The sequence below is a fragment of the Nuphar pumila genome, chromosome 4 (assembly GCF_984573655.1).
Source record: "Nuphar pumila chromosome 4, dmNupPumi1.hap1.1, whole genome shotgun sequence".
NCBI classification, from domain to species: Eukaryota; Viridiplantae; Streptophyta; class Magnoliopsida; order Nymphaeales; family Nymphaeaceae; genus Nuphar; species Nuphar pumila.
Genome location: NC_143252.1, coordinates 121,981,140 through 122,053,228, shown reverse-complemented (window position 1 = coordinate 122,053,228; position 72,089 = coordinate 121,981,140). Strand labels below are relative to the sequence as shown.

The window sequence follows — 72,089 nt, the reverse complement described above, 5'->3', positions numbered from 1 at the left end:
GGGTACACAGCTAGAAACTGTGGACCCATATGGGTTAACAGGTCCGGGTATACATTAGGTCGAGTCTCTAGTAGACCCGCTTTGATTAGGGTCAGTCGGTTCGGGTCTGAAAAAAGTAGACCCATATAAGTTAATAAGTTTGGGTCTTAACTGGTTCGGGTTTCAACTCTAGTCTTGATATGATTAGTATTCTAGACCTAATTAGTCGCCAATAAAAAAAACTTAAATTAATATAACCAACTGTTTATTAAGAAGATTTTATGCTAATAAAATATAAATTTGATATTTATTCAAATAATGTTAAAATATAAAAAAAACACTTCAGCCAAACATATTAAAAAACCCAATGATATATCATATTAAAAAATGTATCAAATTCAATGAGTTCTCGAGTATTCTAGGATTCATTTCAATCCGATTCCATCACAAATGGGTAATAAGAAGTAGATGAAAAAATGAATTAAAGTTTAGATTACTAAAATGCAATGCATATTAATTCTAAATTTATCAACATATTCAAATATTTAATTGAATATATAATATTTACCAATTGAAAACTTTCAGATAGATCGGATATGAAGCGAGTTGGTGTGAAGGTTGTTTGAGGGGTATAGTTGGGTCGGGTACGGGTCGATTCAGGTTCAGGTACATGATCGAATCAGGTTCGGTTTTAAAATATAGAGAACCATTTGGGTCCTACACAGCCGAGAAAGTAGAGTCACAAGATCACCAAATTCACAGGATTCAAGGCCAAAACAATCACATCTGGCATTCATAGTTGTAGCTTGTACTTTTCTTATGCTTCGCTAACATTGAAGAAGTGTCGTGATTGTGAATTACAGTAACATAATCTTAAGAAAATCCAACAATCTGTTCAATCGAAAGGTTGATTCTTAGCGACAACTAGAGGATCGAAATGATTCATGCAATGTGACTCTTTTGCTTTTCTCTCCCTTCTTTTGGACCGACTTTTTATTTTTTGTAGAAGCCTAACAATTGGACCGATCACGGTTGATGGGAAATTGCCATTGGGAATCCATAAAGAGCACTCATAATGAGATTCGTGTTTCCGAATTTCTTAATATAAGCCTTCTTTTTTAAAAAACTATCAAAAGGTGACCTACTATTAGGGCTGGATAATGGGCCTGTCAGCCCGCCGCGGCCGGTGGTCCAGCCCGAACGAGTCAGGCTTGAACCCAGTTTTCGAAAGTTTTGACTCAAACTGAGCTTAAACCCAACACGACAAAATTATGGGTAGGGTCAGGCCAGCTTGCAGGTTTCTCTCTCTCTCTCTCACACACATATATATATATATATATGAGAATATTTTCTTAGTAATGAAGGTAAGGAACTAATGAAATAAAAATCATAGGTATAAGTTGTATCAACTCAATCTAACCATAGATGTATTCAACATGATTGGTTTGCTAAGGATCAAGCCTTGAATCGTTCTTTTTTTTTTTAAGTAAAAACAAAATTTTGGCACATTGTGGGATGTTGCTTTTTGGACCATTTTAAAAAACTTAATTACATTTGATTTACAAAAAATAAAAATAAAAAAATGATTTATACTCATTAGTTTCTTACCTTGTTTAGTAGCTAATATTTACCCATTATATATAGTCAAATTGAGTCAAGTATGTGATTCAAAACATCGATCTCATCTAATCTTCTGTATTTTTTAAAATTTTGCTAAGCATATAAATTTAAAGAAACAAATGAGAAATGTTGTGACCTTCTAGGAATGCATTCATTTCTCCTGCATCGACCCCCATGTATGATACTATCGAAGTGAAACAAGGGATCTAAGGAAGAATTGAGGCCCGACTTTATTAGTAGCAAGTAAATCATTTGTACGTAAGAAGACTCTAAAAAATAATAGTGTGCACCAATCACAAGGTATGAGAACAATAACTTGCAGCCTCACCCAACCCAATCCGAATTAGGCCTATGAGCCTAACAGGTATTAGACTCGGGCCCGATCTAAATCGGGCCTAAGCCCAACCCAGTTGGTCAATGGGTCGGGCTTGACTAGGCCCAACCCATCAACGGCTTAATCAACCCATCCATTAAATTCTCAGGGCTGGCCCAGCCAGCCCTTTGTCCATCCCTACCTACTCTTATCATTGACCACTAACTTTGGTTAAATCTCAGTTAAATTGAGTCAAATTGATAATAATACGATCCGATGATTAAAGCACGCAACCTTCTCTTCTTTATGAGAGTAACTAATCATTTTCAGAGGGCAATATAAAAAACTCAAAATAATCTTGTTTTCCAAGTTGTTGAAGGTTAATGAGACTCATTTCTTTTTTTGGAAATATTCAAGAAACCTGTTTTAATATCAGGAAATTCTGGTAAATGAGACTCATTTCTAAGAGCAAAAGTTTGGGCTGTAAATGAAATATTCTCTCTCTTTTTTTCTGTCTGCAATCAGCTTGACACAGGACCCCGCTTACCACATAAATACACAGTGGTAATTATCCTAGTGCGATAGTGGGCCTTCTTCGGGTCAAGGTGCCACCGACATTTTTTTTTTAGATTTATAACTAAAAAAAACTGCACCTGACATGAAAACATGATTGTGTTGGCTCAACCTACACTTAAAACTGAGGTTAAACTCCTGCTCTTAGGGCCTATGCTTGCTCCAAAGGGTGATGCCCATGAGAATTGAATCTTGACTGCCTGTCTAGCAGCCGATGCTCCACCCCACTATGCTCACCCCCCTTGGAACACAATTAATTTCTTTAACACTTAAAAAAGACAAAGAAACTAATATTTAGGGCTTGTTTGGTAACCAAACATCCCAAAATGAAAATAAGAAATAAAATGTGAGTTTGAAATCACGTTTGGGGTGAATCTCATGTGATTTCAAATTACAAGGTGAAATATGTGATTTAATAAAAGGTAGCCTTTTTGCACACTTCTTTTTTAAAAGGCAAGCTGGGGTTAGGAGGACCCCCATCAGTTATTATTCAACGTACCACTGGGTTCTGAACCTGCAATGTCCCACCACAATAGCTCTTACCAACCACGCGGAGCCCTCGTTGGTAGGGATGGCAGTTGACCGAGAGAAAGTCGGGCCCCGCCCCGTTAGGACCGAGAATGAAGGGATATGAAACAGGAATGGAGGCAGGGATGAAGGTTAAAATCCATCCTCGTTCGGGAATGGAGGCGGGGATGTACTTACACTTTTCCCCGCCCGATCCCCACCACGATCCCCGCTTAGCGTCTCGCCCCATCTCTAGTCCTTCTAAAGGATGGCAATAGACTATGGGAAAACGGGCCCCATCCTGCCTCATCCCCGTTTGAACTAGGGATGGAGGACATGAAATGGGGATGAAGGTGGGAGTGGTGGTTAAAATCCATCCCCGTGCAGGAATGAAGGCGGGGATGAAGGTTCTAATCTTGAGACAGAGCGGGGGGGTGGAGACCCTGTCCCCCTCCCCCGCCGTGGTCCATTGCCATCCCTACCAGTGTTGTGAGAGGCGTACGCCTCAATACCTGAAGCGTACGCCTAAGTACGCCTCAGACGCGAAGCGCACACTCAAAGTATTGAAGTGTTGCAGTGAAGTGTTTCAGGCTTGAAGCGCACGCCTCAAGTCGAAACGCGCTTTGCTTCTAAGGCGTGCGCATCAATGCAATTTGTGAAGGGGAAAATAGTATAACCTTCAGCTTGTAGGGGTTGGGTGGCCTCGGCTTAGCCTCCTCGCCGTTGTCTTCGTCAGAGTGACTATCATCGTCGATTCTTTGTGAGGGAAGGCGTGGTCGCCTCCACCGCCATGGAATTGATGGCTGACCTCCACTCTTCATCGCTGACCTCCTCACCACTGTTGTTGTCGTCCCTCATGGTGCCTCTCTCTCTCTCTCTCTCTGCTTTTTTGGCTTTTTTTGTTGGTTTCTTTTTTTTTTGTTTTTTCTTCAATGTCAATGCTTGATGGGTGATGCCTTGCTTGTTTCCATTGTTTTTTCTTGGGTGAATGCATGAGTTGGTAGTGTTTTTTTTGTTTAGAAAATGATGGTGTATGTGGTATTTGCGTGCTTGTGGACAAGGTTGCATGACATTGGCAATGTTGAATGTTTTTTTTTCTCTTTTGATGGTTATGGGTTTCCTTTATTCTTTGCTTTTTCTTTTTTGTTCTACTTTTTTGGTTGTGGTCTTCTTTTGTTATGTTGGTTCCACGATATGGGTGTTTATGTTGGATTACAATGTGTTTTGTTGACCATTATCTGTTGTTTTTTAAGAGAAAAATCTCTGTTTTTAAAGGGTTATATAGTTTTAGCTCCTGCATGAATGCTCCATCGTATGAATGGTGCAGTTAATCAGACACTTCCTCATGCATGATGTTACTGTTTATTGGTTGCTGTCTGGAGGTCAACCTTTTACCTTTCTCCTTTTTCGCGTACAAGTGCTTACTTTTTGTTCTTATTAGATCATATACAGATCATATTAGAGTTGGTACCTGATTTCTTATGTTTTGGGTATTTATTGTACCTTCCTTTTTCTGTTAAAATGGTTCATGAATGTCCTTTTTTTGTCATGCTTTCTGTGGGAATCGATTTTATGTTGAGATATATCAGAGTGATTCAGCTGCATCCACAATTTGGAGGATTATCTTGACAAAATTTGCTTCTCCATTGACATGGTGTCTTATAATACATTGTGGTTGCTGCACCACTACAATTAATAGCATTGTATTTGAAAAAAAAATAAGCCTTTTTAGTATAATATCTTTCAGTACAATAAAGGCTTCAAGCAACTTATTGCAAGATGCCTTGAAATGAATAGTGTGATTCAAACAAGCAACCAACTTGTCCAATTCGACTCAAGAAAATGAACAAGAAATCCGGATTTGTTCTTTTGCTTAGTTATGCCATCTGAAACGCAAAGCACTCAACATAATGAACATGCTGCAAATTCCTACATGTCCTACTGAATTAATTCATTTGTTTGGTTTCCCTGAGTGATCTAGTGTCTGTTTAAGACTTTCAGCTTCAAGTGAAGTCAATGTGATAGTTTCATTCGTGTTTAGTTTTAATATTTGGATATTTCCCCTTTTTAAGCATTCTCTGAATCAGATATGCAGAACTAGTGGTCATGAGGCCCAATAGAGCTTGTCTAAGTGAAAGGAAAATCAATGGCTTCACATAGTTAAATTCTCGAGTTTGTGGATCCTTGAAGTACCTTTTCTATTGCGCAGACTTATCTTCTATCTGGTTTATTGAACAAATTATTTTATACTGCACAATTTCATTAATTTTTTAATGTCTCATTAACTACCAAATCTTTATTTCATGTCTTCCAGTTTTTAATTGATGCTGTTCTGGAAGATGGTACTAAAAATTCTACAGAATGTCAAGGAAAAAAATATTTTTTGTTTTAGTCTATATCTTGAGTTCTTGATTATTGTTGGATTGCAAATGTGGGGATTCTTTAAACTAATGCTGGGCTTATGTCAGTAGGTTTTGTTCTTGATCCTTCAAAATGTAGCAAGCTGACCATGGAAGAAAAACAAGAGCTAGTGTATGAACTCTCAAAATGGCCAGAAGGTGCTCCAGAGCTTCTACAGTCATGGAGCCGATGGGAGCGCCTGGAGGTGATTTGTGCTGCCATGGGGAAAGAAAGGAAATATACGGGCCTACCAAAATCTAGAATGATAGAATGCCTGCTTAGGGTAGTATCTGAACATAATGATGAGAGTGCACAATCTGGAGCACCTCCAATACTGCCAAGTGTACTCAAAGTACTCCGAGAAGGTAGAGGAAGACTGACAATCCTTCCTGATTAGCAATTGACGCTAGAAAGAGTTGCATCCTCGTCTTGGTGATGTCATTTATTAGTAGTTTTTATTTAAAATTTGTATTATTTTATTAATATTATATATTTTATTATTTTGATCATGAAGCTTACGCTTCAACGCCTGACTTCATAGCAGGCTCATCGCCTGGATTCGCCTCATCACATTTAACAACCTTGATCCCTACTCGTTGGTGCACTCCCCAAACTGCAAAGGTGATGGAGAATCAATCGTGCATTTGATGGGGTGCGTGGGCCCCACAAAAAAAATGAAAGTTATTTGATTTGAGAGTATTAATTGGCGCCATCAAATACGCTCTTTGATTGGAGGCCCATATTTCTTCATATTTTTTTTTTCATTGGATGCCCTCAACATGTAAAATATAATATATATTTTATTTTAGTCTTGAGGCGGTGGGCTCAAATATCAAAGAGACCAGCCGGCCCTGCCCTTAGATGTCAAAGCTTGTGACGTCCTTGAGGTTGGTGAAACAGCGGAGTCGGCCTAATTACCAGACGAGCAGAGAGCCCTCATAGCTGATTGTCTGTGTTTAACTCTTAACGAACTGAGTTTATTTCCCTGTTATGGATTCAAATCAGGAAGTGCGTTTAGTTGTCTGGATTGCAAGGATGGTCTCAGGGATCAGACTTTGGGTCCTGCAAAACATGGTCTGACCCTGTAGGTCATGCATTATGGACAGGGCCCAGATCCAGCCAATTTACGACCTCAGAATCCAACGCTTTACCCATTCTTTTTTCATGTGCTACTTCACCAAAATGTTATCAAATGAAAAAAGAAATGTTAAGAAGAAGTTCTTCCCCATATAATTATGAACAAACGACAGACCCAAGTCGCAGTTTCTTCAAGACAACAGCCATTTCCACGCCACAATCTTATAAAAATAAAGTGCCCACGTGATGGCTAAGATTTTTATGCACTCCCTTCCAAAAATCCATTGAGTGGTCAATATTAAAAGGGACGTCTGCCCACGGGATAAGTCTTTCAGTGTCTGCTGTTGCAATCAATGTTTACTGAAATGGTTCAATAATTGAATCGGTTTCTCAAATGAACGAAGAAATCGGATCAGATAAAGATAATTTCAAAGATTAATTGTTTATTTTTTATCAGATATTTTTTTTTATAAAACCATTTAAGTGAAGCGATTCAGGGTATAGAATCAGCTCATTCTGTCAATTAATTAAAAAAAAAGTCGGCCGATGTGTTTGAAGGGGACCGAATCGACCCCTATATCATTTTGGCACTTGGCCGATTCGATTCAGACAGATTCAGATTGATTTTGACGGCATTGAATAGCAACAACTTGTTCCTATAAATATCACTACGACTTTCCCAAACATTGAAGATAACATAACAATGGCTCGCAGGCTTGATGAACCCCTCCTTGGTTCTCCCAAGAGGATAAAGTCTCTAGGCAAAATCCTCTTCCTTGGTGTCTCCTTGGTTGCCATACTATGGCTTTCTCTTCACCTTGCACTCCATGAGAGAACCACCTCCCTCTTCCTTGAGCCTGTATCTTCCCATATTTGTGCACCCACACTTGATCCAGTTTCATGTTCTAGCACCTTTGCCACCTTAGGAACATCACCTACAACTGCTGGAACAGTCCTTAGACACATCCTCAATGAGTCCATCCGACGCCTAAATCAACATGTTGGCATGACTCGCCTTTTGACACACAATGGAAAACAAGAAGCTCAGGCGATCGCCGACTGCCTCGACCTCATGGACCAGACACGTACCCGATTATTTGACTCGCTCGATGCGGTCATCGAGCCCACAGCTCGATCCCATGCTGATGTGCAGACCTGGCTCAGTGGTGCACTTACCAACTACTTCACTTGCTCGGATGGACTCAATGGTGCTGCCAAGTTAGCAATGGAAGCTGAGGTGAAGGACACTGTGGCCCTTCTCAGCACCTCACTAGCTGTGCTCAATCAGAAGCCGACTACTGAGCCGATCACCAGCATGATTGGGGAGTTTCCGGCATGGGTGACGGCCATGGATAGGAAGCTTCTAGCAGGTACTTGGAATAAGGCAGTGAAGGCAGATGTGGTGGTGGCAAAGGATGGCAGTGGAAAGTATACAACTGTGAAGGATGCTGTGAATGCAGCACCATCTAATAGCAAGACGAGGTACGTGATATACATAAAGTCAGGGACATACAAGGAGCAGGTGATCATACCAAAGGAAAAGAAGAACATAATGCTGGTTGGTGATGGCATGGGTGCTACCATAATCACAGGCAGCCTTAACGTCGTGGATGGCTCCACCACCTTTAATTCAGCGACTATTGGTATGTCCCTCTTTCTTGAACTTTTTTTTTAAAATTTATAACCCCAAAAAATCACACCTGGCATGAAGACCTGGTCGCACTGGCTCAGCCTGCCATACCTACGATAGTCTTGCCGGCAGTGTAAAACTTTGAGGTTAGGACCTCTGTTCCTGAGCTTATGCTACGCATTGGCTTGCGCAGAAGAGTGATGCCCATGACAATCAAACCTTGAGTGCTCATCTAGCAGAAGGCCCACCTCACTAAGCCAACCCCCTTGGAGCCCTCTTTCTTGAATTTAGTCCTACCTTTTTTAGGTCACCCCTTCCAAAACAAAGAAAAGTTAGCTTCCACTCATCTCCTGTTTTCTTACACCTTGAATCTTGTGATGCAAGTTGTTTTGATCACATCTAGACCTTATAACTGGATTCAAGGTGGCCGATTTAATAAGAGTCACCCTTGGATCGTATTTTTCTAATTGAATTTTTTTTTGTGATTTTTTTAAATCACATTTTTTTTTTGTGTGTTCTGGACATGGCGTTGGATAGAAATGATTGGAGGAAAAGGATTCATGTGGAAGACCCAAAATGAATTTCTTTTTGGTTCATATCGCTGACCCCAATTGTTTTGGGATGAAGGCGTAGTTGTTGTTGTTTGTTTTGTTGTTATTTTTTTGTGTTCTATCAACTATTGATTTTTGAGTCTCTCAAAAAATTCTCAACACACTTAGGGTTTGGGATCATCAGTAAATGAATGATGTAGATCACATAGCGGAACCGATTCGGTGCCCCTCTTGTGAAATCACCAACCACATATTGGCAGACCACTGGGTGGTAAAACTCTTCAAGCCTGCGCTCACCGGCATGGGGAATACACCAAGTCTAGCCTTGTGGCAAGAGACTCTTACTGTAGGTTTTGAACCATGGTCGTCTCATGTCAGGTGATAAATCAGTTACGCCTATTTGGGAAGGGAGAGCTCTTGCAGGCACACTTGGTCCTACTTTAAGATGCAGTACCATGAATAAAGGGAGCATCATGAGTGTCCAATTTTAGGTCTCGACAACCATAGTGACAAATATGGGTGGTACTTTATAAAATATAACAAAAAACAAATTGGTCACAATTTCAGCATCCAAAATATCAAAGATATTTTCAAAATATCACGGTGTTTATCATTTTAACTTAAATATCATGATTTAATTATGAAACTTCCATTTTTACGATTTTTTTGGAAGAACCATTTATTTTATTATTTACACGTTTTTATCTCTCTATTTCTTTTTACATATTTTGTTCTTACTGTTTTAATTTATTTATTTTTGCCTATATTTTCCCAATGAAAATAAACAGAGCTGGCCGCCAGCACCCAAAACACCAAAAAAAAAAAAAGGCAAAAACACAAATTTGCGCGATTTTAACGGAGGCTAAAGGTCCCATAGAAAACATTTAGCCGCTGTTGCAAACTGTAGCTAAAGGGGCAAAATGCGCAAATTTGCATTTTTTTCCTTTTTTTTGTATTTTTTTTACTGTAGCCATCCATCACGTTCTGCGATGGCGGTCACAAGGATCCCATCAATAGCTGTGCACCTAAGTGTTGGGCAACTACCACTATATATATATATATATATATATATATATATATATATAGAGAGAGAGAGAGAGAGAGAGAGAGCATACTAAACGGGCAACTTGCCTGACAGCCATCCTTATTGGCATTTCTCGAGATGGGTGCATTGTCCATCTTGAGATGGATGGTTAGCTAAGCATGCAGTCACTGGATAAAAAAATGGCATCTTTTAAGATATGCTTTTCTACATAAATGCACAAAAGAAAAAGAACAATGCTTTTCTGTAAGCTCAGTTTTTCTATTGTGTCAAGTGGCCTCTTGTCCCAACTTTTTCTTTCTATTGTGAGCTGTGAGTCCGTGACCTTCAGTTTCCACTTTGGTGAGCGTGGCGGGGGTACCTTTAGTGGTGCCGTACACGTCCTAGGCTGCTGTGACTTGAAAATGAAATGCGGGGCCCAGTGGAAAATGCTGCCCCATGTGATTGGTTCCATGGATGATCCTGTCATTTTCTAACAATTTATCACCATATCTTTAAGCTCAACCGCCTCACCACAAGAGCTCCATACACTTTGGCTAAGTAGGTTAGCTTAAGGTGTTCAAGTTGAAGGACATCACGAGTTCAATATCTTGGGTGTCTACTTAGCCAACTGAAGCTTGTTTGCATGTTCACTGTATGTGGTAGCTAACTAACTGCTGCTTGATTGTTTTGATTCAGCCTCTGTGGGCGATGGGTTCATAGCTCAAGACATTTGGTTTCAAAACACAGCAGGACCTGAGAAGCATCAAGCTGTAGCTCTGCGAGTTGGAGCTGATCAATCCGTCATAAACCGGTGTCGGATCGATGGGTACCAGGACACTCTTTACACGCATTCGCTCCGTCAATTTTACAGGGACTGTTCGATTTCTGGCACTGTCGATTACATCTTTGGTAACGCAGCTGTCGTCTTGCAGAGCTGTTCAATAATTTCACGGAAGCCATTGAGCAATCAGAAGAACACCATTACTGCACAGGGACGAACGGACCCGAACCAGAACACGGGCATATCGATCCAAATGAGCAAAATCCTGGCAAGTTCCGATCTTGCACCCGTGCAGTCGACTATCCCAACGTATTTGGGACGCCCATGGAAGCTGTACTCCCGGACTATTTTTATGCAGTCCTTCCTGGATAGTCTTATAAACCCAGCAGGCTGGTTGGAATGGGACGGCACATTTGCCTTGAACACACTGGAGTACCGTGAGTATATGAATACTGGACCTGGTGCAGGCACCAGTAAGAGGGTGACATGGGCTGGCTATCATGCCTCGACCAGCACTGCTGAAGCCAAGGCATTCACCGTGGCGAGCCTCATCCAGGGAGCACCATGGCTGACATCTGCTGGTGTTAGCTTTACTGAAGGCCTTTAACAACCAAGGAGGTGATGAGGATGGTCTTCGCATTATGGGCACCCCTGTAAAGAAGAGTTTGCTTCCATATATGAAAGTGTACCACTTGCGAAAATTGGCCAGTGTATGAAATCGTATGAATAAATAATTTCTCATGTTTGTTTTGCTTCCCATGAAAATAAATATAATCTAATAGGGGCAATTTGTGAAAGTCGCCTAGCTGAAGGGACATCATGAGTTGTGAAAGTCACCAAGCTGAAGGGGCTACCCTTTCTGCAAGGCTGAAGTTGGGTGTACCTCTGTTGTGTAAGGGGGCTTGGGTTTTTTGCATCAATGAGCTTTTTAAAAATAAAGAACAAGAACACACCACAAGACGTTTTTACGTGGTTCAGTCAAGAATGGCCTACGTCCACGATATCCTACTCTCTCTCACATGACTTTTGAGAGTTTCCAATACCATTCAAGATATAGCTTCCTTTTTGTTTTTCCAACTGTTCACCTACATTAGTAAGCTTTCTTTTCTCATTACAATTCAATCCATCATGAATAAATGAAAGATTTATAGAGGTGATGATGTGCTGGAGTCTTTTATTTCCATTTTCATTGGCTGCCCCTCTAGATCCTTCTCTTAGTTTTGGATCTTTCTTGGAGATATCAGATCCTCTTATCTTAACATGCCCCAGCAAGCCAATCTCAATATTTTTTTATATTGAGCTTGCATCTGAGATAACAAAATCTGGGATCAGGCAAAGCCTTGGTAAGTATACCTGCCAGCTGATTGTCTGATATGATTTAACTCTTCTCCTTTAGCAACTTTTTCACAAAAAAAGTGAAAATCAATCTTGATGTATTTGGTTCTAGCTTGGAAGACTGCATTGTACCGAGTTTATCACACCACAAAACCGGAGTTGAAATAAGATCAATATATGCCCAAATCTTTTATCAATTGTTTCAACCAAAACAATTCTGGCGCTTCTTCTCCAGCAATAGCCTTATACTCAGTCTCGATACTAGACCTGGCCACCGTGCGCTGCTTGGTCAAACTCCAAGACAAGAGGTTTGAACCCAGAAAGGTCAAATAACCATTGGTATATCCCTTGTAAATATGAGCAACGAGCCCAGTCAGCTTAAGAGAAAATAGATAACTCAAGAGAACCAAAGTTTACTGTGCCCTTCAAATAATGACAAATCCTCTTTACTTAATTAAGACCAATGCTCCACAATAAGCTGATGCATAAACCGACAAGCCTTATTAATAGAATAGGCTATGTCAAGTCTTGTGAGTACGGCATACCGAAGGTTGCCAAATATACTACTGTAAAATGTGCCATCATTCATATAGTTCTCTACAAACTCAAACAAATTTACATTTGGAGTAGTAGGAGTAACACTGGGTTTGGATTCAACCATTACTGTTTTCACTAGGAGACCAAAAATATATTTTCTTTGTGTTAAAATAAATTCATTTGTTTTGGCAACTTCAACTCCCATGAAATAATGAAGAGCGCCAAGATCCTTAATGGAGAACTCCGTGTTGAATTCTCTAATTAAATTTTGAATCTCATAATATGAACCCCCTAGATTATTATATCATCTATATACACAAGAATATACAATATATTTTTATTTTTATTTTTTTTGTAAAGAGAGAAATCAACTTTGAAACTTCTAAATTTATTCTCTCCAAATAGTTTTTCAATCTATCAAACCAAGCCATGAGTGCTTGTTTTAGCCCATACAATGCTTGGTCAAGCTTTCACACATAATTTGAAAATACTTTATTTTCAAATCCTTTTGGTTGAGTCATAATTTTTTTTAAAAACCTCATGAAAAAAAAAAATTATTGACAACTTATGGCAATCGCTAACGGTTCAAATAGTGGTAGGCTTAACCACTAGGTTATAAGTCTCAAAGTAGTCAACTCCTTGTTGACTATACACTTTGGCCAAAAGGCAAGCCTTATATCCAGCAATTGGCCCATCTATATGTCATTTAATTCGGCAAACCCACTTACATCATACAATATTATCTTACTCTTTTAGTGGAATGAAAACTAATGTGTAGTTCTTGTGCAAGGCTTCAATTTCCTCTTACAAGGCTAATCACTACTTTTCTTCTTTGCTAACTTGTATATAAGCCTTAGGTTCCTCTCCTTAAACACTTCACATTGAATACTTAAATGCACAAGATGTTTTATGGCAATAAAAAATATTGATTTCAATGTAAGACTCATGAAAAAGAAAAAAATTATTTGGATCTAGGCTGGATCCGACCAGATCCATGTCTATACACCCCCCCCCCCCCCCCCCCTTCGTGTTTCTATTTAAACCCCCCACAGGAGGTTTTCTTTTTTAAAACCCCAAAGACCCGACTCTTCCCTTGCTCACCTGACTCCGGACTCGCCAGCGCACTCTCCTCTCTCCCTCTCTTTGCTCGACCTTGACCCCCCGTCGAGATTCTCCTCTTTCTGCTGAACCCAGACACCCCCCCCCCCCCCAGGTATGAATGTCTCTCTCTCTCAACCCTACTCAAGTCGAGTTAGGCTCTCAGGCTTGCTGCCTGCGCCATGCATCCAACAACTTCCCCAACAAGATAGCACGCCACAAGCTTCTCGCCTGCAGTAGCTCCTCGGTGCCTTTGGCTATTCCCCGTTGGGTGGCAGCCTCTGGTGCACCCGTGGCAGATCTCTCTCTCTTTTCTACCAGATAGAGGAAGAGGGTCATCCTCTATCTCTTCCTCTTCAGTTATGGACGGACGCCATCCACCTGAGCCTCGCCCTCTTCTTCTCTGCTCCCTGTTGATGCCGCCTCTCCCTCCCCTATTTTTTGAAGGCAGCAACAAACGAACAATTGTTACTCTTTAGCTGCCCCCGCCCCGCCCCCTCTTTCTTAGGGCTACCGAAGAACCAGAGCCACCAATAGTGGTGGCTCTGGCTCATCAAGGGAGAGAGGGTGTCAGACACCCTCTTCTCCTTCTTGTTTTGTCTAGGTAGAGGCAGAGCACATAAGTCTCCTCTGCCTTCTCTCCTTGTTGGCTGGCGGTGGCAGCCATTGCCTCCGGCAGTGACCTGACCGCTGGCTCGCCTCACCCCGCCTCCCTTATGTTCCTCTTCCTCGTTGGTGTTTCCTGCCAGATGTGAGAGGCAGACGAGACCCCTTGCTGCTCCCTTCTCGGCTTCCTGGCACCAGGTGGACCAAGGGTTGACCCCCCCTCCCCCCCCCTTGTCCCCTTTTTGTTCCAAGACTGATTCGGTTTGACCAAGCCGGCTTGGTGGTGGATCTCATTCCACATAAACCGATTCCTAACTCAGTTTTCTTGAAATCGAGCTTGACTTGGCTCATCTGTATCGAGCTCAGGTCTTTTTCCAAAATGTACACATCTTGGGTAACTCCTTGCCAAGCCGGGCACCGGGTTGCGAACGAATCTGAGCCAACTCAGTTATTTCATTAGCCGCTTTAAGCCCGACTCGGTTCAGTCGTCCTGAGCCAGGTTCGTGTTCAACCCTGATGACACGATGATTGTCTCTTTTCTCCAGAAAATGGTTTTATAACATCATTTTTTTTTCGCAACATGATAAAATACCTTTTAGTACACCACATCGATGCAATGGTCGAGACACATTTATCGAGGTAGGAGCCCTTGAAAACCTATGCTAAGAATCATCAGTGAGTTCAACTATTTTTGAGGTAAGGAAAAGTTGCATATGAGAACAAATGACAGAATATTTCTAACTTATACGTATTCTATATATATATATATATGTGCTTTTAACTCAAAGATGAAATTTTGAGTATTCTTGTCCATTTAAATTCTGTCATTTACTTTGTCGTCATGCTGTAATATGTATAAGCTACTACTTACGCAATTTATTTAGCTGATGTATGGTTTCGTACATCGTGTATCGCTTACGCAATTTATTTTCGTACATTATGTATCGCTTACATAATTTATTTAGCTAATATATGGTTTCGTACATCATGCATCGCTTATGCAGTTTATTTAGTCGATGTACAGTTTCATTCATCGTATATCGCTTACACAATTTATTTAGCTCGATGTGTGGTTTTGCACATCGAGCCTTCGTTTATGTCATTTAGTTTGCCGTCACGCTGTAATGTGCACAGGCTTATGCTTTAATATATATAACTTTGTGAAGTACACAATTTTACATACTTTTGGCTACTTTGTATTATGCTTGTATTAAAAGACACATATTTGTGCATCCTCACCAAGTCTTTATTTTTAAAAGCTTTTCACATGCGAGATTTCAAAGCTCGTAAATTCATTGTCTCAAAAAGCAAAGCCAAGTATTTGGTGTTTGTGTGTTCGCAATCGAGTCTTTACCTCAAACCTATGTAACAAAAAAGTTTTGACTACATATACCTAAGTGGTACGTACGTTCGATCCTTCATTTTGGTATCTAAAATGACTCAGATATTCTCTGATCTAAAGCACAAAATATTGAAATTTCTAAATGATTTTGAGGTTTCTTTCTGAGAAACTGATATCCCTCTCATCGTAGTGGTACTATTAGAGATGCATGACATGTTAGTACTACGATGATTGGATGAAAGATTTATGATAACCACGTAGGATAAAAATGCATAAAAAATAAATGAAAATCACATAAATGGTGATGATCGCCTTCACAGGCAAGATGCACGATTTGGTTTGAAAGACCAGAGCATGTAGAATGGGTCGTCAGTTAAAATAGAACCTGACATACCTATTTGTCTCTTTGGTTTCGTCAACAAGGATGATGAGATAGTACAAAAACTCTGATGGACAAGTTGTTAACAACTACTCTTCTCGAGTAGCAATTGAACTCGGTATCCCTGATCATTGGAGTTAGGGGACGGGACTACCAAAAATTATCCTAGGTGGTAGATCTCATGGACTTCTGCAAAAGTTGGATGCATCCCTTGCCATGAATACCTCTAGGGAATTCTCTCTCGGTCACTGGCCGTCCCCTTAGGAACAAACGTATCAAAATACATAGAATAACAAACCCTCGGGTAATCTCAGTTGTTTTTACGTTTCTCCTTTGCATACCCTCAGGACAATTAATATTGAAACAAGATTATCATGCTTAATTTATTTATTTTGAATTGCATATCACAAAAGGAACAACACATATGTTAGTCTTGTTCTAAATTTTGATATCTATGTACCTACCAAATTTTTATAAGTCTAACCCGTTTTATACGGTATAGGTGATGATTAGGTCGGTATAGCAAGAGATGGCGCGATGACATGATGATATCAAAATCACATTCGTTCTTTAATGTTTCAGTCCCGAGCACATTTTTTTATAATTTTATATAAGCATTTTCTTTAGAAATTCCTCTTTTGCATAAACTTTAAATTATCAAAAACCTTGTTTTAAATCTATGTGGTTTCAATGCTGATATGGAGATATAAATATATCTGTGTAAAGGAAGGTTCATCTATAATGCGCCCAAGGTTCGTTGACTTGTTATTTCAAACACCATTTTTCGTTGAACTGTCATTTTAAACTCTGAAAAATGATCGATCACAAAGCTTTCAATTTTTTTCTAAAAAGTTACAAGTTCAAGATTTTGAGGTGTTACAAATTGTATCAAAGCTAGGTGATGATTAGGTCGGTACAACAAGTGATGGCACGATGACGTGATAATATCAATATCCCACTATTTCCCTGACATTTCGCTCCTTAGAACGTTTTGTAATTTGTTATAAGGGTTTCTTTGAAATTCTACTTTTCGTGTAAACTTTAATTATTAAAAACCTCATTTTGAATCTATATGGTTTCAATGATTGTATGAAGATACAAATCCGTTGTGTAAAGGAAAGTTTGCCTATAATGCGACCAAGGTTCATTGACTTGTTATTTTAAACACTATTTTCCACTAAACTGCTATTTTAAACTCTGAAAAAGGAATGATTACAATGCTTTAAATTTTTTTCCTAAAAAGTTATAAGTTTAGGATTTTGGTGTGTTACATTCAAGGTTCCATACGGCCTGCACTCTCCTTCTCGAGGTATAAAACTTTTTCTTCTTTGATTTTTCTCTGCATGTTCACTTTAAATCATTTTCGCATTTTCAAACTTTTTCCTATCTGTGTCATTTTAGTTGTGGGGATATACCTGAATCCCCGTTAGCGAGGTGGTTGCTTCACCTTCCTTCCGTCGTCTCTGCCTTGGTTGGTGGTCAGCCCACCATAAGAGTGACGAGCACTCTCAGAGGGAGCTTAAGGAGGTGATTGACTCCCTCGATCACTCCAAGGTAAAAAATGTATACCTTTTCTTTCTTTTTCTAGTTCTTTGCTTCACCTTCCCTCATGATTCTGTTATTTTCTAATTTTGGCCTTTTTCTCTTTTCATTTTTTAAGTGTTGTAGAGGCTCTACACCATCAAGAAGGAGCAACACCCAGATGGTGCCTTGCTGCTAGACTATGCCATGTGTACTTTGTTGTTTGACCAAATCAGGGAGTTGTATTATCTATACCAGGCGATGTAGCAGCTCAGCCTTAGGAAGAAGATTATGGTGGCGCCAACGAGACATTGACTCTTCACTTGCCCCTAAACGAAGGTGAGAGCATAGAAGATGTAACACCCCAAGATTTTTAACCCAAAATTTGCGTAAAAATTTAAACTTTTTTTTGTCTTAAATCATCAACAAAAACATTTTTAACTTTAGTTTAAAATCTCAGGCAGGTTACAAATCATACAATGTGATGATACTGAATTTAAGGCAGATAATGTTACTCATTTAAAATACTTTGCTTCAACAAACAAAATCAAATCATACAATGTGATGATACTGAATTTAAGGCAGATAATGTTACTCATTTAAAATACTTTGATTCAACAAACAAAATGATACATATCCAAAATGAGCAATAATGTTTTTTCAAAATAAGTAATAGTGTTTATCCAAACATTCAATTCTCAAGAAAGAAAAATAACTGTCTCATTGATGTTGTCGTAACATTTTGAATTCGCTCCACAACTATATGTCATACTTTACCTAGAATCACATAAAAATGTTCAGACCCGTGAAAGTGAGGGATGTGAGAGAGAGAAGAGGGTTTGAGGGACATGAGTTTTTCTTTCTTTTTTTTAACATATTGGCGCAATTCTTTTTGTGCCAGTAAAAACCTTTATTTAGGGCTTGTTTGGAATCTTGCCGCTGAGATGGGCGTTTATGCATTTGGGATGGGAAGTGAGGCCCTTTCTCCTTTGTATTTACACTAAATCATGGATTGGGGAGCTGCCACTTCTTTAAATGCATAAACTCCATAAACGCCCATCCCAGCTACAAATTCCAAACATGCTCTTACATCTTTGCTAGCACGAGCATATTTCACGCTAGTAAAGATGTTTACTTCACTGATGCGAATATGTTTCACGCCAGTAAAGGTGTTATATTGATGCAATGTATGTCGCACAAGTATAATGTATCTCTTTAATGAGGTAAGCCTATTTTGCACTAGTAAACATAATTCATTATTGGGACTGCATAGGAGGCACACTATTAAGAAGGTAATTCCTTGTAGTGGTCACTCACTATTCACTAACTTGCATACACCCGTCTTGCTTTGTCTGAGGCTTGAGTTGGTCCACCACTCTAGGATTACTACATAGGTGCTCAAAGGAAGCTTTTGAAGCTCAACTTTCTCAGAAAACCTCAGCTTTTGTTACATTATCCGTCACCACTTGGAGATGAACGGTTTGACCTCGTACCAATTGGGATCCCACAATGTTTTGAAAAGAGGTCAGTTTTCAAGATTACTACATAGGTTCTCAAAGGAAGCTTTTGAAGACCAACTTTCTCAGAAAATCTCAGTCTTTGTTAGATTATCCCTCACCACTTTGGGAGGAACTGTCTGACCTCATACCAATTGGGATCCCACAATGTTTTGAAAAGAGATCAGTTTTCAAAGAAATATTTTTAAATAAAATCTTTGTTTTCAAATCCTGCAGTCTCCCACAGTTTTAGGGTTTTAAGCCAAAACGACCTAATTGATCAGTAGTTTTTATGGAAAATGGAGAAAATAAGGAAAAATAAGAAAAGGAGAAAGTTTTTTTCTGAGAAGTATCTCTTTTATGATCGACCCTCTGCATTTGAAATGGTTCTGCGCAGTTGAATCTGATGCAATCTCGCTTGCGGGAACCAATGTTCTTTTGAAAATACCAATAATAATAGAAAATTCTTGAAAAATATTTGAAAATGGTGGAAATATGGCCTCAAACAGGTTTTATCGACTTTTTGCCACCAACGACAATTCATTCCAAATGACCTGTTATTAGTAGGCCAGATATTGTCAGCAACAAGTCTGGAGTGTTGTTAGCATTTCTCTTTAGAATGTCGCTAGTAGTTTTAGAGTTTCATTAGTAGATTTCTTCACAAGAACAAAGTCGTTGTTCAGAGTGTCATTAGCAGTTGTTTAAAGTGTCATTAGGTTTTTTAGATTATCGTTAGTAGTCATGAATTGTCATTGGCAGGAGCTGATATGTCGTTAGCATGTATTCATTCCTGTGACACCCAAGATTTCTTAGAAGCTCCCAAAACTACCTATTTCATGCATGTGTCCATTGTATGTCCTAATTTTGCATCCATTCATTCATTGTTTCATGCAAACAGCATAGGAAAAACAAAATTTTCATTCATTCATCAAAGCTTTTACATCTATATGTTAAAAAAATAGAAAAACCCTAGAAAAGCTATCATGGCATCCTAGACTAGATCTAGGAATCCTATAGGAAAGTTGCTCAATATGGAAAGTCAAAGGTATGGACGGATGTCCTCCCACCAATGAAAATAACCCTCAGTAACGTTTGGCTTATCACAACCCTTAAGCAAGCTTCCCACTCAACATTTTCTATCTCGATCTCATGTAGCTTTTTCTCCACCATTTGATTGCTAGAAAGCCTCTGAATGTGCATGAACTTGAAGGAGCGTGGATCAAGATCACCATAGAGAATGCAAAGGTGTCTGAAGACCATTACTCCCTTCAATCTCATGTCTAAAACCGATGCTCATAGAACCAGTCGATCTTTAGGAGAACCTTGCTCACCAAAAGGCATCCATCTCATTGATAGTCAAAGGCACTCAAGCCTCGGTAAAGACAAGCCAATGTCACCATTCTCAAGGAAAGATGTTTTCCATGGTGAAACCAATGCTTGAAAAGATGGACATACCGAAAATTCATCAACTCAGGGCTCTCTCAAAAGATGATAAGGGCCATAATGCAAAGTCTGACATTGCTCAGATAAATTTGGATCGCTTGTCACACCATGATATGCATGCCATAAAGCCTATAAAAACAAACAAGGTACTTCATGCATGGTGAGTTATCCTCAGCCATTGTGCACCACCAATCAAGACATGCAAAGTGGTACGATAATCATAAGGCACGACATTGTGGAAAAATTGATCTTGAATTGGTTTTTCCCTTTGAGGAAAATAAAGGCCCACAATCTCAATGGCCTCATCCAAGGTGATTGTCATCTCACCCCTCGGGAGCCAAAACATGTTGGTGCGTGGATTTCACAGCTCAACATAGCAGTCACAAGTCCTCCATTTACTTGGAAATCACAAAGAAACTCTTGATGAATAAGGAGAAACTACGCAACACATTTGCAACACCAATTGGGAGAAGATCGAGAAGCAATATAGTGTTGGGTGTTCTAGCATAGAGAAACCCCAAAATGTCAGGAAAGTCATTATGATAAGCAAGGAAAAAAGGGCTCAAAATAAAGCCAAACAAGGCCTTACCAAGTCTCTTCCATGAATCTTGGGTACTCGTGCACCAAACCCAAGCCATGGAATTGCGGAAAGACGTTGCCCTTCTCTATTTGCACCATAGTGAGGTTGGAGGTGCACACACAACAGAGAAGAAGACACAAATTAGTAAAATTCATGTTCTAAGTGCAGCAAAGGCTCTCAGGGTAAAAAATCTGAAGAAACCTATTAATGACAATCTTAAATTATCGTTAGAAGGTTCTAGAGTGTCATCAGAAAACCCTAAAGTGTCATTAGCAAGAAATGAAACATTACCTCTTTCAGCTTGGGAAGATTGGATTGTCACCAGAATTTGGAAGCTTTGAATTGTTGTCAGGAGTCTTGAATTGTCGTCAATAGTTTTCTAACGATACTTCTAGATTATTGTCAAGACTTCTTTTTTTGGAGAAGCCCAGTTTCTTATTGAGATTCCTCTAGTACACATTCGCATGCATTTTCATGCATAGTTCTTGTGTTTCTGCATAGCTCTAACATGTTTTCATGCAAGAATTCAGTTATCCTATTAGAAAAACCTTTTCAATCCTATCTTAGGATCACCATGTTAGATAAATGGATGTTAGGTTCATAGGTTGTCCAAAGGACTAATGAAGTAGTCTGATACCCAATTGATGAAAGCATAATTACCCAAATATCTAAGACATCTGAGCCAAAGTGTCTCTCTAACAAACTCAAGTTTTGCAAAAGGTTCATCTCTATCCTTGTCTTTTTTATGGAAGTCTTTTATCTTTTTTAAAAACTTATCAGTCGTTTGCATGTGCACTCTTACATGACAAGGCACGTGTTTCATCTTTTGCTTAACTTCACTCAATGAAGACTCTTCGCTCACCTAACTGAGTTCAAAGAAAAGCCCTTATGTGAAACTAAGTACTAGCTTGGTCTTTGCTAAGGTCATTAAGCCAAGTCCTATTTGTTCATATAGAAAGACATTGTAGAGAGACCCTCACATGAAGCTACACCTTAAGCTATAGAATGCATATTTATCATCATGTCATTGTCTTTTCATAGGACTTTTTGGAAAAAACTAAGTGTCAATGTCAACCCTTCCATCTCTTCAAAATCAATGTCTGTTTTTTTTGTCATCGATTGAGTTTCACATGCATAACAACAAAGACGTGCATTTGTAGAGACCCTAATTTTGACCAAGTTATCTTTAGTCAAAAGTCATATGTCAGAATCTTGTGTCTTTAACCCTTTATCAAAGTTTTTTCAACTTTAGCTTTATTTTTAGCATTCAAAAAGACATCTTCAAAGTTTTTGTCCAAAAGATACAATAAACTAGAGGATTTTTACTTTAAAAAGAACAAAAATCTGGTCAATCTGATATCGAAGTAAAAAGTTATGATGAAAATAAGATGATTTGTTTAGTCAAAATCTTGTTTTTCAAAGACTTACTTTGGGGCAATTTTTGACCACCCAAATGTTTGAATTTGGTCACACTTAAATGAATTAAAGTAAAGAATGTTAGCTTTCTAACACATCAAATATTATCTCAATTTGACATCTGGATGAAAAGCTATGGCCAAACAAGTCAAGCTATTGGAGTTGTCGTTAGTAGGCTTTGAGTTATCATCAAAATATTTGAATTGTTGTTTGGAATATATAATTGAATTGTTGTTAAAAAGGCCCAAAATGTGGATTCTCATTAACACCTTCAAATTGTCGTCAGTAGTCTCTAAGTGTCGTTAGCCCCAATTATCTTAGCACTATGTGTTATTAGCAAACTAATTGCCTCATTTGGCTAAGATGTACATGGAAAATGAAGATAAGCCCTATGCTACTTTTCCCAAGGTCTCAAGATTTCTATTCAATGTATCTAGACACTATTTAGGAACCCTAGGTCCCATCGCTCGAGGACTAGCAAACGATAAGCATGGAGGAATTTGATCATGCATATTTTGCATTTTATTCATTCTATTTTATGCATGATCCGTTGAAAAATCATGTTAAAAACCCAATCTTATCGATATTTTTGAGAAACTATATTTAAATTAAAAATAAAGGAAAAACTATATCTTTAAAACCTTCCCTACATTTTTCAATGCTTAATTTTGTTAAAGAGATTTTAAGTAGTGTTTTAATTAGCGTAGAAGTGTTTAAGTCATATTTTATTTAGTTTAGGAGATGTAGTTTTGTAAAACATGTTTTTTCAGAAACACTGTTTTGAAATTTTTTAAAATATATTGGAGTTTTCTGGAAAAAATATGTTAACCTAATTTTTAGTATAAATAGTATTTTTTAGTCACATCACACATTTTTCCCTTTTCTGTAGCCTGCCCCCCCCTCTCTCTCCTCTCTGCCACCCTTTCTTCCTTTCTCCCCCTTTTTCAATCGACCGGTTGCCTACCTTTTTCTTCTTGCTTCTTATGCTTTTCAATCCTTCTTCTAAAATCCATCGTCGTCGGTTCCTCACATCCCCTCTGTTGGAAAGAGAGCAGAGTTTGTTCAGTTGAAATGGGAAAGACCATCTTCTCTTTCTCAACCCTTCCGTCAGAGGTGAGCCAAAAGGTGAATCTCTTCTTCCCCATCTCTGTAGTTTTTAGGATCATATTATTGCATGCATATTTATTTTCTGCATTGTCATGGCATATAGCATGGTCTAAGTTCTGCTTATTTTATTTTCACATCTTAGACTAGTTTTTGTGCCTCATATAAATTAGGTTTATTCAATTTTCTGGTTATATTTGGTTTGTGCTTGATAGTTTTAGTTAAAGTAGTGTAAAATTCTAATTTTTAATAAGAACCGGTCCATAGATTTCATTTTAGCATTTTTGCTTGGTTTCATCTAGTTTTTGGTTATTCATTTTATTATTTCGTAGCTAGGTTTAGTCTTCACATTTGTTTTTAATTGTAGGTGAACAGCGTTAAACACGTTGTTTCCATTTGGGATCAAACCAGCGTAAAAAATGTTCTGAACCCCATCGTGTTTAACGTTGTTCAGGCCTGGTTTGTTAAAGATCTCTTTGACTTTAACCAAACTGTTTAAGTTAACTTAGATTAGAATTTCTTTTAGCAGTTAGTTAATTTAGTTGCTTAATATTAATTTTTTTGTTAGCACTTGCACGATCGAATTACAGCATAGGATCGATCATTGCACATGCAGCTTCGGTTTTGCATGATAGTAGTTGCATCAAACACGCTGTGTGTGGTTGATGCTGGCTTGAAGTTCAATATGGTATTTTAATCTTTTTAGCCTCAATCACTGTGTGCAAAAATAGTGTTTCCATCTTTTGTTTGAAGTCATAGTGTAGAATCATGATTGTTTTTGTGTTTATGCATTAGCTAGACTTAATTAATTCAAGTTGTTTATAGTTAGTTTGATTCAATCGATTATACATCTATAGATTAGTTTATGATTAGCTGGATTTGATTTTACCAGTGCATATTTAGTCATTTAGTTAAATTTCATACTTCGTTATATAGTTTGTTCTTAAGTCATTAGTTAGTTTTACTAATTCATCGTTTAGTCAGTTTTTTATTAGTTAGTTTCTTGATTATCTTTAGTGTGTTATACTTTAGTGCTTGTTAGTTAGTTTGTTTTGTTATTTTGTCTTTTAGTGAAGTGGTTAGTTAATTTTATTCTAGTTTAATTCATGATTTTGTGATTTTTAGTTAAAACTAACATTGAATTTCTGTGAGTTTTTGTGTTTTGTCTTTTGATTCTTGCAGGGAATTGTTTAGACGTGCGATGAGCCCTCGAAAGTACTTCCAAAGAGGCCTCTAAGGTCCCAAAAAGGTCCCTCAAGGAGCCCTCAACTCTATCAAATGGCTAAAACACCAAGGGACTAGAAGCTTAGAGCACTGGAGACTATTTTCTTTTCTTTTAGCTTAGGTTTTTATTTAATTTAATTCAATTCAATTTAGGGTTTGTAATAAGGCACTTTATTTTTTATTGTTTAAGCCATCCACAGAGGGCCGCACTTTCTTGTTTAGATTAATTAATCAATTTTGTTTAAGGCAATAAAGAGTAGTTTAGTCTTCTGTAGAATACAAAGTATTTTTCCAAAGTATTTTTCCTTATTCCCTGAGTTTGACCTAGACTTCACCACTCATGCGAGCCAGTTTTTATTATTTTGTGTCTGGCTTTCACATTGTTTTTACATAAAATATTGTTTCAAAAATCATTTTCATAAAACTTACACCACGATCCAAACCAAAGTTTAGATCTAGTGTTGTTTTGGATCTTATGTTTGGATGTAGATCTTAAATTTGGTTTTATTTTTGGATCTTTTTGTTTGGTTCCTAGATCCAACCCAACTGGAGATCCACTCAAGGTTCTATAGACCATTTTGGATCTAGATCATTTTCAGATTTGGACCCAAGTAGGATCCATTCAAGGTTCTATAGACCTCATTAGGAGGGTCTTTAAACCCTAGGGGACTCTAGAGAGGGTGGGACGCCCCCTAATGGACCCTATAACTAATTAGATTAATTAATGGTTAGTTATGATAAAAATAATAGTTAATTAAATTAATTACTTAATTAATTTAAGAGATTAGTTAGAATATCTTTGGAACAGGCCCCTTAGAGATCAGCCTAGCTAGAATAAAGTTTGTTTTGGACTCCAAGGATGGGACATCCCCCCTTGGTGGGTTTTCTGGTATAAAAGGAAAAAAAAAGATAGAGGAATCTTACTCTCTTATTCTTCATCTTCTTTCTTATTTTTTTTTCTTCTTCTTCTTCCTCTTCTTTCTTTCTTCCTTTTTGGAGCTTTTTCAACATCCATTAAAGCTCTTCCAAGGTTTAAAGATGGGCGACGAAGGTTGATCTACACTTGAGAACTCAATTAAGGTAGGTACATTAATTGCGTATACATAGATTTTTTTAAACCCATGAAATATGCATAGAATAATTTTCAGATCTAAACCAATAATGGATTAGACCTTGAAAATACCTCTCTAAGAATTATTTTCAATCTGGAGAATATATTTTTATGGATCTTTGTTACCATGCAATAAAAAAGAAAAATGATTTTTGAAAAAAGATTATTTTTGGGTTTCTTTTGTGAAAAATGATTTGAGAAAAACTTTTTTCTTATGATTTTCTAGATCTTATTTATTTCAGCATGTTTAATATATTAATCTTAGGTTATATTGCTAAAGTATAAGTTTTATGCTTGAATCCATGTTCATGTATACGAAAAATTATTTTAAAGAAGGTTTTGGTAAAAACATTTTTAAGGTTTTGATGGTTTTGATAAAGAAAGTTGATCTGAGCATGTATGATGGATTATTTCATGTTTAGCATGATTAAACAACATGTTATTGGATAAAGAATTCATGTTTTCATGATTATTTAGAGTTTCTTATGATTCTTGCATAGATATAATCATATTTGAGATATTTTTTAAAGGTTTTGTGATTCTTAGATGATGTATATTATTGTTTTCGCAAGATTAGCATGAATATAAGCAAATATGTATTGTATGATGATGTAAATATGTTTAGAGTATAAAAAATTATGATTGTATGGATTTTTACCATGAATCTTGTTCTTGCTTAATCGATCTTACATGAGTTTGAATCTTGGTTTTTCTGTTCTTATTTTTTATCCTAATTTATTTTAAACAAAAATTGATATCTCCATGAAAATAAAGTTAATAAATTAAAATAAAAATACTAGAGTTTTCTACACATTTAGAGCTTGAATTTGGATTCTTGTTTCAGTTTATTTGGATCGGTTTTGAGGCCAAAATGTCTATTGAAATAGAGCATAAGTTTTTTGTCCTGTCTGCAGGACTGTTTTGACCAATGATTTTGATGGTTCTAAACACCCAACCAAAATCAATCAAAATAAATTGAAAAAAATCTAAATGAAAGGTACCATGTATAAGAAGATCCTGTAAAAAGGGTTTTGTCAAAAGATGTTTATGTAGGTCTAGAGAAATTCTCTAAACCGAGATAAATTTTTGCAGTTGATAGGATCTGTCTTATATTTTTACTAAACAAGGTTTAGTCCAAAAAAATTCTGATTTTATTATAACGAATGTTTAAGTTATGTTTCTTGGACTGTTTTTCTGAGAGATGGAGGCATTTCTAATAAAATTGGGAGAGTGTAATTCAGTTTTTATGATTTTTGGTAGGTTTTTCAAAACTGGGTTAACAAGAATCCGAATTTACACATTATGACATATATGGATGTTTAACTGTATTTTACATTATGCAGCACGGTTATGGATGTTTATCTTAAAATTTGAGCTGATATACATGCAAACTTAATGTATTTCATGTTATTCTTGATTTATAACCATTCATATGACATTTGTGTTAATAAACATTGAATATCATAAGACATGATCAGTGTAAAGTAAATGGTTACACATGTTGCTTGTCTAAGCAAGATCATGAATTGCATACGGTTGCAACCTTTATTTATAAATGTGAGCATATGATATGGTGATAATGACATGTGATATGAGTTTGTGTGTGGCTTGTTGTGAGTCTGGGTTTAGTGAAACCTATGGGCATCTGTGGTGCACCAGAGACAAAAAAAATATCCATGCACAATCACATAATTGCCTCATGGAGGTCAGGCTCACAATGTGAATTATAGGTATCTGAATGGGTCAAAACAGGCTTGCTTATAGAAACTCCAATTGAGAGGTTGGGCTTGTGAGTTTGAGTGTGTGTGTTGTGAGCATATATAATTTAATTTATGAACCTAATAATAAAATAACACCTATGACGCATTCGGAACAGGTCCTTTGAACTAAGTCTCACTTTAGAGAGAGTGGAGGTAGACATGATCGGTTGACTGTTATTTTGATTTAGAGGGCAGTTGTGTCTCTTGGTCCCCTATCACCAGTTGTAGGGGGAGCAGACTATCAGGTGTCCTAGGTGGTATGTTCAAAATCTCTATGGAGTAAGAATCGATTTTGCATAAAACCACTAGGAGTTTTTCTCGGTTATGGACCGCTCCAGTGGAACCTCGATATGAAGTTATAAATTCTTCAATTCAATGAGGTTAATAAAATACATAGCACAATATACCTCTTATTAGATTGGTTGAATCAAAGTTAGGAACCCGAGAGTGTACCTTCGGGCAGGAGGAAAAGTTGAACATAAGAAATCAAAATAGAATAATTGAAATATTTCAGTTTGTGCATAAATTGTTATTTCATTGGAATAATATATTATAACATATTTATCCTATAACATAAATTCAAGCATGATTAGTTGTGTAGATATGATTTATGCTTAATTTTGATATTATAATGTTGCATGATTTAGATGATATCTGAAAATATGCCAATATTTATTTTTATGATTGAAATATTTGTGTTCACGTGTTTTGGTGATTACTTACTGAGGTTGTGGACTTATGCATCTACCTATAATATTTTAGGTAATGAGTAGGCTGGAGGGTGATGAGAGTTGGCTTGGGGTGGCACCAAGAGGGTAATAATTCTTAAAGGCTTTAAGATGACTTGATATTTTATTATTTATTTATTTGATTAAGTCTTGTAAACTTTGATAATATTTAAGACTAGTATTTGATTTATTTTAAATATAGATTATGGTTTGATTCAATTATTCTAGTCTTATACGTGTGTGTTGTATTTGTAACCTGCCCAAGGCTTGAACCGTATCTAAAAATAGTTTTCACTATGTTTCTTGAAGATTATGTAAAGGGATTTAAAAAAAAAATCCTTAAATTTTTAGTTTAAAAAAATTAGGGTGTTGCATCTTAACGCCCCTTGCACTGACAGAATTCCTGTAGAATCGAACCTAGCCTAGTTTAAGCCCATATTGAGCCTAGTCTAGGACTTTGATCCCCTAATCTCACACCCATATCGAGCCCGCACAAAGCTAAAGTGTAGCTCATGCTCCTGCACTCGTCAATCATAGAAAGGGCTACCTAAGCCCGAGGTGGGATTCAATTCTCTTTATTCTATTTTATTTATTTATTGCATTTATATAAATATCAAAATTCTACTTTCATTATTTTTATATTTATTTTAAGTTTTGGGGGTTCCCACCACCAAACTCGTATTTTTTATAGGATTTTACATGAGGTACGTACTATTGCAATACAACCATCCCAAGACAAAGATCAGAAGTCCCTGATGTAGTTAATCTCTGCTCAATTAAGGAGGATGTTAAAGATCTGACCCACCCCCAGATCTGATCCAGGGAAGCCACCCTAGGATCCAATCTAGAGGACTCGCCTAGCCTGGAGTATCACTCAAGTTGTGATTGTGCAGGGAAACCAGCCCAACGTGGATTTATAGATTTCTCTAAGATTCATTCTTGGTTCATGTTCATGTGATTTGAGGGAACATATTTCTCCTTTGCTCTCTTCCACGCCCATTATTGATCCGAAGAGAACACCTTTTTTTCCTTCGTTGCTATCAACCTTGTCACTAGACGTCCCTCTTTCTACAATCGTTTAGAAGAGATAACCCTCGTAGTGTGCCTCCCTTGCTCGAGTCATGCTTCACACCCCTACTTGTCATAATCCATAGGATCGACCTCTCTAGAGCTCAGGTTCTAACAATGATACCAGAGCATTTTTTTGGGAGCTACACTGACCAGCAAATCTTGCTTTGGATGTTACATCTGGGCCCTCACCCTTCTCGGTTTTTGTTCAGGTTTGAATTGACATTTTTTTAATTTTTTGGGGTTGTATTTAATTTAATAGCATTGATCTTGATTATTGTGTAACATTAGATCAAAACTAATGCTAATCTGACCTGAATTCAGAGGATTCAGCTTGACCTACGACCTCCAGGTCATTTCTTGTTTGAGCAAAGAGTCAGATGATAGTCCTCAACGGCTTTGTAGACATGTGGTTGATTCGTTCCCAGCCCGCACTGAGCCCAAATTCATATTCTGGTATAGCCAAGATACTTTTGAGAGGGTCTGACCAACCCAGGTGTTCAACAGCTGTTCTAAGACATTTCTACCTTATGTGCAGGAACCCACTCTTCTCCTGAAAAATAATAAAGTAATTTATGTCAAACTATAACCAGCCTGCGTAGGAGAATACTATGATTTTGCAGATGTACTATGTAACAAGTATGCAATGTGTTTGCTTAATTATAGACAGTGAAGCATGATACTAAACATGGCATAAAGAAATAAGTAACATGAAATAATTTATTGCATATCACTATTCTAACTCACAAAAACCTAACATAAATTAACATCTAATTAGATAAGTAAACACTAGTTTAAATACTTAATCACATACTCAATTATCTAATCAGAGTTAGCAAGTTCAAGCACAAAGCTCACAATAATTTGTCCGATTGATAAGAAGTAAAATTTAATGTTTCTCTTAAATTATCCCACGGGTACTCGCAGACCAAGGCAACCGTAATAGAAGAGAACATTAGAGGGTTTATTATGCATTAGTATTTTATTAACCCGAATGTCTAACTGGAACTGAAATCCTAAGGGAGCAGTTGAATAACCAAGAGAATCTCCCAAAATCCCAAGACAATAGAATGTATCCCTAATTTCTGCAGAAGAACGTAGAGCTACCACCTATGACAAATTCGGTAGTTCGGGTCCCCTAACTCTGAAGACTGAAGACTAACGAGCCATTGCCACTCGAAGCACAACAGTACATGTCCTCGGAGTGGTGTACCACCAATCCTCTCCAAGGTAAGCTCGAAACTGAGTGAATTGGTTATCTAATTAATTTTATTTGTTTTCTGACTTTTCAGGGTTCCCTGATCTGAACTCAATAGCTCAAGCTATGGGTATCCACTAAAATCATATATCATACCATAACAAAATATGAGCAAAACCTACCTTTTTTTACAAAGCTTTTCCCCCCCTGTTCGAGACGCTCTTGTGCAACCGTTTTGTGTGAACCCTATTCCTTTCCTTGAATCGTGAGAGAGATGATGAGAGAAAGAAGAGAAGGATAACGAGAAGGAGAGGTGGATGAGGGTTTAAAGAGGAGAGGGAATCATGAGAGATCATGGTGGTCGTAGAGGGAGAAATCGGTTACCCCTTTCTGGCTGTGTGAAGACAGTTTCACGTAGCCTCCCCTTCTTCCCACTTTCTTAATTAGACGCAAACCCTCTTTAGGGTTTGCATGTTTTTTTTTCTTTCACGCGTGGTAGCGTGAAGCGGTTTTTACGAGTTTGAGTCTGGTGACCCGCGACCCCTTTTTACGGTTTGGGTCCAACCTCGAGTATCTGGATTTGTTTAGATAATTTCTCAAAAAAAATTCTCAAGCTTGGGTCGGCTCTCGACCCAATTACCTTACAGATCCATCTTATGCTATTCAGATCCAAGGATCCAAATTCTTCTAGTTCTTTTTGTTTCGACCTTTCACAATAGGTGCCCACGTATTATGGATCCAAATTAATATTCATGGATTCAAGCAAATTATTATGGATCCCAGTGAAGTGTTATGGGTCCAATATAAATTTTTTTTATTAATGTCTGATTTAAACTTTGCGGATCCACTCAATTCATTCTGGATCCAATATCAAATCTGACCATGATATCAAGGATCCAATATCAGAGGTCTGATCTATTTTACTGAAATCTATTATTTGGTATCTGATTAAAATGTTTGTGATCCGATATCTAACATCGGTATGGAATACCGAAGATCTAAACAGGATATTAGGGATCCAACATTGAAGATCCAAGTTGGATATCCGAGATCCAAATATGAATAAACAAATGTGACACTAAAAATATCCTTGTATCAGCTTAAGGATATAAATTTCAAGTTTATTTATCTGATAAAATTCACGGGTAATACATCTTTTCCCCCTAAAAAGAATTTTGTCCTCGAAATTTTCATACAAGGACTACTCGAAAAGACTGCTGTACTTTTCTCGCATATTGGCCTCAAGTTCCCATGTGCTTTCATTGATACCATGATGTTGCCATCTAACATTGACGAGAGGGATGGTCTTGGATCTCAGCACTCGTTCGCTTCGTTCCAAGATTTTTACCGGCTTCTCTTCCATTGTCAGGTCTTCCCATATATCCACGTCATCGTACTATATGACATAGGATGGATCATGAATATACTTCCTCAGCATAGACACGTGAAACACATTATGAATTTGGGCATATTGCGGAGGTAGAGCTACTTAATAAGCTATTTCACCAACCCGTTTCAAAATCTTGAATGGTCCCACATATCTGGGACTCAATTTTCCTTTCTTGCCAAATCGAAAAATACTTTTGGTTGGTGACACTTTCACGAAGACCTGATCTCCCACTTCAAAAGTGAGTTCCTTGTGCCTTTGGTCTGCATAACTCATCTGTCAGCTCTGAGCTGTCAGCAATCTATCTCTTATCATCCAGACTTGTTGGGTATAGTGTTGTAGTATGATTGGTGATTCCCTTGATCATTCACCAACCTTGTTCCAATACACTCGCGATCTGCAGGGTCGTCCATACAGAGCCTCAAAAGGAGCCACGTCGATGCTCACATGGTAAGTATTATAGTAAGCAAATTCAGCCAAAACCACATGCTTATCTCATTCGCCTTTCTAATCCAGCATACAGGCTCACAACATATCTTCTAGAGTCTGTATAATCCTCTCAAACTATCCGTCGTTTTGAACATGAAAAGCAGTACTCAGTTTTAGCTTTATACCCAAGGCCTGTTGTAACTGTCCTTAAAATCCAGAAGTACATCGAGGATCTCGATCAGATATGATTGAAACTGGCACTCCATGCAATCGAATAATCTCTCTAATATATAAATTTGCTAAGCTTTCAAGAGATTGATTGATCTGTATGGGTAAAAAGTGAGCCAATTTGGTAAGTCTGTCCACTATTATCCATATGGCATCATGCTGTTTTGGGGTTTTGGGCAAACCCACCACAAAATCCATGGTGATTTCCTCCCATTTTCACTGCAGAATCTCTATATGTTGCATCATTCCTCCAGGTTTTTGATGCTCAATCTTGACTTGCTAACAAGTCAGACACTTCGAGACATAACTTGCGACCTCGCATTTCATTCTGTTCCACCAATATCCCCGTTGTAAGTCTTTAAACATTTTTGTACTTCCCCGATGTACAGTGTACTTGGACTTGTGTGTCTCGCCCAATAGTTTTTCCTTTAACTTAGGGTTGCTAGGGACCCAAAGTTGCTTTTGCATCAAGATATTGCCATCTTTCTTTAGTGTGAATAAAGAATCTTCTTGTTGAGCAAGCGACTTAAGCTTCTCATATTGGGGATCCTCCTTCTAACCCTCAACAATTCTTGTGAGAATCTCAGGGAGAGCAGATAGACTAGATAGCTTGATGATTCCCAGCTTGTCTCTGAACAACTTCTAGTCAGTAAACTCTTCCATCAATTTCCATCCCTTTGCCACTAAACTGAACAAAGTGCAGCTCGCTTTGCGACTAAGAGAATCTGCTACGACATTTGCTTTTCTCGGATGATAGGAAATAGTAAAGTCATAGTCCTTTATAAACTCCAACCAACGCCGTTGTCGCATATTTAATTCCTTCTGTGAGAACAGGTATTTAAGACTTTAATGATATGTAAATACCTCAAAATGTTCTTCGTATAGATAATATCGCTAGATCTTTAGAGCGAAACTATGGTTGTCAATTCTAGATCATGAGTCAAATAATTTCACTCGTGGATCTTTAATTGGTAAGATGCATATGCTATCACTTTGCTATTTTGCATTAAGACACATCTCAACCTTGTACCTGATGCATCTGAATACACCATAAAACCACCCTAACCCGATGGTAAGGCCAGGACGAGAGCAGTTGTAAGCCTCTTTTTCAGGGTTTGGAAGCTCTCCTCACACTTATCCATCCATTCAAACTTGATTCCTTTTCTAAGGAGTTTGGTCATAGGCATGATGATCCGCAAAAAGTCCTGAATGAACCTTCGGTAATAGCCTGCCAAACTGATAAAACTCCTGATGTCGCTAATATTTTTTTGTTATCCCAGTTCAATACAACTTCAACCTAGCATTCGACATCAATTAGCATAGTAATTTTATTGTTTTATCTACATTATTCTTTCGATATGATGTTGCCTAACAACATGAACTTATCAAGCCAAAATTCACACTTGAAGAATTTAGCGAAGCGTACGCCTCATAGGCGAAGCGCAAGCTCAAGGAACCGAGGTGCTGTAGTGAGGCATTTGTAGGCTCGAAGTGCACCCTTCACATGGGTGAAGCGCACTCCTCGCATCGAGGCGGGCTTCGCTTTTAAGGCGTACGCATCATGTTTGAGGTCTGCTCTTCTGTGCAAGAAAACACTTGGTTCCACATATTTCTTTTTCATTGAGTTGCCTACCAAGTTCTAAACTTGTGTGGCATTGAAGCTTACTCTTCAACGCCTAAATGATTTACAATGCTCTAAAAATGAAAGAGAAAAAAAAGAAAAAAAGAAAAAAAGAAATGAAGGATCATTCAGAAGAACCCAAGTAGGAAGTGAAACCCTAGAACGATGAGGCAGACGATGTGGACGGGAAGAAAAGCCTGACCATGGAACACACCATTTCTGTTGTTGCTGGCCTTGCAAAACCCTAGCTTCACTACGTTGGTGCCAGAGTAGAGCACATTGTCGGGCCGCACCAATACATGATGTCGTCGACGCCGCAGGTGGGATCCGTGGTGAAGCAGGTCACTGGGCAAGAGACCGACGATGATCGAAGGGGCGCTCACCGAAACTTCCCTTCGGTAAACGAATTGCCGCAAAGGAAAGGTCGAGCTTGCACATGGACGGCCAGAAAACAAGGAAGATAAGCAAGAGGAAAATGATCGGAAGCCGAATGTGGTCCACCATATCGCCGAAAAATATTCTGGCATGATTTATTTTCAGGCGGGCGACGAAATCGCTAGCCCGAAAAGAACAAGGGAAAGAAGAGGAAAACATGCGTCAATCGCTTTCTGTCTGAAGAAACGATCGATGTTTTTTTCATAACGAATATACTCTTGTCATTTTTTGAGAAAAATCATTTCTTTTTTACTCGAAATGGTGAACCGGGTCTTGTGTATATGGACTTGGGATGTCCTATGGCGTTTGGAACCTTTGTATGAATCCATCTTATCCAGGAAAAGAAAACATGATAAGTTGGCATCCTGTGTCCCCCACATGGCTAGCAGGGTGGTCGTGAAGGGTTGAGATGATGGCACTCTTGAAGCTTACGCTTCAATGCCTCGAGGCTTACGCCTCACTTCATAACAGGCTCAACGCCTCACTTTGCCTCATCGCATTTAACAACCTTGAGATACATATTCGTCGATAATCCGTCACTAAAATTTAATGATGGATACATTTTCTTCGCTAAGTTCAATCACCAATTTATCGACAGATTCACGATGGATTACATTCTGATGCAAAACATCGGTTGATTCAGTTTTTGAGACACATAAATATTCATCCCTAATCCATCGCTAAATTCATGACGGATATTAGTGACGGATAATATCCGTCGCTAATCCGTTGTAAAATTTTAAAAAAATAAAAATAAATTATTTAAAATATAAATATCGAGAAAAAAAATTCTCGTTATACAATTTATATAACCTGTGTATAAAAACAAAGTACACATAAAAAATACATATACAAAGCAGAAACAAATTTAACATAAGTTATAAGTGAAACAAATTTAACAACCCACTATAATCTTCGCCAAGTTCTAATTAGTTAGAAGTGAACATATACAAAGAGTTTTGTTTGAAACAACAAGTACGTGAAACAAATTCAACACATGAATCTAATCATCGCCAAGATTCAGAGCATCATCCTCTTCATTGTCTTGATCTGCCCCTTTATCTATGCCTTCATCAGCTCCTTTACGCTGATCATCTCCAGCATCTTACAAGAGAACCGAAATGTTAGTATTGATAAATAAAATATAATGAAATAAATTATATGCAATGCACCTAATCTAAGGCAATCAAAATAACATGGTTGAATGACACATAGACTAACAATAAAGTGAAGGACATTAACAAAATTTAGATATGCGTTCTAAGGCTGACAAATAAAATTCATAGTGATTCAATCATGCATATATGTGTTCTAAGGTTGTCAAAAAAATGTCATAGTGATTCAAGCATGCATATATGGTTTATAAGGTTGTCAAATAAATGTGTTATGTATCACAATCATGCATATATGTGTTATAAAGCAGTCAAAAAACTTTTATAGTGATGAAATCATGCTTATATGTGTTCTAAGGTTGTCAAAAAACTTTCATAGTGATGAAATCATGCATATATGTGTTATAAGGCAGTCAAAAAAATTTCATAGTGATGAAATCATGCTTATATGTGTTCTAAGGTTGTCAAAAAATTTCATAGTAATTCAATCATGCATATAAGTGTTTTAAGGCAGTCAAAAAATATTCATAGTGATGAAATCATGCTTATATGTGTTCGAAGGTTGTCAAAAAACTTTCATAGTAATTCAATCATGCATATATGTGTTATAAGGCAGTCAAAAACTTTCATAGTGATGAAATCATGCTTATATGTGTTCTAAGATTGTCAAAAAACTTTCATAGTGATTCAATCATGCATATATGTGTTATAAGGCAGTCAAAAAACTTTCATAGTGATGAAATCATGCTTATATGTGTTCTAAGGTTGTCAAAAAACTTGTATAGTAATTCAATCATGCATATATGTGTTATAAGGCAGTTAAAAAACTTTTATAGTGATGAAATCATGCTTATATGTGTTCTAATGCTAGCAATAAAAATTTATAGTGATTCAGTCATTCATATATGTATTCAATCATGCATATATTAGCTTGAAATCTAACGACATGAAACTTTATACCTGACGGGCACCAGAGCTCATGTTGAATACAAACAAAGTTCTCCTGTCCCGAAAAAAGTTGCACAACTTATTATGGACAAGGTTGAGAATGACTTCATGTAAAAAGTCATATATTGTGTCCTGAAGAAGCTAACAGACACCATCCTAAGAAACAACAGGGTCAATCGGACGATGGGAGTTGATGCTGGCCGGAGAACTCTGACAGCCCTAGTTGCAAGAAGCAACGACTGGTGTGATGTTCATGTTACTCCCAAACCTGAACACATGACCCTTTTTGGGTTCACCGGTTGCAGTCACCCATGCTGCAGGATCAAAAGGCAGATGACTCCTACAATCTGCTCTACCATATGCTGCTTGTATGACTCTTACAAAATAATGATTACAATATGAATTAATAATTAAGAATTATAATATTTATGATAATATAATTTATGATAACTTGTATATTATAATATTTATTAATACAATAAATACATACCGTTGTCGCTCTCGCCTTCTCTGATACGAACTCTCCCGTGCTCTTACATTTATGTGTTTCAACAAACACATTCTTGTAAGGCACAATACCTCATTTTTCGGTTTCTTGCAAGGTTAAATGATAAAAAAATCAATTAGAAAGTATACAAAAATACTTATAAATTTAACAATATATATATTGATGAGTTACCATTTTCTTCTAGTAGCCCCCAAAAGTCCTAGAACCACCTGTGTGTAGATGGGCATTGGGCATCTTCGCTCGATTTTGTGCAGTCTTTGCTGAGCGATTTTAAAATTTATGACTCATCAACTTGTCGCATATTGCATCCCAATAATCTGTCCTGATAGTAGAAGGGCCATGATCCTTCCACTGCTCCCACCAGCTGCTTTTATTGCTGCAGTCTTCATATTGTGCAGCATGTCGACAAATCGATTAACAACCACCTTCTACCACACTAGCCTCACATTCTGCTCTTCCTTCACAGTCGCGAAGCGATTCAAATCCTACAAATAATTTCAGAAAGTTAATGCCCATGACTATAACAAAAAATTATCGAGAGATATCTATCCTAGTAGTTTCTCTCATTTCTAGATTAGGCTTTCTATCGATTGCAAACCCTCACATCCTGTTGGCAGAAGAGATTTAAGTTTACAGAGGTCTCAAGAGATTTAAGCTTGCCTTAAAAAAAAAATCATTAGGACGTGATGTAGTTTACATTCTCGAAATGCGGTTGGAAGGTTGTGAAAAGTCGGGGTGGGAGCATTAATCGATACCTAATTTTCAGTTTATAAATTAATGTCTTAAGATGTGGACTCCCTAATTACTGCAACGTAATTCTCAGATGTTTATCTCACTTGGTTGTCCTCTGTCAATTTTGTGCTTGGAAGGACCAGCTACCATATTAGTATCTATGCATGTCCCATGCGTTGCATTGTACACGCCCGCAATCAAACGACAGATTCTGTTGACGCGTGTTCTGTTCATCCCTGGGTACGCCACAATACCGTAACACCCCCTGAAACTAAACTGTAGGAACAGGGATGATATTCACAAGTTCAAAAAAATTAACGTCTGTGGGGTATTACCACCAATTCCATCTCTCTCTCTCTCTCTTACACACTTGTGCGGCGGTGACAGCCCAGCGGTGACCCTGCTCTCACTCTTTATATCTTTCTCTTCCTCTTATTTGTTTCTTTATTTCTTTCTTCTTCAGCTTCTTTTTCCTCTCTCTCTCTCACTGTGGCTGGTTAGGGTTTCATTAATTAGGGTTTTTGAATTAAGGCTTGATTGATTTGGTCTTTCAAATTTGGCTTTGAATTAGGGTTTGATTGATTAAGGGTTTTACCTTACTGTTAATTGATTAGGAGTTTTGAATTAGGGGCTTTGAATCAAGTTTTATTGATTAAAAGCTTTTGAATTAAATTAAAGTTGAAAATAGCACAAGAAATCATTTTATGTGTTTGAACGTAGAATGTGATTTTGAATACACATTTTTTGAATTTCCATTTTATGTAAAAATTACCCAATTTGAAGTTATTTTGGTATTTGGATCTATTAGAGACCCATATTGGGGGCTAAAATGCATCCTTTTTTTTTTTACATATTTTCATGATTACATCCAATATGACATCCATTAAAGCATTTGTATATCAAAATATATATATATATATTTTAATTAAACAAATTTAATACTTTTTTCATATTTGAATCCAATCCAAGGTCCATATTGGAGGCTAAAATCCAATCTAAACATGTCCAAGCATTGAAATGATGCGATGATCCCAAACACAGCTATCTGACCTATCTTTACATGTGTCCAAAGCAAATGCGGGACACAAGAAACACATGTCCTTGTTGAGTCAAAGCAAACAGTAGACAAGTATAATTGTTCATGTTCTGTCCAAACTTGGATAAAGCAACCAAACATAAGTGATCTTGAACTCTAACTTGTATTTTGACCCGTGTTGGATTATGTAGGGTGAATGTATGGTAACAAAAGAAGGATTCCAGTACAGGTTATTAAATGAGATAGGTATGGTTTATGAAATTTTATACTAAGCCCGGATCCAACCTGAGTGCCAATTAAGATTTTCAAATTTTCAATGTAGAAAACTTAAAATATTATTTTTCTGAGTATGGACGACCATGGCCTGGGGGAGGTAAGTTTTATCGGATCCGAGTATGGTTTTTATGAAAGATCCGATCGGTTCCGGATCCGAACCCAACACCAGAACACCTCAGTAAAAACTCTCTCTCTCTCTCTCTCTCTCTCTCTTCTCCTCTGCGTACAGAGCCAGAGAGATGCCACATCCAGGACAAGGAGTTAGCAAAGGATGGCGAAGACTACTACTATTTCTCCCTCTTCTCTTCCTGCCTCTCCTATTCTCAGGTACGTTTTCACACCCAACACGACGCCTCTGCATCGCACCATCCTCTTCCCCACCCCCCCTACAAATTCTCATTTTTGCTTGCATCTCATGTGATTTGAAATTACATGTAATTTTCCATCTCATGTTATTCAAATCACAGGGTGGATAACGTGATTTGGAATCACATGAGAAGTGAGTAAAATGGCTTGAAATGCGATCTCGAAGCTCACTGCCCCGTTTTCTCACGTCTGCTTGCTTGTGAGAAATGGGGTAAACGAGAATAGTTCTCACCATTGTGAAAGAACAATTTTCATTTGGGCCCAAGCAAACGTGCATAAGATTCCACGTTCTCCTGATTCCATTTTGCTTGTTCCACACTTCTTTCTCAGTAATGCAGGTGGAGGAATTCCATGATTCCAAGAACGTGGAAGAGCGCAGTAAGCAACCCATTAAGAAATTTCATCATCTCGTCTTTGGGTCTGCGGCAGGGCAGGGCTTGCCTGGGCGGATTCAATGCGATGGTAATCCTTTTTCCTGAGATTCCATTTTAGTTTTGGTTGCAGGAGCATCTTGATATATTCTTTTGTTGCTATTCCATTTTCTTTCCGTGTTTGGCGAGAAGAAGAGCTCGAATCCTGGTGGGGTTTTAACAATTACAGTCATTTCTAGATTGAAAACATTAGATAACAGCTTTCTGTTGATCTTTCCCTCCACTTTTTGTTGGGCATTCATTTTTTTTATCTTGTATTAAATTGTGTAGGTGTTAGCTGTTGATTGTATGGGTGTACAATGGTTGCCCCTTTGAAAGCATTACGCGTTAAGAACCTTACAGTAAAGAACGTGTGATTTTGAAGCTCGATTTGCGATGAAATGTAGTTTTTCTCTGAATTTTACTGAGAAATAGTTTTTCATGGTCATGCTTTTCAGTTAAATCCTATGTGACTTCGAGCTATAATTCTGTGAAGCATAATGGTTGCCCCTTTTCAGTAATTACTTAATGGATTTTTTTTGGAAAGCATTTAAACATAATGGTTTGTGATTTATTTTTGAGATTGTGAACAATGGTGAAACATTTGAGCAAGATATTGTGATGATGGAATTAAGTTGGTGAGTTGTAATTCTGTGATGGTGATGTTCTGCTTCTACTATTGGTTTGTGGTAGAAAGTTGGATCATGAGGTGTACTCTAGAATGACATAAGCAGCCATTGCTTATGATTGAATGGGGAGTTCCAGTCACAATCCCCAATGGCTTTACATTGCACAACAAAGCCCACAAGTCACTGTTAGCTATTATGTACCTTCACAGGTTGCCCTTCCTCAGGATAGCATGCATAGTTAAGTCATAGGTGCAACTCCGTCTTCCTGATTGTACTATCTTCATTCTTTTAAAAGTTAAATGAAAATGAAAAAGGTGTGGAAAAGGGATCCCTTTCAATCCACATGTCAAACACCCTCTCTTGGTTGAGGTTGAGTCAATCTCATGCTGTTGAATGTGGCAGCAAGGTTTTCATGATTAATTCGAGCTCGATTAATAGAGACTTTAACTAAGTTGATAATAAATTTAGAGTAGTGTATTTTTAACTCATGGCACCCACACTGGTTGTTGGAAGATCCTGGTAGAACACGGTGGCCAAAAAACAAGATGTTGGAAAATTGAGATCCCAAACCTAGAGGTATTTTCTTAAGATCGCTATCTTTAGAACTTCAATCTCCACATTTGGGATTTCCGAATATGTGTGCTGGGATGTTGTGCGATTGAGTCCCCCGGATACAACTAGGCTTGAACCTCAAGAGTGTAACTGCTTCACAAGACCAAATAACCTCTCCCACACACGAACTTGCAAGCCGAACAAGAGTCAAAAGGATAGAAAATGGGAAAAGCTTAGAATCAGAAAAATCTGATCATAAACAAGTTGTGAATGAAGAGTTTTATAGACTTAGGAAGACAACGTTTTTGGCTGATAAATAAATTTAAATGGCCATAAATAAATCTAATGGTCAAGGACCTCCAAAACTGTCCAACAGTCACAAAGGCTCATAAAAACCTTTAAATGCTCTCAAACAAGCCAAAGAATATATAGAAACCGAAAGTCAGAGCAGCCAATGTTGGTTCGGTAAAAAATAGTCAAAAGTGGGCTTGGATCGGTCAAAACAGTTCTAAGCGCCTCACGCTGTTGCGAGCATGCAAAGTGAAAAGTGCGCATCAATGCCACATTGCACTTCAAGCACCCTTTGTGCCCAAACGCCCTTACGTGCACACGCGCTCCTGTGTGCACAGTCAGTGTGTCCGTTCCTACGTATTGCCCAACAACGCCTGCAAGCCACCATAAGACACAAGAGTTTTTCAAAGTATAACTAAATAAAAAAACTCTATTTAAACCCCCAAAAGTTTCTCTCCCTCCTAGATATGTGACTAAACAATTTTCAAAGGAATTTGGAAGGAACAAAAGAAAGGAATCATTAACTTATAACATGCATGTGATTAAGTACTTTCCCAACATAGAAAAGAGTCTATTTTGAAACTTTTTCCAACAGATTCAACATTTCATTATGTCTAAACTTTTTACAACAGATCATTGGATTCCTCACAGTGGAGATATGACCAACTTGCGGTGAAACATTTTTAGGAAGAAGCAACAGACAACAATCACCCTTTGACTTGTTACCTCTTGCATGCCCTCTTTCTTCAAATGAATTATTCTATGTCACACGGACACTCCATTTTGCCCTCCGTACCTGTGTCGACACACGTCAACACTTGGACGTGCCATTTTACCCTCCATACATACAAGTTTGTATTCAATTTATAATTATATTTTCATTTTATAACTTTATATTTTAGATATAGCATATATATTTAGATTATATTCAGTTTATTTTGAATTTATTTTATATTTATGTGATATTTAATATATATATATATAGCCGTATCCCCGTACCTACATTTTTTGAAATTTCCATGTCGTACCCTCCGTACCCGTATCAGTACCCATGTGACATAGGAATTATTTGATTGGCTTCTTCCTCGACCACTTGCAGTAGACAGTTTTAAAATTTGTTGGGTTGTGTTCCTGTTGCTTACCTTTTTCACTGCTAACATGCCCCCTTTCATACTTAAGAAGAATAGGCTCCAAACCCTCCAAAGAGAGCAACTGTGGTTGGCATGAGATACTACTAATATCTGATATTTAAAACCTAATCCAGGCAGGATTTTTTGCACCTTATCCTTTTCCAAAATTAAGGTGTCTAATAAGATCTAATTGGTCTACAATGCCCTTTATCCTGTTTTTTATGATTGAAAGATCTTTTCTTTAACTCGGAACTATGTATGTGGCTGCTGCCCTATGTCACATGGGTGCGGGTGCGGGGGCGCGGCACTTTCAAAAAACTTGAGTGCGGGGATGCGGCAAAAATATAAAAAATTATATATATATAAAGTCCACAAGTTGGACATAAATAACCCTGGGTGCGTTGACTGCACCCAGGGTCAGGTTGACCGCATCGGGTGCGGGTGTGACGCGGGTGCAGCACCTAGTTGAAGAGTCCCTGTGACATAGCTGCTGCCCCATCTCCCTTCTTGGTCTTATTCTTCTCAAGAAATTTTGGCGGAATAGATTTAGAACCATACATGTGCCCCATAACATCGGGAATATATAGGGTTATGTAGCATCTCTGGATGAAATGGTTCAAGTCAACTTCTCAAGCACCAGCTGAGGGAGGAAAGATGAACTAGTGGGTAAAAGGAAGAGAGTGTCCATGATCTAGAAAAGAACATTGAGAAAAAAAACAGAAAAAGGATTGTTGCAACTATTGAGAGAGACCACAACAAAATAAATTGCGAGATTAGGTCATGGAGGCTACATGAATTTTATTGCTCTAATACCATCTAAGATTAGGAAGAAGAGCTCAAGGGGAACATGTTGCATAAGAAGATAGAAGTTCATGGTTTCTTTATGTGGATCATCTCTTATGTTTCAATTTACACTGACAAAATATCCTTACATATACTTTGCAATTACAATGTAACAACATTACATGTAAATTTAAATACTGCCACAAATTTGTGTTTTTTTAACTTGAAGTTTGGAGTTACAATGGACATCACTTCCTATAAGCATGGTGTGTGCTGGGAAACATTCCTCTGCACTTCAATCTATGCTACTGCCTGAAAAAACATTGCCTCAACTGGAAAATATTTTTGGTTTGCCCAGGTTTTAAAGCTATTAACAAGACAAGGATTTTGCCTTCATCTTGCTTTCTTAAATTTCAAGAGAGCACATCAGTTGTCACCTTTTTTGTGGTGTACAATCATTCTTTATTGAGAAGTGAAGAAAAATTTTCAGACATGGTAACTGTTGGAAACATCTCATATGATAAAGCGGGAAGGTCGTTGGCCATTCTCAATGTTTTCATCAACTTTATCCAGGTATGTAGCTTTTATATTTGATTCATTATTGATTGTTTCATGAAGATTAATTTGGAAAATACCTTGAGAATGTGATATTATGGTGGAAAAGAAGCATTGCTGAGGTGCTGTCCAATTATTTTGCCTCAATATTATTATAAAACAATTCAATAATTACTTTTTCCTTCCCTCTATTTATAGGCAATGCCTCTGTCTTCTGATCTAATTGACTTCACTTAATGCTTTTGTTTTATCCACTCTTCTAGAGTTGTCTTTATTAATTACCAATGAAGTCACTGATAGGGATTTTATATTGAATACTGAAACCATGTTTTAATATATCCTCCTTGTTCAAATTTTCTCAGTATGCAACCATCTCCACAACTTTGCTTTTGTCTTAAGACAAAGATGGTGCAAAAGAATAGGCTTTTTATGAATTTAACTAGTTGCCAAACTTTTTGTTCGTCTATCATCATATAGGCTAAATCTTATCTTCTGTTTTTTTTTTGAAATTGAACAATCTTCTATCTTTTAATTTTTAATGTTAGCTTTTAGAACTTTTTTCCTGTTTTTTGTTAGTTGTGCTATTAAAAAATGTTATTATTTGAATTGTTCTATTCAAAAGTTTTGTCATGATGTCAATCAATGAGCTTGATTTCACTTGAATGCACCTTATTCAATTTCAGACATTAAATTTGAACAATTCTAGGGTCATAGAAGTTCTTATGTACATTATGTTAGCACTTTCAGGTTATTATACTGGAAGTTTGTTGATTACAGCATTTTCCTCCAAATAAATCGATAAATGCATATATAAGAGTTGATAAACACAAAACACCCCTAACAATGTAGCAAAATTACACAAAATAAAAGTCATGAAACAATCCCTTGAAAATTTTAGCAGGGTTCCAAATACCTAATGGACTTGCTAATGGCAAATATATCTCTTAGGTACTTGTATACTGGTTTCAGCCAAAACTTGGACGTAGTTTTAGTTGTTTCAGCTCCTCAACGTTGATAGTCATCATCATTCAGTCTTCATTATCATTTCCTACATTCTTCATACTTGAACACTGGTTTGCGCTAAATTGGATGTAATATCCGTACTTTTGCACATTACTGTATCCTTTTTTCCCTTAATGTTGATGTAGTTTGAATTAAAACTTCTTGCATTTTATTTTTCTTTGACACCTATTAGCTTGGAATTAAAAGCTTAAACTCTGATGCTAGTTATAATTTTGTTAATTCATCCATGCTGGAATCATGTTGCTCTACTGCTTCTTCTTCTTCTGACTCTCATTCTTGATAACATATCATATACACGAATAGTATATCAGTGTTTGATATGTTGTAATTTTCAAACATGTTCAGTTTGCAGCTTGGTTATTAGTGTTTTTCCATTGTATATTAGAATTAATTTAGTGTTGCATTTCTTATGTGGTTTCTTAACATCCATTTCTTACTTCCTCATATGTAGAAATTCGCAGGTGTCAATGGCCAGAAGTAATGTTATTATTTTGACAGACCCAGCTTCCAACCTATCATACCACAGAAACAATGTTGTCGTATTCCCCATCCATGGAAACTATTCAAGGGAGAATTTGATGCTTCAAAGAATTAAAGCTTACATTGTAAGGGTGAATTTTCATTTTTCAGTGTTTGAAAATCTTGGTTGTGTTTATGCTTTTTAAGGCCACACATGCACACACACACAAACACATTGTTTAGAGTTAGTGTTATTAGGTTAGGCTTGCGTGTCGAAATGCCTTGCTGGATAGTGAGCTTTTTTTTACTTTTCTAGCGCATCATGCTTATGCTTAAATTATGATCCTTTAGAGCTATTCATGTTGACTGATGCTGATGCTCTATCAATGACTGTTAGTGTTGGTTCTCGTATTCAGAGTTTTGTTGCTGATGAAACTAAATAATGCCAGCACAAATGAATGTTTGGAGATAATGTCCTGAGATGGGGCAGGTTTTCATGATGATGATGATGACAGTAATATGATGTTCCTACATGTTCCTGACCTACACTGGTGCTACCCTTCATGACTTTTTTGGGTTTAGTCTGAAAACTGATGCAACAACACACATGCCTATGTATGTTACACATCCATACAATATTTGCATGAGATTGCACTGTTTTTATTATGCTAATTTGGCTGGATGTGCTGCTCACAATCTATCTATAACTGCTTGCTGCACCCTTCTTGGAAGAACTAAAGATTGCTGGTAAACCAAAGGCTCCGCCTGTTTGGGCTTCGCTCATTAAGGGTGAACCCCTGCTCAGGCTTGGCTCAGGCTCATGAGCTCGTCACGAGCTGAGATAAGCTCGAGCTCGTTACGAGCTGATTAGGAGCTGGCTTGTTTTTTTTTTATATTTACAAAGAGAAACCGCCCTCAGGATCGGAGGCCTAGCCGTGCTGGCTCTGCCTGCCATACTTACAGTCGCTGTCCTGGGAGTGTAAAACTTCGTGGGCTTATCCCTTGTCTCCAGGGAAACTGGCTTGTTTTCTTTAAAAAACTATTTTAAGTGTTTTTAAAAATTTTATTATAGAAATTGCAGAGGCTTTGAAGAAAATGAAATCAAGAAGGGCAGTTGGGCCAGATGGTATACCTATCGAGGCTTGGAAATGCTTGGGAGAGAAAGGTTCAGAATGGTTGACAAATCTTTTTAACAAGATTTGGCGGACAAATAAGATGCTACATCGTGGAAAAATTCCTTCTATTGTTGATACTATAGAAGAGCTCACTATGGAGGAAAATAGACTTAGAAAAAGTACTCCAAAAGTTGATGATGACTCCGTTTTAGCTGTATCTAGACCGGGGAATCATACTCGTACTTATAAGCCGCCTCATTTTGGAAGGCAAAATGACGACTTTGATAAAAGAAAAGTTATTTGTCATCATTGTCATGAACCGGGGCACTATAGGCCTCAATGTCCAAAGTTAAAAAGAAGAGAAGAAAAAAGAGTTGCATCTGTTGAATTTGAGTCAAAAGATCAAGATGCACCTGTGTCTATGGCTCAACTGATGGAAATCCTTCAACCTCTTCTCAAAGGGGTATCCTCCTCAACCGAAGCCTCAACTGGAGCGGCAGTTGCATCTTTCTCCGGTCCAGGTAACTTTCGTTGGCTTTTAGATTCTGGTGCTTCTTTTCATATGACCCCAAATGTTAATAGTCTATCTGAATGTCTTAAAAATAACTCAAGTGTGTCAAAGGTTTTTACAGCCGATGACACATCTCTTGAAGTAAAAGGAATAGGATGTTTTGAAAATCTTCAAAAATCCAAAAGATTTTTTATCCCAGAAGTTAGATATATCCCTAAACTTAATTTGAATCTCTTATCTGTCTCGCAAATATTTGATTATGGATGTAATATCTCCTTCTCTTCTCATGGTTGTTGGGTACAGGATCGCCAGTCAGGGAAGCTGATTGGGGAAGGCCATAGAGAAGGAGGACTTTATTACATGGACTTTTTGGAATTACCCAAGAATGCATTTTGTTATAATATTTAGAAATTAGAATTAGATTTATGGCACAAAAGGCTTGGCCATCCTCATATGTCTAAAATTCAATATTTTCCAAGTTTGGAAAATTTTTGTAATTCTGAAAATTTTTCTTGTAAAGACTGCAATTTTGGCAAAATGAAAAGGTTACCATTTTTTAGTAGAACTTTTGTTTCCTCACGACCACTTGAGTTAATACATTCGGATGTTTGGGGCCCCGCACCAGTTATTTCCAAAGGTGGTTATACATATTATGTCATTTTTGTTGATGATTTTTCTAGACATACTTGGATTTATTTTCTTAAACATAAATCTGATGTCTTTGCTAACTTCCAAATATTTCATAAAATGGTTAAAAATAAGTTTCAAAATGATATTTCTGTTTTTCGCACTGATTCAGGGGGAGAATTTATGTCCAACGAATTCAAAGACTATCTCAATTTACATGGTATTACACATCAAAGATCATGTTCACACACTCCACAACAGAATGACCTAGCCGAACGCAAACATCGGCACATTATGGAAACTACTAGGACATTGCTAATTGCAAATCAAGTTCCAAAAAGTTTTTGGGCTGAAGCGGTCCTAACTGCCACCTACCTCATTAATAGAATGCCATCTTTCTCATTAAAGAATACAACTCCAATAGAAAAGCTTGTTAATTTAACTCCAGATTATTCTAGATTAAGAGTCTTTGGATGCAAATGTTTTGTTTTCACCAACAGAAATGACAAACTCTCTCCTCGTGCAATCCCATGTGCTTTTTTAGGATATGCTGATAATAAAAAATGCTACAGGTGTTTCGATTTTCAAAATGACAAATTATATGTGTCAAGAAATGTATCTTTTTTGGAAAAAGAAAGCTTCTTTGAATTTGAAAAATCCAAGGATGTCACTGAATACTCGTTTTTAATTGATCCAACTTCAAAATCCAATGAATGTGATGTTGGATGTGACCTTGACAATGATCAAAGTCCTATTGTTGTTGAAAATGATGATAATGAAGAGCAAATCCATAGGGATGTTAGTCTACAATATTCAAGACGTAGAGAGCAAAATCTTTCATGTGCATTACAAAAATACTCTGAAGTCTCACCTAGAAGAACGTCTAGAATCTCTAAACCTCCAGAAAAATTTGTGTCTTATGAATCTTTTTCACCCACGTATAGGGCCGCCATTACATTAATACAATCATATGTTGAACCATCATCCTATTCTCAAGCCAAAAATCATATAGAATGGATATAAGCCATGAAAATAGAATTGGATGCACTAGAAAAGGCCAATACTTGGACGATACAAGATATCCCTCCGGGTAAGAAACCTATAGGTTGTAGGTGGGTATACAAAGTCAAAATCAAAAGTGATGGGACCCTAGAAAGATAAAAAGCCCGTTTAGTAGCAAAAGGATATGCCCAAGAGTATGACATCGATTATGAAGAAACATTTGCTCCTGTGGCCCGTATGACCACTGTTAGAACTTTAATAGCCTTGGCCTCCATTAGAACATGGCCTATCTTTCAATTAGATGTCAAAAATGCTTTCCTGAATGAGAATCTCGTTGAAGAAGTATACATGGAAGCCCCACCTGGTATTAGTATCCCTAAGGGTAAAGCTCTTCGTCTAGAAAAAGCTCTTTATGGTCTTAAACAGGCTCCAAAAGCCTGGTATGACCGATTTAGTCATGTTATGCTTGATATTGGTTTTCAACCTTGTTTAACTGACACTGCTTTGTTTGTTAAGAAATCTGATGCAGGCATCATTATTCTTCTTCTCTATGTGGACGATATGATCATCACCGGAGGCGACAAACAGGGAGTTGCAAATATCAAATCTCTTCTTAAAACTCACTTTGAAATAACTGACTTAGGTTTATTAAGATATTTTTTAGGCATTGAAGTTGCTTATTCCCTTCGGGGGTATTTGATATCTCAATCTAAATTTGCTCTTGATATCGTTTTCAGGTCTGGAATTACAGATGATAAGAAAGTAGACACTCCAGAAGTTGTCAATGTTAAAATGAAAATTGATGATGGAGAACTTCTTGATGATCCTACTCCTTATAGACAATTTGTTGGAGCTCTTTCTTATCTTTCCATTACTAGGCCAGATATAACTTATGCAGTTCATACAGTCAGTCAGTTTCAGCATGCTCCCACCTCCATGCACATGAGAACGATTTTGCGTATTATTAGATACTTAAAATCCTCTCTTTCACGATGACTCTTCTTGTCTGCTTCATCTTCATTAAATTTAATTGTATATACTGATGCTGACTGGGGAGGTGATCCCAATAATAGACACTCAACTACTGGTTTTTGTGTGTTCCTAAGTGAAACCTTAATTTCGTGGAGGTGCAAGAAGCAGCAAAAAGTCTCTCTTTCCTCCACCGAAGCTGAATACAGAGCCATGGCAACCACCACTATGGAGGTTGTTTGGCTCGGACGATTGCTAGCAGATATGGGAGCTAAAGCAACGCAAGCTTCAAAGATGTGTTGTGACAACAAAAGTGCGATCTACATTGCAAGCAACCAGACATTTCATGAGCGCACTAAACACATTGAGATGGACTGTCACTATGTCAGAGAGGAATACTTACATGGAACCATTGATCTGCCATATGTTACGTCAGAATATCAATTAGCAGACTTCTTCACCAAGCCTCTCGCTGCTCCCAAATTTCACTTCTTCTTAGACAAACTTTCGCTCATTGTACCGTAAGTTTGAGGGGGAGTGTTAAAATGTAAACTGTAATATATATATATATTATTTAATATTATTATATTTTCTTTTATTATTTTTCTTTATTTTCTTTTTTAGCATCTAGTTCAATAGAAACTAGATATTTGATCCAGTCAAGTTCCAACAGGAACTTGACTGTGCAAATAGCTGTTGGACTGTAGTCCTACAACTATAATAAATGCTGTTGGACTATAGTCCAACAGCTATAATAATAAATGCTGTTGGACTGTAGTCCAACAGCTATATTAAGAGACGTTGGAATCCAACGTCTCTTTTGGAGAGCTCAAAATGAGCTCTCCTCTCTCTTCCACTTTTTTGTATATATAGGGGTGAACCCTTTCAATGTAAATAACCATGCTTCTTAAGCATTTTGTTCATGAATAAAGTATTATTTATTTTTCAAGTGTTCTTCCTTTTATACCCTTTCAAGGGTCATGCTTGTAGTGTCTCCAATAGACACTTGTTTGTGAGTTATTTGTGCATTTGTTGAAGACCACCATTTCATTACAGTTACCTGGATCCGAAAAAGATGCAACAACTGCTCCAATTGAGGCTTCAGTTGAGGAGGATGCCCTCTTGAGAAGAGGTTGAAGGATCTCCATTAATTGAGCCATAGATACAAGTGCATCTTGATCTTTTGATTCTGATTCAACAGATGCAACCCTCTTTTCTTCTTTTCTTTTTAACTTTGGACATTGAAGCCTATAGTGCCCCGACTCATGACAATGGTGGCAAATGACTTTTCTTTTGTCAAAGTCACCATTCTGTCTACCAAAATGTGGCGGCCTATAAGTATGCACATAGTTTTCCGGTCTAGACACACAGATAGAACAAAATCATCTTCAGATTTTGGAGTATTTTTTCTAAGTCTATTTTCCTCTATAGTCAGTTCCTCTATAATATCAACGATAGAAGGAATCTTTTTATGATATAAAAGGGCCGATTTGGTTGACTCAAATTCTGGCCTTAAACCATTTACAAGTTTTTGTGTGTTTTTAGGTGATTCTCTCATTTCTTGAAAATGCAAAAAACAATAGAAAGTGTCTTTATTCTTCACAGAAGCTGAATATAGAGCAATGGTTATTGCAACAACCGAGATCGTGTAGATGAAATCTTTACTCTTAGACATGGGTGTTGATATTTCAGAATCTTCAAAGTTATGCTGCGACAACAAAAGTGCCATATATATTGCCAGCAACTATACATTTCATGAAAGAACAAAACATATCGTGATGGATTGCTACTATATTCGAGAAGAATACTTGAAGGGGACGATTACTTTAACATATGTTCAGTTCGAGTATAAGATTGTGGACTTCTTCACCAAAGCTCTTCCTCTACCTCTTTTTTTTGTTTCTTCTTAACAAGCTTTCGATGATCTCACCGTAAGTTTGAGGGAGAGTGTTAATATATATATATATATCAGGGGTATTTTGGTCTTTGTGTATATATAGTCCAATAGGGGCGGTATTATACTCTTTATTTTCCTTTTAGTTTATTTTTTGTTTTTCTTTTGATTTTTGTTTTTTTTTTAAATTTTTTTAACTTGTTGACTGTTGGGAAGCAGTCCAACTAGTCGTTGGACTGTTTCCTCCTTTATGTTGTATGGATTGCTCTATAAATAGAGCCCATTTGTAAAGTGTAAAGTATGCTTTTTAGTATGTAAGTTGTGAATATAAAAAAACTCTTATTTCTATTGTGTTCCCGGGGAGATTGTATTCGGTCCATTAGAGACCATATTGTGATCAACTTGTGTAGCCCTTTGTTGGCATTGTGATTGTGCACTCCATGTTTCATTTCAGTGGCAAACTGTTCTACATGACTAGAGGAATTCTCGTATGCTATGATATTTTCCATTGTGATTACCTATACTTTCCCCCTGCTATTGATTATTCTTTTCTGCAGGCTTTTCTAGGAGCAAAGCTTGATGAAGTTGAGGGGCAGAAACTTATCTCACATTTCATCTTCACTGATTCAGACTTGGCAATTGTTGATGATCTTAGTTGTGTATTTGAGAACCATCCACAATTTCATCTGGCTCTCACTTTTCGGAACAATAAAAATCAGCCTCTTAATTCAGGAGTAATTGCAGTAAGGGGCACACGTGATGGAATTCTCATGTGTGTACAATGTCTTTTCCTGTATCCGTTTGTAATGCAATTTTCTGTTGTCATTCATGCTCTTATCTTGTCTTTTATTTCAGGGCAAAGGCATTTCTGGAAGAAGTACTAAAGATTTATATGACCAAATTTATTAAAGCTTCTTACATGCTTGGAGATCAACTTTCCCTTGCTTGGATTGTAAAAGACCACCCTTCATTTGATTCTAAAAGATTTACCAAACCAGAAGCTTTTGTGGATGAAATACATGGAGCAGTGGTGTTATTTTTACCGTGTTTAATTTACAACTGGACACCGCCCGAAGGTGCAGGGCAGTTTCATGGAATGCCTGTGGATGTAAAGGTAAGGTTTGCATCTTCTAAGTACATGTTTCATATTATCTGTTTATTGTTACATGTAGAAGTTTCCTGTGTATGGCCATGTGCATACAGTTAATCTTCAATCACGGTAATGTTTAATAAGCTTGGTTCTCGAAAGTTTGAATGCATTGTCTAGTTAACAATGTTATTGTAGAGACTTTCCCCATTAACAAAGAAAAAGAAAAGAGTAATAAGGCACTGTGCTGTGGTCAATGTGAACATAGGAATAATGAAAAAACTAATCAATCAGATTTGATTAATCAAGAATCTGATCAAAGGCACATGTTCACTGTGTTCAAGTCTCCTGATCAGATCTAAAGATCATAGGTTAGAGACCTTTTGGCACTCTGATCAGTCTATTATTCAGATCTGACGGGATTGAAACAGATCTCATCAGAGACATCGAGTGTGCTCTGATCAGGATCAATACCAAACCAAATTGATTGACAATGGAAACAGAACTGATTAGAAAAATCAAGTGTATTCTAACCAGATCTGAGAAAAGTCTAAAGGGAGCAGAAGTGATTAGAAACAGTAAACTATATTCTAATCAAATCTGAGGAAAAACAAAAGCCAGGAAGAAATAAGGGAAGATAGGAAGAAAGAGGAAATCTGAAATGAAAAGAAGATGAACAACAGAGAAGAAGAGAAAGCACACTATTAAAACAGTAAAACACGATGGATATAGCTTACTGAAAGAAAAGTAAACCTGCAATGAACCGCTGGCTCTAATACCATTTAAGGAAGAAGGGGAGAGAAGAGAGGAAGTACTGACTCAGAAAGTTGCCCATACAATCCCTATTGTGGGGCACCCTCTATTAGCAGCTATTTATAATTAGAATATTGCCACATGAGTACTACGTTGTTGTTAAATATATGTGTATATACATATAATATAATATATATATATATAGGGATGGGAGTAACGGTGGATGACATCTCATCCACTGGTATGTCGGATGCATGCCCGCCACTGATCGCGCACGCAATCAGCGGCAGGTGCGTGTTAAGGGAAAAACACCCTTTAGTGGCGGTCGCGACTGCCACTAAAGTGTTTTTTCCACTCAGGTCTTTAGTGGCGGTCCAAGACCACCACTAAAAACCTATGTCACATGGGTGCGGGTGCAGGTGCGGGGGTGCGGCACTTTAAAAAAACTTGGGTGCGGGGGTGCGGCAAAAATATAAAAAATTATATATAAAGTCCAAAAGTTGAACATAAATGACCCTGGGTGCGTTGACTGCACCCAGGATCAGGTTGACCGCATCAGGTGCGGGTGTGACGCGGGTGCGGCACCTAGTTGGAGAGTCCCTGTGACATAGCTAAAAAACCTTTTTTGATACATGCGGCGTGCTGTAGCGCGTTCGACGTTATTGTCGTCTGCCATTACTCTACTCCCTATATATACACCTTTGTAGTATATATATATATATATATATATATATATATATATATATATATATATATATGTGTGTGTGTGTGTGTGTGTGTGTGTGTGTGTGTGTATTTAGGATTTTATCTCTTGTATTTTTTTTGTTTTTTTATTTCCTGTATTTTATCCCCTTTATAGGGGTATTTTTGTCATTGTTAGCTAGCTGTTAGGCTAGGTCTAATGGCTAGTTAGTTAGCCATTGGACTAGGCTAACGGCTAGTCCTCTCTCTCTTTGCCGTACATATATGGGGTAAAACCCCTCCTATCAGTTTTTTGTCACTAAGCTAAAGTGGGATCATTGTCCACTTGTTGCTTCATGGCCCTGTACCGTAGCCATATTATAATTAACTGTGTGTGTGTGTGTGTGTGTGTGTTCCTACCATGGAACAAAAATAGGATGTCATGTCCAACAATGACCTGTAAACAGGTGAACAATTCCATTAGAGGTTTGGGCATTCCTTCTAGCCACATTTCTACCAGGCAACAATTAGACACAATTTCAGCAGTTTGCTTTCGGTGGTCGCATTGCAAAATACAATTATGTGAATCTCTTTGATATAATTGCCACCCCTCTACGATTCCTTCCTTCTTGGTTGTAATCAATGCTACTAGTGGTGATTTCAAGTTTCTTGAAGAATAAAGTATTTTCAATTTTCCATCATGCAAGCAATAGGAGATTTCTAAAGAAAATGTACTCGTGTTCAGTCATTGAATCATCTAACTTCAAATGCACATTATGTCAGCACCGCTACAAAAGGCGAAGTTCATCATTTTGGATGCACCCTAAACCCCAGAAAGTCTATTTATGAATCAAGAAAAACAATGCATAAGTATGCTATGCAAGAAAAGTAAAATAAATATAACTGAAACATTTCCCAACATCTCCTTGCCTAAGTTGCATCATCAAAGGCAGCATACACATTCTTGAATAATCTCATGAACAGGCACCGATGCACGTCTATGTCTAGTGACTTTTAAACTTCTGCCTAGAGGAAATGCTATCAGACACTAGGTATTCCTTATTCTGTAATCTAATAACAATGAAGGAATACAAGGCTACAAGCCAATAACACACACCACTAAGGGCAATACAAATGCACTATGCAAAGAGCAAGAGAGCAGCATAAAAAATATATATTTTATTGACAAATAATTCTTTTGGGATGAAGGCGTAGTTGTTGTTGTATTGACAAATAATTCTCATGAATCATGCATAATAATGGGTTGACCCATTTAAACACATATGATAGAGGAAAAAGGGAGACCACACTAGCCGTTGGAAGTGTCTAACTGCTAGTCTAACTAGCTGAACTCCTAATCGCTAATTCAACAACCATAAAGCAAAAAAAGAAAAAAAGAAAAAAATATATTTTAAATATATTATACATATACATATATATACATTAAATATACATACATATATACATAAATAGTGTATATATATATATATATATATATATATATATATATATATATATATATATATATATATATATATATATATAATTGGGTAGTCCGTCTGACGTTACATCGGACAAGCGTGCGCCACTAATATTTTAAGCGACTGGCAACACACGCTAATTCAGTAGAAAAGGACCATTTAGTGATGGTCTAAACCACTACTAAATGTCTTTTTCCTACTAAGACCTTTAGCGGTAGTCCATGACTTCTGCTAATTTGTCATTTTGCATAAAATCAATACGTCCCGCATGTTCGACGATCGTTCGATGATTGACTTGTCACGAAACATTAGAGCAGAAAGATAATGTCACAAAGTGATTAGAAAATACACAAGCACACAAGCAATAGGCCACTAATGGGCAAGAATACAACAAGCCACAAAGTGGCAACAACAATAAAACTAAGAAAGAGAGCTAAAATATAAGAACTTTCGTAGAGAAAAGCTTAAAGAATACATGGGCCAATGCCCCTTATTTATACACAAAATGGGACCTAAGGAGGGGCTTCTATAGAGTCGTTGGAGCCCCTCCAACAGTCATATTTATGATTGTTGGAGGGGTCCAATGACTCTATGGTGGGACCCCTCCAATGATGAAAAAATGAAAAAAGTAAAAAGAAAAAATAAAAAAGACAAAAAAGGAAAAAAAGAAAAAAAAGGAAAAAAGGAAAAAGCATATTAAAAAATGAATATGCGTGTTAAAAGGAAATAGCTATTTTACCCCTAGTGGGTATTACAAAATAAATATATATATCTAGGTAGACACGTAGACATATATATTGAATATATATGTATATGTCTCTCTCTCTCTCTCTCTCTATATATATATATATATATATATTACAATACAATTAAACACCCCCCCTCAAACACATGGTGAGATCACCGAGAGTTTGCTAAGGAGAAAGTAGATGTGAGGCGATGACAAAGCTTTGGTGAAGAAGTCCGCTAGTTGATACTCAGAAGTAACATAGGGTAGTTGAATGGTACCCCATAAGAATTTGTCGCGAATATAGTAGTAATCCATCTCTATGTGCTTTGTTTATTCATGGAAGGTGCGGTTGCTAGCAATGAAAATATATCTCGTTATTTCATTACAGCTTCAAAGGAGTAGAGAAAAAAACGCCTATATCTTTGAGCAAACTTCTCAACCAGACAAGTTCAGTGGTAGTGGTGGTCATCGCTCGGTACTCAACCTCCATGGAAGAAAGAAAAACTTTCTGTTGTTTCTTATATCTTCAAGAAATTAGTGACTCTCCAAGAAAAGCACAATAACCTGTTGTAGAAATACAATCATCGGGGTTACCCCCCAATCAGAGTCAGTATAAGCAAGTAAATTAAGACATGAAGAGGATGATAAGAATAGTTCTTTTGTTATGGTTTCCTTTAAATATCTGATAATCCTCATAACGACCGCCATGTGAATTGAAGTAGGAGCAGTCTGAAATTGACTTGTACTGTGAACAACATGAGTAATATCTGGCCTGGTGATAGACAAATATATGAGTGAACCAATCAGCTGATGATAAGGAGTGGGATCTGCTAAAGGAGTTACATCATTGACTCTCATCTTAGCATTGATTACTTCTGGAGTCTCCACTTTCTTGTCATTAGTTAATCCAAACCGAGTAATAATGTCTGATGCAAGCTTCATCTGAGATAAAATATACCTCCTAGGAGAGTATGCAACTTCAATCTCTAAAAAATACCTTAAAAAACCAAGATCAGACATATCAATTTTTTTTTTTGAGAATATTTTTAATAAGCTCAATGCCTTTTTTATCGTTTTCAGTGATGATCATATCATCAACATATAACAATAAGATAGTTATGCGATCTTCTGTAGTCTTAACAAATAAAGCAGTATCAGTATAACAAGAGGAAAAACCATTAGCAAAAACTACTTTGCCAAATAAATCATACCAAGCTTTTAGAGTTTGTTTGAGACCATAAAAAGCTTTGTTAAGTTTTATAACGTTTCCTTTACCAATCTCAAGACCCGACGGAGGATCCATAAACACTTATTCACAAAAATTTCCATTTAAAAAGGTATTTTTAACATCAAGTTGATAGATAGGCCATTGTTTAATAGATGTTAAAGCGATCAAGGTTGGTACACTAGTCATCCTAGCTATCGAAGCAAAAGTTTTCTCATAATCGATTCCATATTCTTGGACGTATCCTTTAGCAACTAACCTAACTTTGTATCTTTCTAAGGTTTCATCGCTTTTAGTTTTGACCTTATATACCCATCTACATCCAATAGCCTTTTTTCCTAATGGTTGACTTACAATGGTCGAAGTGTTTGCCTTGTTAAGAGCTTCTAGCTCAAGTTTCATAGCATCAATCCAATGTGGATGTTGCCTAGCTTCTTTAAAATTGAAAGGCTCATGATAGGAATGTATCATCATTAGACAAGTTCTATATGTCGTAGAAAAAAAGTCATATGACACAAATTTTTGAGGTCTACTATTTCTAAAGGATCGTCTAAGTTGGGTTTCTTCAACTCGATCTTCTAAGGAGAGATCTTGAGAGTATCTATTGAAAGCATTTTGATGTTCATTCCCCTCATGCCGAGTATATACATGAATATCATTAGAATCCTCATTGCGAGGATTATCAATTATATGTGACAAATCAACATTTTATGTGAATTGTCATTACAACTATGATCACAAATTAGATCACTTGTAGACTTAGTTCTAGGTACTAAGTCAAATAGAAAAGAGTAATCAACTTCTTCTTTAGATTTTTGAATTTCAAAACCATTTGTTCTTCAAGAAAAGTTACATTTCTTGAGACATAAAGTTTATTGTTTTGTATATCATAACACCTATAACCTTTTTTATTTTCACCATAGCCAATAAAAGCACATTCAAGAGCTTTTGGTGATAATTTATCTTGTCCTTGAAAAATAACAAAGCATTTACAAAAAAAAATTCAATCTTTTAAAATCTGAAGATATTTTGAATAATTTTTTGAAAGAGAAAACATTTTTTAAAGAGGAGGAAGGCATACGATTTATAAGATAAGTTGCGGTAATAATAGCTTCGGCCCAAAAATTTTTTGAAACATTTTTAGAAACGAAAAGAGTTCTTGTTGTTTCAATGAGATGCCTATGTTTCTTCTCGACAAGTCCATTTTGTTGAGGAGTTTTTGGACAAGATCTTTGATGTATAATGCCGTTTAGTTTAAGATAGTTTGAAATTCTTTTGACATGCATTCTCATTCAGAATTAGATCTAAAAATAGCTATGTTGTTTTGAAATTGATTTTGAATAAGAACATGAAATTCTTTAAAATTAGAGAAGACATCGGATTTGTTTTTAATAAAATACACCCATGTATATCTAATAAAGTCATTAACAAAGACAACATAATATGAATAACCTCCTTTGGACATAACGGGTGCCCGTTCCCATACATCGGAATACACTAGTTCAAGTGGTCTTTTGGAAACAAAATTACTATGTGAATACGGAAGCAAATGTATTTTTTCAAGGATACAATCATTGCAAGTAAATATTTTTTCATTACAATTTTTTTCCAAGAATGGAAAGACAACTTGAAAATACTAGGATGACCAAGTCTTTTATGCCAAGTCTTAATATCTTTAGATTGAACATAATTACAAAAAGATTTGGATGGCAAAAACAAAAAATCCATGTAATATAGATCTTCTCTTCTATGGCCTTGTCCAATCCGCTTTTCAGACCGGAGATCCTGCACATAGCAATGGGTTGGTGAAAAAGAGACATTACATCCAAAATCAGTGATTTGAGTGTAATGAAAAGAGACGGAAGCACCAATAGAGCAAAAGTCACTCCTTAAGAGTGACTACAAGAGCCAAGAACACAAACACCAAATGTGCACACACAAAAACTCACAAATATAGGAAATGACTTAAAGTCATAAGTTGGATTTATTGAAGAAAGGAAGAGAAGGGTGTAAAAACCCATACATTTAAGAAGGAAAGACCTCCGCTATTTATAGAGGAGGGAAGCACTAAAAGGAACCACAAGGGGGGCTCCCTTGTAGTCGTTGGGAGCCCCAACGGTCAGAAATCTGACCGTTGGAGCCCCAACGACTACAAGTGTGGGGCCCCCTTGTGGTCATTACAAAAAGGAAAAATAAAGAAAAAAAAGAAAAAGGAAAAAAGAGAAAAAAGAGAAAAAATAAAAAAGAAAAAGATACATATGTGATTTTACAAGAATACCCCTATCGGGTATTTATCTAAATGAGAAATAGTATATATATACATATATGTATATATATATATACTTATATATATACGAATGTATATATATATATATATAAGTATATATATATATATATATATATATATATATATATATATATATATATATATATATATATATATATATATATATATATATATTAACACGCCCCCTCAAACTTTATGGGGAGAAGATCGAAAGTTTGCTAAGGAGGAACATAAATCGTGGAGTTGGAAGCGCTTTGGTGAAAAAGTCAGCCAGCTGATATTCTGAAGTAACATATGGTAATGAGATAGTCCCTCTGAGATATTCGTCTCGAACATAATGGTAATCCATCTCGATATGCTTTGTCCGTTCATGAAAGGTGTGATTGCTGGCAATGTATATCGCACTTTTGTTATCACAGCAGAGCTTGGTAGGAGTGGAAATGAGGACGCCCATGTCAGCAAGGAGACTTCTGAGCCATACGATTTCCATAGTTGTCATCGCCATAGCCCGATACTCAGCTTCAGTAGATGATAAGGAGACTTTCTGCTGCTTCTTGCATCTCCACGAGATGAGAGATTCACCTAAAAAGATACAAAGACCCGTAATTGAGATTCGATCATTGGGATTGCCTCCCCAGTCAGCATCAGTAAAAGCAGTCAATTCAAGAGATGAGGAAGAGGATAAGAAGAGTCCCTTTGAGATGGTGTTTTTGATATATCGCACAATTCTCATTACGGCCGCCATATGAACCGTGGTAGGTGCGTGCTGGAACTGGCTTGCTGCATGAACCGCATGAGCTATGTCAGGACGGGTGATGGATAGATAAGTGAGGGATCCAATTAATTGACGGTAGGGAGTTGGATCTTCAAGAAGAACACCATCTTCAAGTCTAAGTTTTGCATTGATAACTTCGGGAGTCTCAACTTTCTTTTCATCAGATATTCCTGATTTGGTACAAATTTCAGCAGCTAACTTCATCTGAGATAAGATGTATCCACGTTCGGAATAAGCCACTTCAATACCTAAAAAATATCGCAAATAACCAAGGTCAGACATATCAAAGGTATCTTTTAGCATAGACTTAACATCATTTACTCCCTTTTTATCATTCCCAGTGATGATCATATCATCAACATACAGCAGAAGCATAATAATGGAGTCACCTGTTCTTTTCACAAAAAGAGCAGTGTCAGTATAACAAGAAGAAAATCCTAAATTTATTAATACGTTACTAAACCTATCATACCAAGCCTTAGGTGTTTGCTTAAGACCATATAAAGCCTTTTTTAATTTCAAAATTTTTCCATTTAAATCCATACCTGGAGATGGTTCCATATACACTTCTTCATTTAAATTACCATTCAAAAAGGCATTTTTAACATCAAGTTGAAAAATTGGCCATTTTTTAACTGCGGCTATAGCAATAAGAGCTCGAACACTAGTCATTCGAGCAACGGGGGCAAAGGTTTCATCATAATCTACCCCATACTCTTGGGCATATCCTTTGGCTACCAACCTAGCCTTATACCTTTCCAATGAACCATCACTCTTAGTTTTTACTTTAAAAACCCATCTACATCCGATGGGTTTCTTGCCATTGGGAGGATCAATGATTTCCCAAGTTTGTGCCTTTTTAAGAGCATTAAGTTCAAGTTGCATAGCTTCATTCCAATGAGCATATTGCTTAGCATCATTGTAATGAGATGGTTCATGAAAAGAGTGAAGAGCAAGAAGGCATGCTCGAAAGTTAGGCGAAAAAGAATCATAAGAAACAAATCTATTTGGTATTTTGGAAATCCGATTTGATCTTCTTTGAGAATTCTCTTCGGTGAACTCATTTTGGGAAAATTTTTCAAGGGCACAAGGAGGATTCCTTTCATTCCTTCTAGAGTAGACTTGAATTTGTCTTGAAACATTTTCTTCAAAGTTTTGATTTGATCATCGTTTGGATGTTCAACAAGATCTTCACTAAGAGATTCATTAGAATCAATATGATCATCTATGATGTTTTCTTTAGGCAATAAGTCAAATAAGAATGAATAATCAATATTTTCATTCGGTTGGTGCGAAAAACCACTTTACTCTTCAAGGAATGTGATATCTTTAGAGATATAAAGCTTATTTTTAAGTATGTCAAAACATCTATACCCTTTTTGTTTTTCGCCATATCCCAAAAAAATACATTCAATAGCCCTAGGGGAAAGTTTATCATTCTTGTGAGTTAAAACAAAACATTTACATCCAAAAATTCTTAGCCTTTTGTAATCGAGAGACATATTGTAAAGTTTTTCAAATGGAGAAAGATTTTTTAAAGAGGACGAAGGGGTTCTATTGATAAGATATGTAGAGGTTAGAACCGCTTCGGCCCAAAAGGATTTTGGAATGTTTCTTGAGATTAATAACGTTCTTGTAGTCTCTATTATGTGCCTATGCTTTCTTTCTGCAAGTCCATTTTGTTGTGGAGTGTTGGGACAAGAACGTTGGTGGAAAATTCCATTTTCTTTTAAATAGTTTTGAAAATCATTGGACATATATTCGCCTCCCGAATCGGATCTAAGAATAGATAAATTTCCCAAAAATTGGTTTTTGACCATTGCATGAAATTCTTTAAAGAAGGAGAAAACTTCGGATTTGCGACTTAGGAAGTAAATCCACGTGAATCGAGTAAAATCATCAATAAATACCACATAATACGAAAAACCTCCTTTAGACAAAATAGGGGAAGGTCCCCACACATCGGAATGAATAAGTTCAAATGGCCGAGTGGTAAAGTAACTTCTTTGTGGAAATGGAATAGCTTTAGATTTCCCAAAAATGCAATCTTTACAAGTCATGTGATTGTCTTTACAAGTATTGTTCAAAAACGGAAAAAGAGACATTTTTACAAAATTTGGATGGCCAAGTCTCTCATGCCATATTCCAATACTTTTGTCTTTTACAAGATTTCATGATGCCTTAGATGGGAGAGTCAAAAAATCCATAAAGTAGAGGTCACCCCTTCTATGGCCTTGCCCAATCAGCTTCCCTGGCTGGAGATCCTGCACGGTGCAATCCTTAGGTGAGAAAGAGACTTGGCATCCATGATCGGTGATCTGAGATACGGAAAAAAGATTTAAATTTATTTTAGGAACGATTCTTACTTTAGGAACAAAGAAGTTTTTAAAATCAAGAGATCCAATACTTTCAATTTTTAGTGATGTACCATCGGCCGTTGAAACACAAGAAGATATAGGTTCGGAAAAAATATTTGAAAGAGAATTTTTATGAGATGTCATATGAAAAGAAGCACCGGAGTCTAGTATCCACATACCTGGAGGAGATGAAGAGTAGGCAATGGCGGCCCCGGATGTTGAAGGAGAAGTCTTGAGAAGATGTTGAAGAACTTCGGAGATGTGATTTAGAGTTTCTTTGATATCTCCTTCTTTGGTACTTTCTTCCTTCTTTGGAGAAGTTTCCCCAACCACGACAACTTTTCCTTTGAGTTTTGGACAAGCCGGTCTAATGTGACCCGGTTCATTACAATAATGGCATATTATTCCCCTTCTAGGCCCATTGATATTTTTGTTAAAGTGGGGAGGTCTATATGCTTTAACATTTGATCCGGGCCTATTAACGGCCAAAACTTCATCATTCCTAATGCTCAAGCCAAGTCGAGTTTCTTCTTGACATACCTCGGCAAGAGCATCTTCAATAGGTAGGGCTTTGCTTCTATGGAGAAGAGATGCCCTCACTTGTTCAAATTCCGGGCGAAGTCCATGAAGGAATTGAAAAAAGTGCTCCTTTTCAATTTGTTCCCTTCTTAGTTCAATGTCTTTTGGAGCAACCCATTTGGGCTCAAGAAGGGCAAGCTCATCCCAAAGAGGAGTTAGAGAGCTAAAATAGTCCCGGACACTCATATCCATTTGTTTGGTGGAACGAATTTTTTCTTGGCAAAAGAATTGCCGAGCAAGATCCTTTTGGGTATACATACCCTTAAGAAAAAACCAAGCCTCATTGGCTCTTCTAAACTTGGCAATATTGACACAATTTTTAAGATCTACGTTGTTCATAAACCATGCCAAGATTTTAGCATGGTTGCTTTCCCAATCCTCGATTTTGGATTGATGTTCATTAATGGCTTTGATGCGCTCATCGCCATCTAAAGCCTTTTCAACTTCATTTTCAATTTTGGTAAGAACAAGAGAGGGTTCGGGAGTAGTCCCCATAACAAAACCCCAAAGTTTCTTACCTCTAAGATGATTTTCCATAGCGGAGGCCCACATGAGATAGTTGGACCCATTTAGCTTGAAAGAGAGCTCCACTTTAGAGTCACGTTCCATCGGCACCAAATATACTTCCTTTCTTCAAAACTTTGAGAGGCACGCTTTCCAAGATGTCAAAAGAGAAGCCCAATCACCAACCGAGCTCTGATACCATGTAATGAAAAGAGGCGAAAGCACCAATAGAGCAAAAGTCACTCCTTAAGAGTGACTACAAGAGCCAAGAACACAAACACCAAATGTGCACACACAAAAACTCACAAATATAGGAAATGACTTAAAGTCATAAGTTGGATTTATTGAAGAAAGGAAGAGAAGGGTGTAAAAACCCATACATTTAAGAAGGAAAGACCTCCTCTATTTATAGAGGAGGGAAGCACTAAAAGGAACCACAAGGGGGGCTCCCTTGTAGTCGTTGGGAGCCCCAACGGTCAGAAATCTGACCGTTGGAGCCCCAACGACTACAAGTGTGGGCCCCCCTTGTGGTCATTACAAAAAGGAAAAATAAAGAAAAAAAAGAAAAAGGAAAAAAGAGAAAAAAGAGAAAAAATAAAAAAGAAAAAGATACATATGTGATTTTACAAGAATACCCCTATCGGGTATTTATCTAAATGAGAAATAGTATATATATACATATATGTATATATATATACTTATATATATACGGATGTATATATATATAAGTATATATATATATATATATATATATATATATTTTAACATTGAGAGACCAAAAAAATATTTAAATTGAGTTTTTGAATAATTCTTATTTTTGGAATATGAATTTTTTTGTTTTGACCATAAACTTTTTCAAGGTTTTCTATTCCTTCAACATCTAATGATGTTCTATCGACGGTGGAAACAAATGATAAAAGTATTGAGACTTGGTTTTGATAAAAGAGATGCATTCAGAGTCATATGGAAAGAGGCACCCGAGTCAAGAATCCAATAGGACATACCTGGAATTGATGAGATTGCGTCACTGGAGGTGGAAGGTGTGGAAGAATTGATTCTCATGAATTGTTGGAGAGTTTCGGTAAGTTCTGCAATAAAGTCTTTTTTATCTCCATCTTTTTTTGATTCTTTGCTTGAATTGCTAGGAGTCTCTCCAACGGAAGCCACCTTTATTTTGAGCTTAGAACAATCCGGTCGAACATGACTCGGTTCATTACAATGGTGACAAACAATTTTTCTTTCACCACCATTGTTATTTTTCCAAAAGTGAGGCAGTTTATATGTCCTCACATTGTTTTCCGATCTTGATACCGCATGTACCTTATCAATATCTTTTTTTAAAGCCAAGCGAGTTTCTTCTTGGCACAAATCAGCTAATATTTTACTAAGAGGGGTAGAAGCCCTATGAAGAAGGGACCCTCTTAACTATTCAAACTCGGGACGGAGCCCATGAATAAATTGAAAAAATCTCTCTTTCCATTTGCTCTTGCCTCATGATAATAGTACTTCCTTCCCATTGTGGTTCGAGAAGGGCAAATTTATCCCATAATGAGGATAAAACACTATAGTAGTCTCTAATACTCATGTCTCCTTGTTTAGTTTCTCTTATTTTTTCTTGCAAAAAGAAATGCCTAGCAAGGTCTTTTTGAGTGTACATACTTTTTATAAAAAATCAAGCTTCATTTGCCTTCTTGAATTTTGCAAGATTGACGCATATTTTGAGCTCCACATTGTTCATGAACCATGACAATATCTTGGTATGCTCGCTTTCCCAATCTTTCATTTTAGATTGGTATTCTTGAATAGCTTTGGCCTTCTCTACTTCATTCAAGGCCTTCTCTTTATTTTCCTCATTCTTTGTGAGCTTTAATTGTGGTTCCGGAATGGTTCTACACACATAACCCCAATTTTTTTTACCTTTAAGATTATATCTATGGCGGCCGCCCACATCCTATAATTTGTTCTATTCAACTTGAATGAAAGATCAATCTTTGAGTCTTTGTTGGCCATTGTGGAGGAGATTGATGAAGAGCAACAAAAAGAGTGATAAAAATTACTTCACGCTTGAGGGGAGTACTCCAATGGTACTTTCACAACCAAAGCTTTGATACCATGTCACGAAACACTAGAGCGGAAAGATAATGTCACAAAGTGACTAGAAAATACACAAGCAATAGGCCACTAATGAGCAAGAATACAAGCCACAAAGTGGCAACAACAATAAAAATAAGAAAGAGAGCTAAAATATAAGAACTTTCATAGAGAAAAGCTTTAAGAAGCTTAAAAAATACATGGGGCAATGCCCCTTATTTGCGCACAAAATGGGACCCAAGGAGGGGCTCCCATAGAGTCGTTGGAGCTCCTCCAACGGTCATATTTATGACCGTTGGAGGGGTCCAAGGACTCTATGGTGGGACCCCTCCAATGATGAAAAAAGGAAAAAGTAAAAAGGAAAAATAAAAAAGAAAAAGAAGAAAAAAAGAAAAAAGCATATTAAAAAATGAATATGCGTGTTACAAGGAAATGACTATTTTACCCCTAGTGGGTATTACAAAATAAATATATATATCTAGGTAGACACGGAGACATATATATTGAATATATATGTATCTCTCTCTCTCTCTCTCTCTCTCTCTCTATATATATATATATATATATATATATATATATATATATATATATATATATTAAACACTCCCCCTCAAACTTACGGTGAAATCACCAAAAGTTCGCTAAGAAGGAAAAAAAATCATGGTAAAGGTAGGGCTTTGGTGAAATAATGCACGATTTGATACCAGATGTAACTTAAGGTAACTCAATAGTTCCCCTTCAAGTACTCTCAAAAGTAGTGACAATTCATCTCAATGTGCTTGGTTTGTTCGTGGAAGGTATGATTGGTAACAATATATATGGTGCTCTTATCGCAACACAACTTTGATGGTTTTGAAACATCAACTCCCATATCTCTAAATGGCTAGCCAAATCTTTTTTTTTAAGGTGGGATTTTGGAGTTTGAGTTGGGGGTTAGACCCTGATTAAAACTGGTTAGGAGGTGTAAAGGGCCTTCTAGGTTCTCCATAAACCAGGTTTTGGTTAAATCCCGATTCATGAAAAGCAGGTTCTTTGTGGCCAAACAAATACATGACCTGGTTTGGCCTCTAAAGCCTGGTTTTCAAGGCCTAGGATTTTTTTATTCATTCAGATGAACCATTGCTTATTCTTTTACCATTAGATCAGGACCCAGCTTTTGGTGAAATTGTTTCTCCGTGTTTTCATCTTGTAAGCCAATATGCTATGTATTATTTTCTTTTGGTGAAACTGTTTCTCCACATTGTCAACTTGTAAGCCAATATGCTATGTACTATTTTATGCTTGCGTAGAGAGAGAGAGAGAGAGAGAGAGAGAGAGAGAGAGAGAGAGAGAGAGAGAGAGAGAGAGAGAGAGAGAGAGAGAGAGAGATTATGCTGGGTCATTTATGTACAAATCTTACCCTCATATGCCAAGGTGGTTAAATACTTTTGATTACTATTCTCTACAATCCAAACAGCAAAACCATGTTCTCTAGCAACCGAAATGACTTGGATAAAAATGGCCCAAGTTTTCTTCACTTTTTTTTCTTTCTGAACTTTTGTTAGTCATGGAAAGATCTTGTCTCTCATGTTTTTTGTTGTGCATGTTCATATCTTGATATTCTGAACATCAACGTTACTGAAGGCTGCATGGTTACGAAACTTGTCACTTTTATGACAATCATTGGTATCATCATTGTGATTTCTCTGTTACAGGCTGCAATTAACCATGAATGTCTTTTGATTTCTGAAATGCACACAGCTTCTGCAACTCATGGTGTTTGACTCTTTGCAGATCATTCATTTCAAGGGTTCAAGAAAACGGCTAATGCTTGAAGCTTGGAACTTCTTCAATTCGTCGTCTTCTCCTGATGACTTCTCTGACATGATGTGCCTTATCCTAAAAAGTGGTAGGACAAAATATGATTTTTAAGTTGAGGGTTTACTAACATTTGGATTCCGTCATTTCTTAAATTCTTTAAATCGATGGTATATTGATGTAGTTTAACATATGCTTATATGAAAATATGCCATGCTTGTGGAATTGTAAATTAAGTACAAATCAGTTGAACTGTCATGCTTTTTTCTTTTTCTGTGAATGCATATTTTCGGATGTTACACTTACTGATGCTGGTAGGAATGCAGCTAGTTAATGAGGGAGATGTTTGAGACTCATCAATAACCCATTAAAGCATTTACATGTATACACTTGCTAAGACCTAGATTTTGCAAACGTGACCATTATGATAATAAATTAATTTAGTAAAAATTTTCTTCCACCTTTGGCTCAGAGTTGTCCAAATTGTTTAATTTCCTAAAAAAATTTATGTTTGTTAATGTAGGTTTTCTCTAAAAAATTTCATTCCTCAAAAAAATGTGGATTTTGTTATTCATGCATTTTTTCACATTGTTGCATAATCTTTTGAAGTTTTTTATTTTTCATTTAATATTTCCTTTAATTCAAAATCCATTAATAAAATAAATGTGATTGAGTGTTCAGCCATATGCTATAAAGCCCTTTGCGTGGATTGAAAGGAGCCAAGAGTGTTGCTTCCTTTGTGTATGTCATGTTGTCAAAACAATCTTTTGAAGCATTAAATTCAGATTTTGTTTTAAAAAACTTTGCAGACAAAATAGAGGAAACAACAAAAAACTGAACATTGTTAGTAAAAAAAATGACATTGAATGTGCCTGAAAGATATCCACTAGCTCCTCAAAAATGCACTTAGAAAATGAAAAATTAATCCTCTTTGTGATCGTTTCATGTGTTAAAAATAGGAAACAGATATGGTTCCATTTTTAATGGTAGAATCAACAGGTTCTACATTTCTTTAAATTTGAGAAAAAATTGCACTTTTTGGCCTCTATAAAGCAGTGCCAAAGTATCCACGTAATAGATGATATAGAATGAAGCTTGAACAACATGGATTTAAGATTTGAGATCACTAGAGGACTTGATAATTAAAGTAATAAAGGAAATTTGAGAGTTATAGATCTTGGATAACGGCTTTTGTTTTGATGAAAATTACTAGCTTTTCATTGTCTACCTGGGGGGTGTTTGAATCCCTGTCCCTGGGATGCCATTAGCATGGGCCCCATGTGTGTCCGCACACCCATGCAAACGCGGGACATGTGGACACTGAAATTGTGCATCCTGCGGGTGCTGAAACAACTCCCACTGCTGCTTTGTGCATCCCCACTCCCCTTCCCCCCCCCCCCAAACATAACAATTGCACGGCGGGATAGTGCATCCTATCCTATCCGCAGATGTGCATGGACGTCCCAACCCGTCCTGACCATGCACATCTGTGATTCAAATACACCCTTAGAGTATGTTTGTTTCACAGTGAAATAATTTCACTCTGGATGAAACAAACGTGCCTTCCACTTTCAAAGGCTTTTGTTTAGACAAAAGGGCCATTCCTCAGACAAAAGTCCAGAGCTACAATGGCGAGGGAAGGGGAAAGAATTTTGACCTCCATGAAAAAAATGGAAGGCCCTGCATGTTTGGCTTTGGGGCCCACATTTTCCCATAAGTAGTGGTTTTCTCATATGAAAACAAATGTTCTCCTGCAAGGAAACATGAGGCCCACAGGGGGGCCTGACTGTTTCGAGTGTGAAACAAACAGGCCCTTATGGATAACCTGGGTGATCCATCCATGACCAGGATGAAGATTTGATGGAGCCAGTCCGGATTGACCCTTCCTCCACGTGGGTATCAATCTCTTCCCATCGACATTCTTTCATTCAATCCCCTTGTCCCTCATTTTTTGAGAATAAAAAAAGTAATTCTTAATTCATGAGTTGTGGTGAGCAACTTATGATACCAAAAACATAAACTAAATCTAGTCTTGGATTCAAAGCTGGTGTTAAGGATTACATATTGACTTATTACACTCCTGATTCTGAAACCTTTGCTGATGTCTGGGGTGAGCTTACTAAGATGCTTTCAGCAGTTGTCCACTCCGCACTTAGTTACTTGGGGCAATAATAACAAGCCTTTGATGGTAACTACAGAGAAGTTGACACTGGTTTTTGAAACTCGAAGTCCTGGAGGACGGGGCTGTGGCCGTGGCCGCGGGGCCCGCTGCAGGGCGGGGCTTCTTGAAAAGGGGGGAGTGATTATTTGGACATACCAAGAGTGCCCATCTCTTTCAAGAGGATTCATGGCATGTGAAGCCGTAGTAGGGTTCTTCACTTTGCATCAAATTAAACTACATGTTCCATTGCTTGTGCGGGCCTGGTTAATTCTTTTGAGTTTCATTTTTGCAAACGTACTCTTCGGGCGGGATACTTAACATGTTAGCTATAATACTACATGGGTCCATACGTGCAACACCTAGTATCCATCGTTTACGGCTAGGACTACTGGGGTATATAGTCCCATTCGCTCCCCTAGCTTTGAACCAACTTAAGTCTTGAGTTGGGACATACATTGCAGAGTCCGGATCCTAAGGCGATGAAAACAATGCTCCTGGAGCAGGTTGTTAACTGGGCATCAAGGCTATGTTTCAGTTCTGTCAAAAAGAATTTCCAATATGTTGTGGACTTCTGTGGAAAATTTCAGGTCATTGAGCTACATATGGCATTCAGTGCACCATGAACAGATTGAGATCAATTTACTTCCGATTAGATCGTGCCGAAAATTGTAACAAAAGCCTCAGAATGAAGAAAAAATCGATACCCAAGAAACTTCCCCCAAAATTCGCATAAAAAAACCCCTGATGCAAACGGAATCAAGAGGCGTGAAATAGGAGAGCCAGCTACAGAGCAACCGAGCGGCAACATCATACAAGGGATCCAAATAAGAATCAATCGAAACAGAGAGAGATGAGTTACCGAGAAGACGGATCATTTCGTGGTTTCCTTTTATGAGAGACGAAGGCGTGGAAGAAGAGAAGATAGCAGGCGAGTTGAGAAAATGCTGAAAGAGGAAGGAAGCAAGCAGTAAAGGCATCAATGTTAACTCGTATACCCTGAACGAGAGGCGGGTCGGGTTGGACCTCACGTAAAAAGGTCCATTGGACTAGACGCTCACCCTTGTTTTACTTTTTAATAACGGTTCTGACCGTCACTAAAACTAAAAATCAACGAGGTGCAAACATTTTCTTGTAGTGTAGGTATGATCCAATCCCAAACTATATTGATTCGAGTAGAGTTAGGATTTGGTAAAAAAGGAAGAAGCCCAATTAACTATCTGGGTCAGACCTGCAAGGTCCAATTAGCATACAGAGTCAGGTACCGTTTATGAATTTCATATCAAACCGGGTCAAACCCGAGTTCTGATTAAGACCCCACCAATCTTCAATGTAAAAACAAAAAAGTATTATTTTACCCGGTATGCAAGATGTCTAATTTATGTATTCCTTATCACATCGAGGTAATGGTTTTTCTTATGAAAGATTCAGTTGGACCCAGTCTGCACCTGGTGCAGACACTTCTTAATCTGATGATGGTATGGATCCACCCAATTCTAGCAGAGATCTAACCTGTTGACACCCCTAATTAATGATTTGGACATTGGGTTAGGCCTTCCCTATAGGGATGACAGTGGACCTGGACCGGGGCGAGGGTGGGGGCAGGGGACAAGGTCTCCATCCTCACCCCATCTCAAAATTTGAACCTCCATTCCCGTGTATGGATAGATTTTAACCTCCATCCCCGTTTTATGTCCTCCACCCTCGGTCCAAACAGGGGCGAGGGTGGGGGCAGGGGACAAGGTCTCCATCCTCACCCCATCTCAAAATTTGAACCTCCATTCCCGTGTATGGATAGATTTTAACCTCCATCCCCGTTTTATGTCCTCCACCCTCGGTCCAAACAGGGGCGAGGTGGGGTGGGTGCCCCATTTTCCCTCCGTCTATAGTCATCCCTTGAAGGATTGGGGATGGGGCGGGGCAAGGCGGGGATTGGGACAGGTACGGGGCAAGGCAGGGGAAAGCGTAAGTCCGTCCCCGCCTCCATCTGTGCACGGGAAAAGATTTTAACCTTCATCCTTGCCTCCATCCTTCTTTCATGTCCTTCATCCCCAGTCCAAACAGGGCGAGGCGGGGCAGGGCCCTGTTGTTCTCTGGTCCACTTTCATCCCTACTTCCCTAAGCCCCTAAAGGGAGTTGATGATGGTTTGGGCTT

General features: G+C 37.4%; 2 protein-coding genes across 2 annotated transcripts; both read left to right on the top strand.

Moving 5' to 3' along the window:
- The first annotated feature begins 7,158 nt into the window (after window positions 1-7,158).
- On the top strand, window positions 7,159-11,224 carry LOC149840861 (pectinesterase-like). Its single transcript, XM_090003394.1, has 2 exons — window positions 7,159-8,112; window positions 10,371-11,224. Exons 1-2 carry the CDS (start codon window positions 7,173-7,175, stop codon window positions 11,060-11,062), a joined length of 1,632 nt encoding a protein of 543 aa, XP_089859520.1. The 5' UTR covers window positions 7,159-7,172; the 3' UTR covers window positions 11,063-11,224.
- A 28,125-nt stretch (window positions 11,225-39,349) lies between these two features.
- On the top strand, window positions 39,350-68,042 carry LOC149840860 (polyphosphatidylinositol phosphatase). The gene is made up of 7 exons (XM_090004568.1): window positions 39,350-39,440; window positions 39,810-39,941; window positions 43,633-43,847; window positions 45,314-45,457; window positions 51,987-52,201; window positions 52,285-52,543; window positions 67,753-68,042. Exons 1-7 carry the CDS (start codon window positions 39,353-39,355, stop codon window positions 67,888-67,890), a joined length of 1,191 nt encoding a protein of 396 aa, XP_089860694.1. The 5' UTR covers window positions 39,350-39,352; the 3' UTR covers window positions 67,891-68,042.
- Window positions 68,043-72,089: the final 4,047 nt, after the last annotated feature.

Coding starts and splice junctions, on each gene's coding strand:
- LOC149840860 (XM_090004568.1), top strand. CDS start 39,353: ATGCCACATCCAGGACAAGGAGTTAGCAAAGGATGGCGAAGACTACTA. Junction 45,458..51,986: donor AAAGAATTAAAGCTTACATT/GTAAGGGTGAAT, acceptor TCTTTTCTGCAG/GCTTTTCTAGGAGCAAAGCT. Junction 52,544..67,752: donor GAATGCCTGTGGATGTAAAG/GTAAGGTTTGCA, acceptor GACTCTTTGCAG/ATCATTCATTTCAAGGGTTC.
- LOC149840861 (XM_090003394.1), top strand. CDS start 7,173: ATGGCTCGCAGGCTTGATGAACCCCTCCTTGGTTCTCCCAAGAGGATA. Junction 8,113..10,370: donor CTTTAATTCAGCGACTATTG/GTATGTCCCTCT, acceptor GTTTTGATTCAG/CCTCTGTGGGCGATGGGTTC.